We start from the raw sequence: 63,661 nt of genomic DNA, 5'->3' as shown, positions 1-63,661 counted from the left end.
GAGTGAAGACAGGGGACAAAAAAACAATTATTTGGTTTGTTCAAATTAGTCTGGATGTCAGGAGGGAACATAAATTCCCATTATGTCTTTTCACATAAGGTAGAGTTCTGTCTGTCTCTTTTTTTTATTTTAGGATACCTTTTTTTTTTTTTTTCTTGCTATAGGCCTTGTGCACTCAAGAGAGAGAGAGTTATCACCACCTAGAGGTGATGGCCATGCCATAATACCTTCTCATCCATTCTCTTCCTGGTATTTTGGGCATGCATGCACATGCACCCAACCTGTTTCTCAAGCCACCAGACCCAGGACTCAAACTGTGGAGTCAGCCATGTGGGATCCAGCACCTTAACCACCTGCTAACTCCCAAATACCCATTTCAAATGAAATGATTTTGTAGGAATGGCTTACATATTTTCAAACTATAGTAGTATCAAGAACTCTTTCATCTTTCCAATTCAAATAGATATACTTGTTTTGCTATGGTGCATATTCTTATCTTTGTGACCCAAAAAAATATGTGCCTATAAGCCCACAGGATTTCTTTTTTAATTATTATTTTAGGGTTTTGCCAAAGGACACATGCACTCACTAGAGAGAGACAGAGAGAAAAAAAGTGAAAAATAGCCCCAAGGAGGGATGGCCATGTCACAATCCCTTCTCTATTCTCCTCTCACAAACACACAGTGTGATTTTCAAGCTGCCAGGTCCAGGATTAGAACCATGGCCGAGCATGTGGAAATCCAGTGCCCTAATTTCCACATCACCTTTTGGCCTTCACAGGATATGGATTTTTAAAACTGTTCTAATGAAATTTAAATATCCAAATATTTAAATTGGAATAAGTAGTACTTTGGGGGAAAAACCTTTTGAAACATGAAATTCACTTATTATTTGTATATGTATCTCTCTCTCTGTGTATGTGTGTGTGTGTGTGTGTGTGTTTGTGTGTGTGTGTGTGTGTACACACATGTATTTTCCAGAGAGCATGTGCACTGGCAAAAGAGAGAGAGAGAGGACTCTCAACAGGTCCTGGTCACACAACAATTGTTTTTCTCCATTTCCTCAGCATGTTTGTAGGACACCACAAACGTACACCTGGCATGTTTTTCCAGCAGGTCGAGGACTAAAACAGCTGCTGGCCATGTGGGATCTATTCCCTATGCAGAGCACTTAACTATTATACTACAGGGACAGCCCTGCTGCAATCTTTAGTATACCTATTACTTCATCAGACACATAGAATTGCTTACAAATGCAGTTGCATTCTGTTGTTTAAATTTTTCCATTATTTTCTGAAAAGCATAACAAAATTTAACTAGTAGTAAAAACATAACAGCTTAAGGTGCTGAATCCCACACGGCTGACTCTGCAGTTTGAGTCCTGGGTCTGGTGGCTTGAGAAACAGGCTGAGTGAGTGTGCATACATGCCCAAAATACCAGGAGGAGAATGGAGGAGAAGGTATTGTGGCATAGCCATCACTTCTTGGTGGTGATATCTCACTAACTCTTCTCAAAAAATTCTACTAACTTTCCCTCCAATTTTCATTAGCTAATATTTGATTAATTTACCATTTCATATATTTTTCTAAAATTAGGATAATTTTAGTGAAAGTACTCTTTTTTTTTTTAATCAAGAAATCACACAATCCATTATATAGTTATGTGAATTCCTCAGTGGGGCGTATGTCTTCATGGGGCATACCCATGGGCTTAGTATTTTGCTGCTATTTTTTTTTTAAAGAAATTTGATACCTCACAATATTGTTGTAGACAGTACAGGTAAGATATATCTAAGGTTTACTCTCTAATGCACAGAGTCAAGCAAATGGATTTTTAATCAGTGAAAGAGACCTACTTGTAATCAAGTAAGAACTGAATCATAAATACATACATAATGCTTTTGGGCCACTGTCATTTACTGGTGAAGTTATCATTTTAGCTAAAATAAACTATTGGATTCAGATCATCTGAACTCATCTAAGTTTAGCAGCCTTTACATCACTGTGGGTGGCAAATAAATTCTGGCTTTAGAAGACACTGGTATGGATGAGTAGTAGCAATGCCATTGAAGCTTAGCAGGATAAGTGAGGGAATTCTGGCAAGGGCATAATTCAAAAGTGGTTGATGATAGCAGTTTTCATCAGTCCTTTACTAGTTCATAAAGCTTTCAGGCTAGAAACTTTATCCCATATTATCAAAATTTATGAAATATTAGCCCATGTTATTGATTCTGTGGTTAAGTTTCAATAAGCAATCCCACAAACATCTGCCTTATCCTAGAGAAATTGATCAGCCAGTCTTAAAGCTTCATCTGGTAGACCTCCATCCACCCATTCATTCAGAAACACATCAGGAAAGCAGGCACCATGTGTGCAGAAATGAGTAAGACATGAGAAATAATCTCAAGTAGTTCACTTTCTAACAGAATGCAGAGAGTTAAATCAACTGAAAAACAGTGCCTAGAGTACCATTGAAAAATCAAGTTGGCAACCTCAAAAGTAAAAGAGCATATGGAGGCCAACTGCCAAGGTGATGTGCTTCCCATGCACAGCGTCCAGTGCAGAGGGCTGATCCAGGAGCAGCTTCATTCCTCATCTTCACTGGTGGGATGACAAGGTTGATTTCCCTGAAGACAGTCTTTTTGGAAAATGAAAGACTTTACCCCCTGACAGAAAAAAATAGGAGTCTCTGACCTATTGGTTACTTAGAACTAGGTAAGGTCTTACAGGATTTCCTGGAGAGGATAATTCTAGTTTCAAATCAGCCAAAATGAAAACAAATAGAAAAAAGTAGTTGAGCAAAATAACTAGAACATTCTAGGACTTAAAAAATGAATGATGCTTTATTATTCACTCATTAAGTAAGTTATTATTGTGCACCCACCATATACCACACACAGGGAAGATGACACTGAGCAGAAGCAGGTATACTACCTGCCTATGATGGTTAATTTTATATGCCAAATTGGCTGGGTTAATAAGGGATGCCCTAAGAGCAGGTAAAACATTATTTCCTGGTGTGTCTGTGTGAGTGTTTCCAGAAGAGATTAGCATTTGAATTATTTAAGTAAAGAAGATCTATTTTCACCAATGTAAGTGTACATTTTCCAGGACTTTAGGGTCCTACAAAGGAAAAAAATGTATAAGAAGGGTGAATTCATTGTCTTCCTTTGTGCTGGGACTTAGATCTTCTGCCCTTGGTCATTAGAGCTCCTGGATCTCAGGCCTTTGGAGCTGGACTGAAATTACACATGCAGACGCATACATGCACACACATATATACATGTAAATATATATATATATATATATATATATATATAATTTTATATGAATGTGTGTGTGTATATATATATACATATATATATATATATATGTATATGTATCTCCTCTTGGTACTATTTTGGGAGAACTCAAATTCACTATTCCTCATAGGTCCTACAATCCGTTATATATTAATAAGTGCTGTTATAGAAGACAGCCAAAGGACTAGCTACATGGCATAGAGGTAATGTGCTTCTGAAGGGAAGTCAGATCTTACATGGCAACCAGAGTCCAAATCCCTAGCCCGGTCATTCTAGTGCACACCAGGCACACACGACAGTGCCCGGGAGCTGACAGACGAAGAAAGCCATGGCGGCATGAGTAAGCCCTCTTGGAGGGTGCTCCTCCCTCTCTCTTTCACTGTCACATGTGTATGCATACATTTCATCATGAATAAAGGAAATGCATAAATACATAAAGAAACCAATGTTGACCACTGTGTATTGGTTGCCTAGGTTGTTTATTTCTGTGCTGCAGGCTGAACTCTGTTAGCTCAAAAGCCTACTGGCACCAGACTCAATTTTTTTCCCCAATTTAAAAAATAACCCAAAGCAGCACACGCGCATGCGCACACACATACTTATCTATTTAGAGTTTGACTTCTTTACGTACCCTACAAAATCTCTACTAGCATTTGTTAGCCATTGAAAAGATGTAGCTAAAATATTTGTAGTTAAAATATTTTAAGCTGCTACTGCATTTCAGAGCTCTCTAACCTAGAGGTTCCTCTTGACCCATCCTAATACTGTTGAGTGACATCATCTATACATATACTGTTCCTCTAGCCTTCCCTTTCCCCTTGAGTTTTTTAGCCTTTCTCTTCTGTCTTTTGCTTCTCTTCCTGTGTCCTGTATTCCTCATAGATTCCTGTGAGGAATTTCTCCTGTGACTTTCCACATAAAAACCAACCTGTCAATGCATTACCAGTAAAGCTTGTGTGTGTGTGACTGGCACCTTGTGGCAATATTTTAATTTAATTTAATTTATTTTTAATCAGTCCCCAAATCTCTTGAACCCTCTACACACTCTAATGGGGAAAATCCACTAAAATACTCTTTACTGGACCACTCAGTGCTGTGGTGGTTAAGGCAGCTGGATCTCACATGGCCAATGCACTGTGTCAATCCTGGACCCTGCAACTTGAAAAACACATTGGGTGCATGTGCATGTGTGCCTAAATCCAGAGGAGAAAAATGGAGTAGAAGGAATTGTGGTGTGGCTATCCTCCCTGGGAGGAGGGGTAATTTCCCACTTTCTGTTTCTCAATCTCTCTCTCGTGCTCTCTTTCTGTCTCTGTTTCCAGGAAGCATAAGTGCCCTATAGCAAATTAAAAGTAAACAAAAACAAAAAGTCTTAACCAAATGCATTGATAGTATAAATTCATTCTGCATTTTAAAATTGTCACCTATCCAAACTGTAAAAAAAAAAAAAAAAATTGAGTGAAATCATTGGGTTGATGGCTGTTAGTATATGGATATTCTGCTTTGATATTAATGTTTTGGAGACTTTAAACTGCTCTGACATGGGCTCCTATTCCTCCTTCTGTCCTCCCTATTTCCCTTTACTGAATGATTACATCTAAATCTTTCAGGTGAGAAAGTGCAAGGGAAGTACCATCACAGCTTGAGTTTGGGGATGGCAAGAAGAGCCACAGTAAGGCAGGGTGTCACAGAATAAAGGGTAAGATGGTGTTATTGGGCATGGCCTATGGAACCAGAGCCAGGAAGGAGTCAAGACAGGTGCCATGGTGTGTAATATCAGAGCCTGAACAGAGTAAAGGATCCCAGCAGCAAGAACCCTGCATGAGCTATCCGAGTCCAAGCAGAGTGAGGAAGGCATCTGAACACAATAATATGTTGTTCAACTGAAGTGGTGAGGGCACAGAGGCAGTGGAAAGTATGGGGACAGAGAAAAGAGAGGAGTGGGTTCACAGAGGTAGTTAGCAAATACGCAAATACATTAACAATAACCTAAGCCTGATTCTTGGCTGTCAGTGAAAGGAGATACAATTAAATTTTTTTTTCCCCCAAGGTCACAGAAACAGAGAGACCGAGAGAGAAAGAGAAAGCATCCCCCAATGGAGCACAGTCATGTCACGATCTCATCTCTCCCCTTTCTCCATCCCATCAGGATTTTGAGCACACACAGGAACCCAGGGTGTTTTCCAAGCCCCTGGAGCTGGGATTCAAACCATGTGATCAGACATGTAGGATCCAGCTCCCTTAACCATTCAGCAACTGGACCAGCACAGAAGCTACAAACGTTAAAAGGTGGTGGAGGGGAAGGGAATGAACTTTTCAGTGTTGGATTGGAATTAATGGCATCATATTTGTATTAGTTTGCTAAAATACCACAGACTGGATGGTCTAAAAAACAGGAATTTACTTTCTCATAGTTTGTTCTTTCTGGCTTGCAGATGGCAGCCTAAATGTTGTGTTTTCACATGCTTTCCTTTGTGTGTGCACACCCCGGGTGTCTCTTGGTGTAGCCACATTTTCTCCTCTTATAGGGATTCCAGTCATATTGAATTAGACACAGCACAATGGCCTCATTTTAGTGTAATCACTTCTTTGAAAACTTTATCTCTGAATATGGTTCTGAGGTACTGAAGGTTAGGACTCAGCACATGAATTTGAGGTATATACTGCTCAGCCCATATAATTTTCTATTGAAGACATGTGTGTGTAAGTAAACAGATACGTAAATACACATAAATGTGGGTTGTAATACTGTTTCTGAAAGGTTATGACATGGAGAAAGTGCTCTGGGTGTTGGGGGCAGAGGCAGTTTGCATTTTGTTATACTGTTCAGTAAGTAGAGAAAATGTGCCATTGTGATAAAACCAGAGTACGTTTCCCTTAGAGTTTTTCTTGATGAATAGAACAACTGAACTTAAATGATCAAATGTAATCATTAAAATGGTAGTATTAAATTTTTCTATGAGTTATTCAAAGAAAGGGAAATTAAATGAATAAGTCATATTCATCTGTGAAAAATTCTATTTTCCTACCACAGATGTGGATTGTTACAGAGATGAGTAAATAAAATACTCGATTCTGTTATTTGACAGAGTATCATACCTGTAAGGTGTAACATGCTGTCTGAATACAGACTCAAATACATTTGAGAACCAGTGGGCAAAGAAAAGAAATGAAGCAAAAGGCTACTAGACAGTGAGAAAGAGTGGAGAACACAGCGGGTTAGAAAATATGTGTATCATCTAAGGCATATCACTTTAAAATCTTTAAGAGAAAATTATGCTAACCAGGTCAACCAGGGCATGATCTCTGATCAATTAATGTCTCAATTTTCTTGACTTATTTTTAGTGTAGTGGTTTAGTAAATATATGGTAAATATTAAAGTTACATTATACTGGACAACAAAGTAAGAACTTGCAGACATACATTAAAGATATATCCTTCTTAAAATCAGTTAAGTGCTGGTTCTAAAACTTTGTATTTATCTAGCCAATAAGACCATTTTCCCCTCTTCTACATAATGACAAATACACATATAAATGCATTTTATATTGTTTTTACTTCTGCAAATCATTTTGTATTCCAGTGAGCATGTGTGTTAGTTGTGTACATGCTTCAAAATTAAAAGTGCCTCAACATTTGTTTACAGTGTGAAAAGTGTTTCCCTTGATGGGGATGATAAACACTTTATATGTAAACAATAGGGATTATACAACTTTTTTTAATCACCAAAATCCCCTATCCTGTATGACATCTAATAAGTGATTCATGTTTACCAAAGATAAAATTGGATAAGATATTGAAATGACACCTTAATTCTATTAGGAAATAAAATTACTTTTATTTTCTATTTTTAAGTTGTACTCTTTTCAAGACTATCTGCACAAATCACCAAAAAACCCTATGAGTATTATGTCTTGTGAGACTGTATTACTATATATGTAAGCAATAAAGGACTAATGGGTTTTCTAAGGAAGATTTATATACAGAATCAACTACTTTCAGAGGCATGGTACTGTTATAACTACCTTTATGTAACAATATCTCTTTTGAATATGTGCCGTGTCTCTCGGGAGACATGACAAAATAAATATTCACAACTGGAAGATTGGAAAGTAAAATAGCAGGAAGGGCAATCATAGATACTAGATATAGTAAAAGAGAGGTAATGGGGGTGGGTAATGGGGGAAGGGTTGGAGGGGAACAGGGAAAAAAAGAGTATGTTTAATTGACATCAAATTCAAGTTATTTGCTGATGATAATGTATATGGTAATGCCTTTGTCGTGACTGATATACACTGTACTCGTGCTGGGAAAAACCATGTTGCACACTATACACATGTCTAGTGATTAAATCTAAGTAATAAATATAATAGATTAATTAATTAATTAAGTAGTCACATAAAGTAGGATTATGATTTAATCAGCAGCCAGTCTGCAACTTCGTAATTGCATTGAATGAAAACCATTGTGTTCAATATTTCAAGACTTTCATGTCCATCTAAAATTATCTGCCTATACTGTGAAATAATGCCCAATCTACAATCAATGGTGGGAACTGAAAATTTGGGTATGTTTGTAAACCTTTTAGAAAGCCCTGAATATTTCAATTGCCATATAGGAGGAAGAATTTCTATGATTATCAAAATAATTCTAGACAATAAAAATTTGACTGGGAAAAGGTAGACACTTTAGGCTGATTTAAAAGCATATGATTTTCTGCTTTAAATTGAGATTAGTTTCCCTTATTTTATGCAAATAAACAGGATCAGGACAAATACACAAATGCTGTAATCTGTTAGGCACTCCTCTAATTTCAGCATTCTGCTCTTTGCAAGCCCTCTTAGACCTTTGCAATGAATGAGACACTTTATCATTCTCATTCCAGTATCTTAAAAAATCAGTATTAATTATGTTTAAATAAAACCACTATCTCAAATATTTCTTCACACAAGAGAAATACCAATTTCATGGGAAACTACACCATTTCAAACTTCAGTGAATTTACTTCAAGTTTTCTACATATCTAGGCTCCAAATCAACTGCAAAATCAATAGAATAGACTCATGAACAGATAAGAGAACACAAGAAACAGCAACGATAATTTATTTACCAGCATGGTGCTTACGGATATCTTTTGGATGACATGTTTTTACTAAGCTGATAGGTACTCACTGAAAACAATAGGAACTAAAGATCTATGATATTCACTAATGAACACATAAGTAAACAAATAACAAAAAACCAAGCTTCATCTGTTGAAATATATTGCCTAAAACAAAAAAATTAATGAAATAAATATACTATTGTTTCTTATTTATCCAAGTTGAAGCTACATGTTTCTTCTATAATACTTTGGAAGAAGAAGGTAGAGTTGGTTATTTGATGTTTCTAATCAAATTATATTTACGTTCCATATTGGTTTGGCCAGTTTTTTTTACAAAGATCTAGACTTCCCAATTCCCTAAGAGTTGAAGTCAATTTTGAAAGTGGATAAAATGCTTGATCTTTATTTTATTTTATTATTTTATTTTATTTTTGATCCCTTTAAAGAAATATTCAAAATCTCAGAATATTCCAGGTTCTTGGGAGATCAGCAATTGGCATGATGGCTATGTAGCTGGACTCCACATAGTCGACCATGGTTCAAGTCCTGGACCAGGTGGCTTAAACTCATGCCAGGCGCTTGTGCATGTGTGCCCAAGATTCCAAGAGGAGAATGGAGGAGAAGGGGTTGTGGTGTGGCCATCCCCCCCGGGGGGTGATTTCTCGCTTTCTGTCTATCTGTCTCTCTCTGTCTTTCTGGTGAGCGCACATGCCCTATAGTAAAAACCTCTCCAAAAAAAAAAAAAAAGAGAATATTCCAGGTTCTCTGTATCAAACTCAAACCATGCTGAAATTCATGGAGAAAAAAATGAATACTCCTTAATTCTACTCCCAAGTTAACCAATATTGAATTACTTGCTAAGTTCCATTTAGGGCCTAAACTTAGTCTGAATCAAGTATGTCAAGCTATCGTACCTTAACTTTTACACTCCCAACTTTTGGGAGCAGAATAACTAATGAATTTTGATCAAAAAGATCTGAATTCTAATAGTAACATTTAAAAAAAATTTAAACACTTGGACCATCAGTTTAACCTTAAGGTAATTGTGGCCTCGAACTAGCTAATTTTTAAATTCTCCCTCACCTCAAAATATTGATTCCACAGTGCTATTTTTATAAGTAATGTTAACATATTTTCACTTCATAAATAAACTTTGATTAGAATTAAGGAAGTTATAACAACATGAGACAGTATTTCTCCCCATAAGGTTTTATAATACTTAAGTGAATCAAAACATACATAGCAAATAATTATAAAAATAATTATAAAAATGTTATATTCTGGGGACCAGCAGTTGATGTAATGGCTATGTTGCCGAGTTCCCATGTAGTTGACCGTGGTTTGAGTCCTGGGCCCAGTGGCTTAAACTCACACTGGGTTTATGTGCATGTGTGCCCAAGATTCTGAGAGGAGAATGGAGGAGAAGGGATTGTGGCGTGGCCATCCCCCCTGGGGGGTGTGATTTCTCACTTTCTGTCTCTGTCTCTCTCTGTCTTTCCTGTGGGTGCACGTGCTTTATAGCAAAAATCTCTCCAAAAAAACAAAGTTGTATTCTGATGAAATCATCACCTTCATAAGTAGCACAAATAATGAGTATTAGCTCAAACAATTCAGAAAAAGCATTTGAAAAAATTTCACGTTTGTTCATGATTAAAATCTTTGTAAACCAGGGACCAGCAGGTGGCATGGTGGTTAAGGCACTGGATACTCCCACATGGCTGACCATGGTTCGAGTCCCGGACCTGGTGGCTTGCCTTCTCGCTTTCCCTCTCTCTCTCTCACTCTCTCTCTGTGTGTCTCTTTCTGGTCAAATTAAAATAAATGAATGAATAAAGAAAGTTAAATAAATAATTCTTTTAAAAAATCTTTGTAAACTAGGTATACAAAGGAATTTCTTATAACTAAAATGAGTATCTGTAAGAAAGCCTAGAATTAACATTATACATAAAGTTATTAGAAACTGAATACTTTGGCCAGTTTAACCTGATGGTTAAGGGATCCAGATGGCATATATCTGCCTGCTATTCATTTCCCCACCCTAGGGGCTTTACAAACATACACATGTGTAGATGGGCCCCAAATCCAACAGGATAGAGAAATGAAGAAGGGATTGTGGTGAGGCCACACTCCATTGGGGAGTGCTTTCTCCCTCTACAGCTCTCTATGTATCTCCCTGGAGAGTATACACACCTTCTGGAGAGAGAGAAAACAAACAAATCAAAGCAACTCAATCTTTGCATTCTCACCACTTCTGTTCAACAGTACACTAGAGCTTCTAGCTAGTGCAATAACAAGACAAACAAACAAAATTTAAGGTATAAAATAAAGAAATAAAGCTATCTCTATTTTCATATAACATGATCCTGTATGTGGAAAATTCCAAGGGATCCTTCAAAATCAACTAGAACAGATAAGCAAATTTAACAAGGTTACTTAATACAATAATCAATATGCATCAATAAATTATATTTTTACATATTAGCAGCAGATATAATGATATCATAAAGAATAAACTACATAGAAATGAATTCAGCAAAAAATTAATTGCAAGATGTGTACACAGAAAATTATATAAAATTGTTGAGAAAAAAATAAATATCTAAATAAATAAAAGAAACTTTCCATATTTATGGATTAGAAGTCTCAATATTGTCATGATGGCAATGTCCCCTAATTGACCTTTAAATTAAATAAAACCACTATCAAAACCTGAGCAAACTATTTGGTAGAAATTGATATACAGATCCTCACATTTGTATTAAAATATGAAGGTCCTAGAATAGCTAAAACAATATTTAAAAACAACCAAGTTGTACCCAGCAATGGTGGTGTAGGCAGGAGGACACCACTTTGCAATGCTGGGGCCATTACAGAAGGGTCAGATCCAGGTCCTGGGTCTAACTGAATAGGCTGGACACCTAGAGGACACTCCTTGACTGGCTGTGTGGAAGGCTGAGGGATGACAACATCAAGTCATGGGGAGACCCAGTCGAGGGCATCTGTTTCTTTTTCTTTCTCTCCCTTTTTTCCTCCCCACTCCTCTTCATGAAATAAGTAAATAAAATATAAAAATAACGAAGTTGGAGGACTTATTTTATTCAGTTTCAAAACTTACTACAAACCAAGAGATTATAGACCACTACGTAGTGGCACAGGATAAACATTGATGTCAACAGAATAAAATAGAAGTCCAGAAATGAACCCTTGCCTTTTCACAAAAGTATCATGACACTTCAAAGGTGAAAGAAACAGCTTAACAAATGGTACTTGAAATATTAGATATATGCATAAATGCATGCAAAAATATTTCATTTAACAGCATCCATGAAAATTAACTATAAAGGAATAATAGCCCTAAATGTCAGAGTTAAAATATAAGGCATTATTTTAAAAAATGGAGAAAATCTTCATGACCATGGGCTAGAGAAGAAGGTCTTAGATATGACACAAAGAATTACAAACCATAGAAGAAAACCATCACAATTTGGATTCAGCTATAACTGCTATATTTTTACCCACAACTCTGCACTTCCACTTATAGTCAATTAGTCTAATTTGTCTTGCCAATAATCTAAGTTCATAGAGGTCGCTTCAGTGGCTCAGGGTGCTTAGCGATTGCTACGCACTTGTTGAAAATTGACTGAATGGTATAATGTATATCACTCATCTTTTAAAAAACTTGTCTATATAGAATTTTTATTTAGCACATATAGATGTAAAACAAATGCCTGAGTGGATGCGTAAATGGATGGATGCATCTTTATTTAAGTACAGTTGATCAAACAATCCAAGACACAACTGTAAAGAAACTCAATCATTAAAATGTAACTCTAGTAGGGGACCAGCAGGTGGCATGGTGGTTAAGGACACTGGACTCCCACATGGCCGACCATGGTTTGAATTCTAGACCTGGTGGCTTGTTTTTTCTCTCTCTCTCTCTGTCTCGCTCTGGTCAAATTTAAATAAATAAATAATTACAGTTAAATAAAATAATTATTTAAAAAATGAAACTGTAAAGATCTACTGCATAATAAATTTTCTGTAGGGCTGAATGTTGATATAAAGAAAACAAAATTTATTCATTTTTATTAGAGTTTATTCAATCTTGCTTAAATATAAGACAAAATAAAACACTCCTTAAAATCTTAATACAACTCAAGTAGTTTATATTGGGTACTTTATAGGAAAGCTAACCTTCTTGACTTAGTTACAGTTTTGAATACCCTTGGGTAACTAGTTTTGGTGTAAAGTTTTGATCACATTATAGGTATAGAGAAAAATATTTGAATAGATGAGTATTTATAATATTTGAATGAATATATGTTTATGGCATTATTCTTGAATGATGCTAGAAATAATGTAATAAAACCATGGCAAAAATACTTATAACATTTTTTTCATTTAGTTACTATCAGATTTTACAATATATTATGATAAAATGAAGCTATAATTTTATAATTTATATAGTAGATATATTGAAACAGAACACACGAGTAGAAGCCTTCTGTGTATGATGTGATAGAATAAATTAGCAAATCACAGAACAAGTAAAAATTTGTTTTTATTAAGTTAAACAGAATAAATAAAATGTCTATTGTCTTAGATTGTGTTATCTAGATGTCCACTTACAGCAATGCATTGTCTCTTGACTTTGTATAACCCCACTAAAGTACATCTTTTGAAGTCTGACTCACTTTGCTCAACATTAAGTCTTCCACATTCCATTTTGAGTCAAACAATAGGATCACATTGTTTCTTATAACTATAGTATTCCATTGTACAACATAATGTATGTGCAGCAGTTTTTTAACCCAATCATTATTTTTTTATACACTTAGGTTGGTTCCAGCAGTTGTGAATAATGCTGCAATAAAAATAAGCATGGATGTGCAAGTAACTTTCTGATTCAGTTTTTCCTATCCTTTGCATAAATACCAAGGAGTAGGACTACCAAGTCATATGGAAGTTCTATTTGTAGGTTTTTTGAGAAACTTTCCCATTGTTTTTCATAGAGGTTGAATTTACATTCCCACCAACAATGTAAGGGGGTTCCCTTTCTCCACAACCTCACCAGGATTTGTCATTATTCTTTTCTTATCCTAGACATTCTCACTGAGGCTAAATGAGATCTCATTGTGGTTTTAATTCGGATTTCCTTATGGCAATAGACTAAATTTTTTTCATATGCCTCTTGGCCATTCGTAAGTTTTCCCTGGAGAGTGTCTATTCAATTCATTTGCTAATTTCTTAATTGGATTTTTTTAAATGAACAAGCTGCTTGAGTTCCTTATGTATTCTAGATATTAATCCCTTGTCTGAGGAATAATTTGCAAATATTTTCTCCCACTCCAAGAGATGTGTTTCAACTCCAATTATTGTTTTCTTTATCTTGATGTAATCCCACTTGTCTATTTGGGGACTATTGCCTGTGAATTAGGGGTCTTGTTTAAGAAATCTTTGAGATCCAGCAGATGATGTGATAGTTAAGGCACTGGACTCCCACATGGTCAAATGTGGTTCAAGTCCCAAACCCAACAGCTTGAAAATCACACTGGGCACCAATACGTACATGACCAAAATTCTGAAAGGAGAAAGGAGGAAAAGGGATTACAGTGTTGCCATTCCCCTGAGTGTACATGCCTATGGCAAAAAAGAAAAACAAAAAAAAAAAAATAGAAAAGAAATCTTTGCCTATTCTAATATCTTCAAGAGTTTCTTCTAGGTTTTCTACTAGTAGTTTTTTTTTTTTTTTTTTTTTTTTTTTTTAGTTTGAGGTTTTATATTTAAATCTTTGATCTACTTCAAGTTGACTCATAACTGGTGAGAGATAGGGGTCCAATTTCATTTCTCTGTAGGTGGATATCCAGTTTTTCCAGCATCATTTGCTAAATAGACTTTCTTTTCTCCACTACATTAACTTGTACCTTTGTCAAGGATCAGTTGGCTGTATGATTTGAGGTTTATTCCTAGATTCCATTGCTCTATGTGTCTATTTTTGTTCCAGTATTATACTGTTTTGATTACCATTACTTTGTAATATATTTTAAAGTGAGATAGTGAGATGCCTCCTAATTTATTCTTTCGGCATAGTATTGCCTTGGCTATATGGGATTTTTAATTATTCCAAACCAATTTTGTATTTTTTTCCCTATTTCTATGAAGAAAGTCTCAGATGAATTACATGTCATTGAATGGGCAAATTAATTTGGGTAGAACTGACTGTGATTATATTGATTCTTCCAATCCAAGAGCATAGAATGTCTTTCAATTTTTTAAGTCTTTCTTTCTTTCTGTATCATGCTTGATTTCTTTTTTCAGTTTTTCGTAGTTTTCTTCAAAGAAGTCTTTCACTTCTTTGGTTAATTCTTAGTTATCTTATATTTTTCATGGCTATTGTAAATGGGATTGCTTTCTTCAGTTCAGTCTCAGTGTGTTCACTGCTGGTATGTAAAAAAGGCTTTAGATTGTTGTATTTTTTTTTTTTTAATTTTAAAATGTTTAATGTAGTTCCAACAGCGTCTGGTTCATTTCAGCTCCTTCACCGCCAAACCTGGGGGCAGGGACTGCTTCAGCTTCTCCGCCTTCTCTTTGTCTGCGATGACCAAGGTGTAAAGGTATCTGCTCTACCGAACTTTAAACTTCACATTATCCTTATTTTTCTTGATCTTGACAGATTTGGCGTCCTTTCGTCGAGCTGTTAGCAGAAAGTCTTTGATTTCCTCAATTTTCCGAGGCATAGCGGGGAGCACGGGGAGAGGGCGCCGACAGCACCCGCTTACAGCCCAGCCCGAGGGACACTCTAGATTGTTGTGTATTGACTTCGTACTTTGGCACTTTTCTGAATTACTGATTGGAGTATTTTAAGATTCTTCAGGGAATGTTCCAGTCTGATTAAGAAGCAGCGAATGTTTGCTCTTTCCTTTTCTTATCATCTTATGCTATATAAACTCATTTGCCAAGTTTCACTGGCTTAAAACATTGAGTTAACTTCTCTAATCAGGATGCTTATTGACAGCCCAAGTTTACTATCTCAGAATGACAGTGAAATTTTTCAGTGTCATTTTCAAAATATGCACTACGTTTCTGAGAATAAAAGACATTGATCTTTATCAAAATTTTTAAAGGATGAAAGCTTTCTCTCCTCTTATCTCACCAGAAATACTGGAAGGAGAAGTAAAGTACAGGGGTTCTGGACAAGGCATCCATGCAAATTGATGGAACGCTATGGTTATAATGGCCAAATACGTGCCAACTTAGTGGTTTTTAACTGGAATTATTATTATTTTTGTATTTTTTATTTTTTTTAATGTATACTCGGTGTTTTATTTTTTCCCCCAGAGGACAGACAGTTCTTCAGTCCTTAAAGACTCGCTCCTTACATGGGCTTTGGTGGAGGGTGAGGGGCAGCACCCGCAGGTCTAAATCGGGGTGGGGGTGTTCGGTCCTTGCGAGCTTCCGGAGATCGGTTCCTGACCACCTTGCTATGAATGGCGCAACTCACACAGTAATGTAGCTTCACATACAGCTTGGGGAGCACATAGGCATCGAAGACACTTGCTTCGGAGATGTCCCTGATGGCTGCGGCCTCTACTATGTTTCGGATGACGAACTTCTTAATAGCCTTGTCCTTGGGCACGCATGGGGCCCAGTTCGTGCAGCGAATTGGCTGCACATGGCCACGGCCCTTTTTGGCACGGCCGTTGTTCCTTCTTTTCTTTGTCATCTCGGAAGCAAGGCCACGAGAGAGGCAACTGGAATTATTTTTAATGACATTTTATCTTCATCAAAGTACTACATATGACATAAAAATCACAAAGCTTCTAGAAAAATGTAGGTGACTCGTCTCCCACTCCCACGGTCCTTCCTCACAATGGCAATTTCTTCTAACTTTACTTTTTCTCCAGGTACTTAACTTCAGATATCTTATAATGTTCTTATTCTGCTGTGTGTCAAGTTATTAGTTATTGGTACTCCTCCATTTATTCTGTGGAAGATGAAGATTTAGAATTCACACAAAGTCATGTATAAGCCCTGCTTTCTGTGGCATCATCTCAAGTTCTATCACAAAGTTAAATTAAATAAATATTCAATTTTAAATAACTATGGCTATGTGACTAGCATTAAATAGTACACTATGATTACTTTTCTTTTCTTATATGATCATTTTTCTTAGAGATAATCTTTTTTCATTAATTTAATTTTCTATATACGCAATACTAATTCCTCCCAAATTGGCAATAAGAATTTAAAATTCTATGAAAGACACTAGGGATAAAGTATCGCCAAACTCTGTAAAGTCCTCTTCCTTTATGCTTATATGTAGAGGCTAAAAAATTATCATCTTCTCAGACAACATTGCAATATCATGCAGTCCTTAAAAATCGTGCTTGAGTAGGACTTTCAAAAAATTATTTAAAGATATAAGACTTGATTTCTATACTTTTTTGATGTGCTCATTTTTTATCATCCTGACTAAAGCAATGAATCAGATGTTTGTATATCTCATAGCCATAGAGAACAATGAGTTAAAAATGTATACTCTTAAGATATCAGGTGTTATGGGTTGAGTTGTGTCCTCCCCCTCAAAATTCAAATGGTGAGTCCCATCTGCTAGTACATAGGAATGTGATCTTATTTAGAAACAAGATCATTTCGGATGAAATTAGTTAAAGGTGGACTCACAACCCAGTATGAGCTGGTGTTCTTATGAAAAGGGGAAAAATTTGGACACACACATTTGTGTGTGCACATGCGCATGCAGATCTTCCCAGGGAGAATTTGTGAAGATGAAGGCAGGATTAGAATGGATTGTCAGTAAACCACTAGAAACTACCAGAGAAGTCTGGAGCAGATTCTCCTTCACAGTCCTCAGGACCAATCTTGGTCTCAAATTTCTACTTTCTATAACTGAGATAATGAAGTTTTGTTCTTTAAGCTCCAAGTCTATACTACTTCATTACAGTACCCTGTAAACCAGTAAATCAGGACATATTTTGGAAGAAACCTGAGTAGCTGATGATATTGAGATCTCTACTGCCTGGTTTAAAGCATTCTGTTAAGTAAGACATATATAACGATTCATGACATTTTTTTTTTCTTTTTCACAATTTTTGTGAGAAGGTACATGCATAGCCAGAGAGAGAGATATAGGGGAAGTAAGAAAGTCCATCCCTGCTGGGAGTAGTCACGCTGCAGTCCTTTCTCCTCCATTTCTCCCTCCTTTGAGGATTTTGGGTGTGCATGCTCATTTGTCCTGCATACTTTTAAGGCTGCTAGGTCTAAGAACTGAACCCAACATTTGGTCATGTGGGATCTATCTGCTTTAACCACTAGACTACACACTGGATCTTTAATTTTTCTTTTTCTTTCTTCTTTCTTCCTTTTTTTCTTTTTCTTCTTTTCTTTTTTCTTTCACTTTCTTCTTTTTTCTTTTTCTTTCTTCTTTCTTTTTTTCCTTCTTTCTTTTCCTCTTCTTTCTTTCTTTCCCTCTTTCTTTCCTTTTCTTTTTCTTTTTTATTTTTTTTAATTTGCCAGAAGGTGTATACTCTTACTGGAGAGACATAGATAAAAAAATGAAAAACAGCTCTCATGGAATATGTTCATGCCACAGTCACTTCTTCATCTCTTCATCCTTTCAGGCAGGACTTTGGGCACGCATGCACATGCACCCAGTATAATTCTATGTTGTGAGGTCTGAAATAGATTGAGTAACTGAATTAAATAATCAAAGAAAGAAAGAAGAAAGAAAAAAGGCTAGTTTGTTTGATGCACATAGATTCATTGTTATATTTTCTATGTATGACTGATTTGATTAATATAGAAGGTGGGTTCTAATGTGGTATCAAGTTGTTCGCTTCCTGATATTTACATCCTAGGGTAGTTCTCTCTATTTTACTGTGAGTAGCATAGTCTGGCAGTGTACGAGTTCCTGAATGCTATAAATAAACATCTGAGTAATGTGACAAATTGTTTCTCAATTATTGGCCTTTCTGAAACCTGGAAGGTGCGTCATGGCACAGTGAGCACAGTGCAGATGATCCAGCTAAGCAGCACCAGGACCACTAAACCACAGAAACTATGATCTAATAAATAATACTGTGTTGAGCCATGATGTTTATGGCAATATTATTACACAGAAAGTGATTACTTGTACAGCTAAGTTGATGTAACTATAACTATACAATACCCATGAAACTTAACAGTTTTACTTTAATTAGACAACAAAATACATGCAGAGTATGAACAAATTAGATAAGTAATAAATACAATTGGTTTGAATTCTATAATTGATATAATTCTATAATATACATTGTTGTAAACAACCTCTTCCAACCAGTCCAAAGTTGTATTAAAAATAATAGAAGAGGTTACTATATGGTAGTAGAGGTTTCTGAGATGTATCTTCCTGTACATCATTTTCTGAAGAGAAGTTCCATTTGATCAGTAATGCTAAATAAGTATATATTAGATAGGCATTTACCTTTAAATTACTTTTCTCATTTGTTTGTTTTTTAAAGGATGTATGAAAGTAGAGTCTCAATTCCTATATAAGTTTTTCAAATTTTAAACATGATATTACTCAAACAGAGTCTTTAATTAATTTACATTAAAATTATTTTTAAAAGTTTGATGTATGCCACGGATAAAAATAGCATAACAAATCATATGAGAAACTGACAACTTCAACAACTGTCAAGTCATGCTAATCTCACTTCTTACAGATTCTCACACTTTCTTACAGATTCTCACATATTTTATCAGTCTTCACATATTCCACATGTAAATATCTCAGTATGTAATCCTAAATTCTAAAAAATAACAAAATTTCAATATCTTTTGCACAGCTAGCAAAATTAATAATGACATTGAATATTCTGATAGCATTAACATTTCCAACTGTTTCACAAATGTCATTTTCATTGCATTTTGTTTATTTGGATCATGATCTGTGTAAGGAATTCAGAGCAAGTATTTTATTAATCTATAATTTACCTCATCTCTGCTTTCTTCCCTGGAAAATTATTGATTAAGAAATCAGAGGATTTTGTCAGCAAATTTTTCCACCTGGATTGTGTTGATTGTATTCTCCCAGGCTGGTATGTAATATATTTCCCTGTCTCTGAATGTCCTACAAATTATTAGTTTGACAAAATTACTTCAAAGGTAGTGCTGTGCTCTTTCATCAGGTAATATAGAATGTCTGGCTGAATATCGTTTGTAGTTTTTAAATGAATATGGTTTAAAATTAATTTTTTAACTTATTTTAAAAATTTCTAACTTTCAGGGGTGGGAAGATTTGTTTGTTTTATGTTTGCTATAGGGCACATGGAGAGAGACAGCGAGGGAGAGTGAGAAAGTACCCTCCCAGTGGGGTTTGCTATACCACAATCCTTTTTCTTCTACTCTTCTCTCAGGATTTGGGGCACTCATGTCCACACTCCTGATATGTTTTTTAAGCTGGTGGTACTGGGATTTGAATCACCCATTTAACCATATGGAATCCAGCCACCTTAACCATCATGCCACCTTATTATTATTTTTAATGTGTTTGAATTTCTCAGAAAGCTTGTAACCTCCAACTTTTCAGAGGAATTTTCATTCATTTCAACATAACAGTATGAGCAAAAAACAATATATTTCAATAACGTAAACTAATCTCAATTCATAGGTTCAAACAAAATTACAATCTGTAAACATTTTTCAAGTTTATGAAAATTATATAGTATTTTGTTTTGGAGTGGTCAATGTATTATAAATGAATCCAGATAAATTTAGGAAGATGCATAGTGAGGTTAGAGTTTTAGTCAAAATTATTTTAATGGCAGTTTTCAATAACAGTATTCTGAAGGAGTCAAAATTTACGCAAAAATATCAAGAGCTTTTTAGTTTTATTTATTATTACTATAAATAACAAAAACAAAAACTCAGAAGAATATAAATATTCTATTGTCATAGAATTTTTTAAATACTGAACAAGTGATAGAATGTTTTTAATAGTGTGTATTTCCTTTCAAATTACTATTTAAGTAAAGTAGACTACTATATGCAATGAAGCATGATAAATTTGCTAGTAGTATTCATTTTTGTTCAGTTTGAAAGGGGAATTCTTAACAAGTAACTTCTTCAGCATGCTCCTGTGAACATATTTTAAATGAAAAACAAACTTCTACTAAGAATTCTATAACAGAATTTTGCAGATATGAAACATTTTATTGAACCAGAGAAAGCAATACTTGTTCTGTAAATGTTTTAGTTAAAAGCATATTTAAATGTTCTGGAGTTTTCATTCATTTAGATTCTTTTTATACCATATTATCCAAAAATATACCTTTCTTTCATTGTATCATGTGTGAATTTTGAAGAACTTAAAGAGTATTACACTACTCTCCAGAGGTAGAGTTAAAAAAGAAAGATAAGTTTGATAAATGTCACTGAGAGTACAAGACACCTATCTTCCACATAACCACCACAAAGAAGACAAACACATGGACAGTCAGATTAATAAACCAATCCATTTTATGATAAACATCTTTCTCTCTCTCTCTCTCTCTCTCTCTCTTTCTGTAAGACATATGCACTCATTGGCTGGAAAGAGACAGAGAAAGAAAGAAAAAGAGAGTGGAAAATTGAGAAAGCACTCCTTGGGGAGGATGACCATGCCACAACCCCTTTTTCTCCACTCTCTTCTCACTATTTTAGGCACACACACACACAAGCCAAGTCCAGAATGTGAATCACACATTTGGTCATGTGGAATCTAACCATCTTCACCATGCCACCAACTGGTCTGATAAACATATCTTATAATGCATCTCCTTTAAGTTCTGCTAGAAAATTACTCTTAGTGAGTCCTACTTTTAAATTCCTTATTTAAATTTGCAACCCTACCACCGCGGTGTCTCCCATCAGATTCCTTACTTCCCTAGATCTGACCTTTAAAATGCTTTTTCTGTTGCATTTATTACCTTATAAGCTACTATATTATTTATTCATTTGATGCTTTTAGCCCCCATTTAGTGTAATTTCCTTGTAGACACGGATTTTTTTTAACATATTAAAAATTTTGGTTGACATATGCCAAATAATGAGAATAGTGATGATGGATAGTGGCTTTCAGTAAACATAAACAAGTCCTATAGACAAAAACCTGAAACAAGTCAGGGTTTATCAAGTTGTTCTAGTTTCTTATTCTCAGACTTTGAGTGACAAGTTTGGATGTAACTGATGCCAATAGAGGATAGAGTTACCTGTTATTAAAATGATTCACATGTTAGTAACCAGTACATAAGTAATACTAGAATGGAGTCAGGTTTTTATGCCATGTTAAAACTATTGTTAAAATATTCAGAAGAAATGAAAAGAATCACTACTGAATTATTGTCTTGATAGGACCTTTTACTCTCTTCTATTTATGTGTTTTTACTACGTAATAAGATAATTCTTTATTTTATGTATCATACCAATAAATATTTCAACACATTTTACCAAGTTGCTATATAAAAAGTTCAAACTACAGTAAAATTTCAAGGATATTACAATGAGTACTCATACTCCCTTTAGATTCAAACATTGTTAAATTTTGGCATGCCTGCTTTATCAGTCATTTCTCTAAGTTTTGTCATTTTACTAGAGAACAATAAATAGAAACTGGAATCATAGAGTTACATATGCTTACTACAATAGACCAATTTCACATATCAATATTGATGCAAAATTCCTTAATAAAATATTAGAACACTGATTCCAACAATGCCTAAAACAAAAAGCACACATAATCACCAAGTGGAATTTATTCAATGAATGAAAAGTGGTTAACAGATAGGCAAATAAAACAAAAAATAAGTAGAATAAAAGAAATAATAAAGATAAAAATAGAAATCGATGATGGAAAAGACAGACAAAACAAGCAATCACAAATGTTGAATCCTTGAAAATATTAATAAATGTGACAAATTCCTGCACTGATTAAAATCTATAAACATAGAGACCAGCAGATGATGTAATGGTTAGATTGCTGGACTCCCACATGGTTGACTGTAGTTCGAGTCCTTGATCCAGTTGCTTAAATTCATGCCAAGTGCAAATGCATGAGTGCCTAAAATCCTGAGGAGAATGGAGGAAAAGGTATTGCTGCATGGCCATATTCCCTGGGAGGTGATTTCTTACTTTCTGTTTCTCTGTCTCTCTTTGGCTCTCTGGCAAGTACACGTGCCCTATAGCAAAAGTTTCTCTAAAAATAAAATAAAATAAATAAACATATTATTACTATTAGAAATGGAAGAGGATTCCTCACTAAAATTCAAAAAGATGTTAAAGATAATTTAAAATAATTTAAGATCTGTTCATATCATATATAAATTTTTCATCAATAAAATACTTCTAAACTTTGATAGAATTTTGTGAACCAAGCGATAGCAATGATATCCCTGTGATTCTATTTAAAACTGAGTCCTACAGAGGAATATTTTACAAAAGAAGATAGAAACTATCTAATAAAAAATACAAAATTTAAGAAATGTTCATCAATAAAATTTCAAATATTTGATCTACGAAGATTAAAGGAATTTATAAGAATTGCAGCCTTATCCTGTACTTGAAAAAAAACTCCCCATAATATTATATTGCATATAAATGTACATTAAGTTCATAAGAATGGTCACTAATTCTGGACACAAATTAAATTTGTCTAAATGGTGACAGAATTTGATAAATAAATAATCCCTTGTAATATAGAAAGTAACAATAACTTCGGGGTGGCAGGGAAAAAGAGATCATTGCTTATGAGATATGATACTTGAAGCTAAGGTTTTGACATTTTATTCTTTTTACATAAAATAACTTTAATTGGTATAACATACAAACATATAGTTAAAGCAGTTAATTCCTTCAACTTTAGTTTTATGTGAAATTATACACATATTAGAGTATTTTTCTTGTGCTGTAAATGAGATTCTATTTTCCTAAGTAATTTGGTGCTTATTTCCTCTTATGCATATATGTTTTATTATTTATACAGAAATAAAGGCTTAAAATTTGAGAGTTAATTAATTTATAATTAAATTTATGCTTCTTCCTTATTATAGAATGGCTGGATTGTATTCTTCAAGGGCATTGAAGAACTGGCTAGCCAACTTCGGAGAAGATTGAAATGTTATTTCAAGGGCAATTGATATTTAATAGCAAGCACAAATTTGACCTCATTAACATTACTTATTTCTAAGGTTATTAATTACTGAATGATTCTTTGGATAATAATATGAAATGACAATATCATCTTTACAACTGCAAAGAGTAAATTAAATGATGTTCGGCTTTCTATATTAATTAGACTAAAAGAATGTTAGTTTATCTGAAGTGGGGCTTTATTAGTATAAGTTTGTTTTTTTAATGAGTTTGTTCATGGATAATAGAGGCATATGATCACAGGAGACTTGAACTATACTTTTGAGATGATTAGACAAATAATTTTTAAATAATTAGTTTTACAGCAAAACTTCAATTAAATTGATACTTTTAAATTTCATTACTGACAAACAGAAATATGGTATTTCTCAGTACCAAGCTGTGCTTAGTGAAGAGATGGAGTAATTCCTTCTTCCCTCAGAATTCCCAGTATAGAGAAGGGTAGCTCTCACTGTTGAATGTGGCTGACACCGTGTTATACAGCAAAGGTAGGCTTAATTGACAGGCCCAACCACTATATCTCTTGCTATCTCTTACGATTAAGACTAGATAACTAAATATTAACCTTTTGGCAATTAGGCAGGACTTTCTGGACAACAGGTAAAAGTTCAGGAGCGGTGGTTCTGGAGAGGCTCTTCTTACTTGATATATAAGTGTTTTTTTCAGTGATCTATTGTGGTCTAAGAAACCACACAATATATTTTGGCTTAAAATAAGGATTTGAATACTATAGCCCTTAGACTGACTACATATTATAAATAAGTTATTATTGAAACACAGCTCATGCGTAATATTAAACTTTTAAAATCAAGCTCTTATATGTATTTTCAAAAGCAGTCAATATGATATTAATACAATAGCTATTTTACATTATGTCTATTGTCACCTATTTTACAAAATTATTTGAAAAACATTTTTTAAGAATTATTTTATTTAACTTTATTTATTTATTTTAATTTGACCAGAGAGGGACAGAGTAGGGGTGGGGGAGTGGTGAGAAAGCAAGCCTCTAGATCTGGGAATGGAACTGTGGTTGGCCATGTGGGAGTCCAGAGCCCTTAACCACCATGCCACCTGATGGCCTCATGAAAAGCATTTTTAATCATTTCTATTTATAGGTTAGCTTGCATTTCCATTTCATTTCACTATAGCCTTTTATTTAAATATATTTTTATGCTTGAATATATTTAGCTGATTGTTGCATTATATTTCTATATCATACATTTTGGGAAAAAATGAATGTATTTCTTGTGATCATAGAGCTCTAAGAGCTGTAAATTTGCTTTTGGAAGATTTTAGCATTGCAGCTATAACTACACAATGATGAAAACAACATATTTGACAAACAATTACTGAACACAATAAGGTTTTATTTAAAATGTATCTTTTAATTAAATTAATAGAATTTTCTTTTTTCTAAACAGTTCATTATCTCTTCATGTATTATTACTTATTGCTAGTAGCTGTCATGAAAATCTTCACTACACTTAGAAATGAACAAAAATGTATGTCCTTTCAGTGTAGAGTTGTATGTTTTCTGGCCAATTATCCAGTGAGCATCTGATTCCATGGTGGTGTACAGCTTGTGTGTCATATTCTTTTAACTTGGCTAGTTTACAATATTGTAGGGTCAGAAAATAAAATTATACAAAACCAATTGCAGTGCAATTTCTGTGCAAAGTAGTAAAAAAGTTTGTGGGTGGGTGTGTACCTATTTCATTTTGGTATGAATAGAAATCATTTATTTATTTATTTGTTTGTTTATTTTTGGAGAGATTTTTGCTATAAGGCACATGCGCTCGCCAGAAAGACAGAGAGAGACAGAGAGACAGAAAGCGAGAAATCCCCCCCTGGGGGGGATGGCCATGCCACAATCCCTTCTCCTCCATTCTCCTCTCAGGACCTTGGGCACACACGCACCCCTGCCTGGCGTGAGTTTAAGCCACTGGGCCTGGGACTCGAACCATGGTCGACTACATGGGAGTTCAGTGACATAGCCATTACACTAACTGCTAGTCCCAAGAATGTAAATCTTAAATTCAAATCTTTACTGAAGTATTCCTGACTCTCCTATTAATTAATGAGTTGAAAAAACTTTAACAGGTGCTTGTTTTATATTTGAAAATCATAATTTTATGTTTAAAAACTTGTAACTACACAAATGGGACAAAGTTCACCACTATTCCTATTAATTTTTATAAATGTAAAAACTTAAAAACCTCATTCACATAAAAGAAGATTTGTGGCCAAGCCAGTATCTCTCTTCATTTTAACGTCTTCAAAATTTTACAAATATTGCATAATAACCTATTAATATATTAACCAGTCATTATGTGAGTAAAATTAATACATTTATGTATTATTATTAATGATAGATTATTGTTAATGATTGATTAGCCACGATATTGATTTTTTCAAACATTGTTAAAAGCAGAGTAGAGTTGATTCCATCTCTTACCAATTGTGAATAATACTGCAATAAACGTGTATGTGCAACTGCTTTTCCAAATGAGTACATTGCTATCCTTTGGGCAGATACCGAGGAGTCCAGTTGCTGAATCATATGGTAATGCTATTTGTAGGTCTTTGAAGAATCTCCATATTGTTCTCTAACAGTGGTGGTACAAATTTACATTCCTACCAACAGTGTAGAAGATTTCTTTTTCAGTGCAGCCTCACCAGCACTTATCATTCTTTATTTTTTTAACCTTAGACTTTCTGACTGGGGTTAGGTGGTATCTCATTGTTTTGATTTTTATCTTCCTTATGATAGGGAATGTTGAGCATTGTTTTCATATGCTTTTTGACTATTTGTATGTTTTCCTTAGAGAGTTATCTGTTCAGTTCATTTACCCATCTTTTAATTGAGCAGATTATATTTTTCAGGTTAGCTGCTTTAGTTCCCTGTATATTTTGAGAGAGTTTGCAAATATCCCAAATACCCAAGTACCAAATGTTCAAGAACAGATGATTAGATTGAAAAAGTGTCACACATATACCTATGAATACTACTCAGTCATAAAAAGTAATGAGAACCTAGCATTTGGCAGAAAGTGAATGAATATGGAAAATTTAAGTCTAAACAAACAAGCCAGAATATGAAAGAGAGACATTGTATGTCCCCACTTAATATATAATGACTGTCTTCACTCTGTGGTAGAAACTGAAAGACTGGAAGCATAAAAGTAGAAAAAACAACTATGGATACCAGAGGCAGTATGGGAGGAGGGCCAGAAATGGGAGGAGGGGAATGAAGGTGGGAGGAAAAAAACAATGGACAAAAAAATAGAAATGTCATCTGTTGATGACAATATGAATGATGATTTCTTTGACTAGACTAACATATAGGGTATTCATGCTGGGAAATTTTATTTTTAATGCTGTAAAGATATACAGTGATTAAATATAAAAGGGAAGGAAATAAACAAATAAAAACCAAAGATTAGAGACCACCTAATTTGTGATCAGCTCCATGGTGTTGTTCAAGAGAAGTCAGGTCTCACACAGTGACCATGGTTCAAGTTCCCTGACTGGTCAGCCTGAAACGCACCAGACATGTGTGCAAGTATCCAGGACCCAACAGGCTGGAGAACTAGTGTAAAACAGGGTCATAACATGATCAGATCCTGTGAAGGGCACCTCTCTCTCTCTTGCATGTGTGCACACACACTCTATCATGAATAAAGAAAATATATTTAAAAAAAATAAAAACTAAAAGACTCAAAAAAAGACTTGTCACCCGGTCATTTGACCATCTCAGATATTTTTGCACATGGAGACAATTTGCCATATTCAGAGTGAAGGACATATGAGGTATTCTTTTTTTCACCTTTCCCTTACTTCAGAGGCATGTAAATCCGGGAAATGGCATTTATGGAATATTAGAACTGGACAACTAAGTCCTTTCCTCTCACTAAGAAAATCTGTTCAAACAATGTGTTATCAGTATGTATCCAAGTTTTTAAGTTTTACATTCAAAAGATAAGGACACTTCTAAAAAAAAAGAAATAGTAGTCCACAGGTGGTGGGAGGTGGAGTGAAGAAGACTAGTTATATAATCATTTTAGATGAAATAAACAAAGAAATAATGGCTAAATATCTTCAGAATGCAGCTGATAACTGAGTCCGCAAGTCTGCTTTGCTTCAATACTCCAATATGATATAGCTTCAATGACTTTATTTCTTACATTGACTATTCCTTTTTCTTTCTTTCTTTCTTTTTAGTTTTATTTACAACCAGGCACATGCACTCACCATAGAAAGACAGAAAAAGAGGGAGAGAAAGTGTTAAAGCACCTTCCAGGGGAGATGACCTTGCCATAGTCATCAGTTTTCCTCTATTCTCTCAGGATTTGGGGCGTGCATACCCCACACACAACTGGCATGTTTCTCACGCTGTCAGATCTGGAACTTCACCACCCAGTTGACCATGTGATATCCTCTTGTCTCAACCTCCATGCTATTGGCAGGCCCCTGGAATTATAGGAATTTAAATTTAAATTCCGTTTTAAATTTATGATTGATTTTTTAATTACATTTGAAAATACTAAATGTGTTTTTTTTTCTCCTAAATATTCATGTATTTCCTGTGGGAGTTCTACCTAAGGCCTAGATTTTTTCAGTAATTATTTCTTTGGTTTTAAAATCATTATAGATATTTTTATCAAGGTCCATAAATTGATTTATTTTTCAGTTGCCTAAGGTTTGTTTGCAATGATCTTGCTAATCATCGATAATTAGGTGTAGTAATATATCATGGCACTAAATTCAGTGCTGAATAATCTATATGCATTATTTTATTACAATGTCAAAGCAACTCTGTAAAAATTGAACTCATTTTAACTATCCTTCAGTTGATAAAATTGAGGGTTAGATATTATAAGTAAATTTCCCAGGCTGTTTTTTAGTTAGCAAATAGAAGTCCTTTATTTTTTAAGAATTATTTATTTAATTTTACTTATTCATTCATTTATTTTAATTTGACCAGAGAGACACAGAGAGAGAGAAAGGGAAAATGAGAAGGCAAGCCACCTGGTCTGGGACTCGAGCCGTGGTTGGCCATGTGGGAGTATCCAGCACCTGAACCACCATGCCACCTGCTGGCCCCAGAAGTCCTTAATTTTAAATACAGATCCTTTAGCTTCAAACTCTGTATTCTTTAACCATTCATTCATGAAATTCACATTATTGTTCAATTAATAACTGTCAGAGAGTCTATTTTGTTCAATTACTGCTGGGACTTTCAGTTCTCTTAGAGAAAAAGTTATTCCTCCTATGAAACAGACCAGATAAAGGTTAATAACAAATCTTAAGCCTCGAAGGCCAAGTTCCCACATCTATAATCTGAGAAACAGTGTGAAAAGACAAGCAATTAAATCTCCTTTTGGGATTTCAAAATATGCATCACACCTATTTAGAGCCTTGACTTTTTAGTCCTGTCCTGTCTTCCTTTTGTATCTAAACAAGTTTCCAGGTTTGAAAGGTGCAATTTGTGAAGCTGTAAGTACCTCCTTGTCCTTACTTCCTTTATCACCATACGACTACTTCATGGGTGCACCCAGAGAATTTAGTAAGGGGCACGCATTGTCAGCTTGTCTCTGCTGGGAGGACAGGGTCTTTCTCCCAGTCCTGAGCCTCCCACATAGGACAAGTGACATGGTCTCTTCTCAATACCACATCAAGGGTACATTTGTAGAATTATATCATAAGGAGTGTTTTTCTTTGTAAAAAGGATTTCCACACTTGTTTTGATTTGTTTGCCATTTAACTTTTCTGACACTTTCATGGTTATTTTAATGAGAAATAGAGAGGCAATCACAACCAGAGGAGCTCAGCAAACAGTTTCAGAAACCCTAACTTGTGTTCATTGATGCAGATATAATATTTGGACATCAAAGAAACCTTTGAAGTCAGCAGTTTCTCCCTCAGATATAACTCAAGGAATCTTTGCGTTTTCTTCCTGTTTCTTGGACTCTTTACTTACAGATAATATATTCAATTACTTCACAAAAAAAGAAACATTTTTAAAATATTAAAAGATACACTATATTATTCTGATTTTTAAATGGGAAAGAAAGGTTCATACATTTTCAAAAAAGAAATAATACAGGAAATTGCACCGATATTAATAATATAATTCAGTAAAAAGTGGCATGTTATCTTTAAAATATCTTGAAATTTTTAAGAAATAATGTAATTAGAAAATTTATTCACAGTGTCAGCATCTGTCTTAATAATAAATATTTGATATTAAAAGTCCTATGTCCATTGACTAGTATTATTATTCTTGAAAGTCTATTTTGTTCTTCAAATAATATGGAGAAAAATAACTTCTAGTTCTAAGATTGTTTGTACAGTTGTTTCCTAACAAGCTGTTTACCATTTTCTTCTACTATGCATCAGCTCATTTTGTTTCTCTACTTTTACCTGTCTCCAGAGATTTTTCACAAAACATTTTTCTCTGCTCCTAATAGAAAGTCTCCCAGGCTTTCTGCTGTCTTTCCAGCCATCAGCCCAGGCTGCTTTTCCCGATATTTTCTTTTCTTCTTTGCCTGATAGTCATACACTTAGCTAATTTCCATTGCTTCACAATTATCCATTTTCTACTTCATGGTGTCTTCATCATCCCAAAAAGTATGATAAGAATATTCAGGCTTTAGTTCTAACCTCTTGTCTTCCAAGTGTTGGGAATCAGAAAAACAATACCCTAAAGACTGGGGCTTTGACAGGCTGAATCAAAGTAGGAGCCCCAAAAACAAGCTCTCCCTCTGATCTTTCTCCCATCTCTGTTTCTAGATTATCTTCCATCTTTCTCTCCCAAAGTGTAAGGCAATACTTTATCTGTTACTCCTTTATTGACATGTATGCTGGGCTTGCCAAAAATGAAAGCAGTTAAGTCAATCCTCTCCCTGGTATTTTATGAATTAAATTCATATCACAAGAAAAAAGACTGAGAAATATCAACACATCTGGACAGATCTGGTCACAAGATATTTTCCACCTTTCAAATATATCCAGATCAAAAGGAATAATTTGTTAACAATTGTCTGCACATTGAGCCTATTCTTTCCTTCCTTCCTAAAAATCTCCGAATATTCTAAAATTTCTTAGACTCCCATGAAAGGGTATTTAAGCTCCAATCACCTGGCCTGCCTCGTTTTGAGTTAGCAATTTGTACAGCTCCTGTCTACAAAATTATACATTAAAATAAATCTGTATAACTGTTTTCTTATTAATCTGTCTGTTGTCATTGATTTTCAGTGACCCTCAGAGGGGAGAAAATTCCTGTACCCGCTAAAAAAGCCAACTTCATCCTCTGATTTTGTGTCCCAATTTATCTCCTTCCATAAAGGGCGTTCCCTCTTCTTTTGTCTCTCTATTTTATAGACTCAGTTAAATTGAATCTTTTGCATGAAACCTTGCCAAAGAATACAAAAGTTTACTTTCCTCTGGATCCCCAAATTCCTAATAATCAGTGTAAAAGGACTAAGTACTTGCCTGATTATTTATTCTTCTCTATTATGTGTACTGAAATTTCAAACTTCAATGGTTCATACTACAGTCTGCTGCCACAGTCATTTTCCATGATGACATTTACATTATGAGAACTCTCATTGGAAAGAGCTATTTCTTTTATAAATAGCTTTTTTTTCAATCTATAATTACTGTATGATACTTTTAAAATATTCTTTCATCTCTCCACTGAGATTCATATCTCCTAATTTGTTATACCTATCTTTTTTATTAAACCACCAACCTCAAGTTGTCTTCAAGCTTTTTATGGGCTAATTTCAACATATATGTAATCTTTTGGTCTCTTTCTCTTGCTTTTCCTTTTCTTTTTGTGGGAAGTGGTGCCTTTAGGTTACGAGATACACTTTTCTGGCTCTTCATATTTCTAGTAATAAAAAAAAAATTATGTACCAGGCATTGTCAGTGCTATGTTTCTGAGGGCTTCGAATCTATACTTGCTTATTTATTTATTTAAGAGTATTAAGTTTTATTATAAAAGGCCGTTTATCAATTAATGATTAAGTTTTACCATCTCCAATTTTGTTTCAGGCTTTTCAGAGCAGTTCTAAAATATTCACTTTTCTAGTACTGTACTAGCCTTGTTTATAAAGCATAGTTTCAGTTGAGCCTTTTTTTTTCTTTTCAATTTTGCTATAGGGTGTATGCACTCTCCAGAGAGACAGACAGACAGACAGATAGAGACAGAGAAAGAGAAATCACTCTTCAGCAGAAATGACCATATCTTATCTCTTCTCCTCCAATGTCCTCTTGGGATTTTATACATACAGGCACACTGACCTGGCATGATTTTCAAGCTGCATGGTCCAGTCCAGACTGTTGGCTAGATGGGATCCAGCACCCTAACCACCATACCACCTGATGGCCCAGGGTGATTCTTCATTCAAAGAAACTTCCTCTTTTCTCATAACCTCAGACTTAACTGCTGGTAGAAAAGATACTTTGTTGACTGGTCAAGACATGGTGCAAAATAATCAAAGGGTTGGTTTGTGTTAGTTCCGTTTATCCTATTTCTCATCAGTAAGAGATGAGGTGAAATGACAGTGCTATAGAGAACAGCAATCCAGGGCTTACTTTTTTTTTTTTTTCTTGGAGAGATTTTCACTGTAGGGCGCGTGCGCTCGCCAGACAGACAGAGAGAGACATAGAGACAGAAAGCGAGAAATCACCCCCCAGGGGGGATGGTCACGCTGCAATCCCTTCTCCTCCATTCTCCTCTTGGGATCTTGGGCACGCACGCACACGTGCCCGGCGTGAGTTTTAAGCCACCGGGTCAGGGACACGAACCGCGGTCGACTACGTGGGAGTCCAGCGACACAGCCATTACGCTAACTGCTGGTTCCCTCCAGGGCTTACTTTTATGAAATACTCTTTTGCATGAGCAATGCGAAAGAATCAATTCCCAAATCATTACTACTTTTATTTGCTGCCCCCCCCAAAATAGCCATCACCTCTTTTTACCCTCTGAGAAATTACTGTTTCTGTATCATTGTCCTTATTTTAGCATTAAAAAATATTTGTTTTACTTTCATAGTAACAAAACTTACGGCATTAGTTTATTAAAAGATGTGAAGTCAGCTGAATAAACCAGTGCTAATGGCTGTAATTCATTTCCAGAACAGTCAATATGCTCCAACATAAATTCATTTGTACAAACATCTCAGTAAATAATTCATAGGGATCAATTAGTACCACATAGTGGGGAGGCATTTGAAGCTACATTTCATTGCACAAAAGGAAAAAAGGCCAAATTTGTTATTTGAAATTAAGAAAAGAAAAACTTGATCATAGTATATATATAAACATTTTTCCCTTTGTTTCTTTTTTTTAGGTGAGAGTGGGCCTGATATTATAAATTAGATATATGAAAAATGCACTTACAAAATTTAATTTCCCCAGTAGAATGTATGTTATTAAATTACTTCTTAATTGTTTTCATTGAAAATTAAAGTTTGTTCAGCATATCTTCAATAATTGCAAATCTAATTACATGTACATACACACACACACGCAAACACTTCTATGTGAAAATAATGACAGAAGTTAATCATTTAATAAACAAACTCTTTATTGCCAGAAAGCACATGTGCTTGCCAGGGAAAGACAGAAAGAAACAAAGAAAAACCATCCCCAACAGGGTTCTGATACTGAAATCCATGCCTCGCTTCAGGTGACCCTGGATCATGGGTACACATGTGTCTAGTCTACCAGGGAGGTCTCTGGACACAAACCCAGAACCTTCCCACGTGTGTCACAGCATTTCAGAGTGTTGTTTACCACTGCACCACCATTTAGACCCTTTCCTAGAGAATGTATTCTTGAACTTATGTCTCTTTTCTAATGAGACAGGCACTCTCAACAAGGTATTAGTATCACACTATGGTCTACTGCCACCCTCAGCTGCCAGGATCATAGGCACATGTGCACAAGCCCAATTTGACAGGAGACCTCCAGATGCAAAGTTGGGACCCTCTCATGTGGCTTCAGTATTGCTGAGCATCTCATGACCACTGTGCCTCTATGCCAATGTGACTGGTTGAAAATTCACTTTTTTTCTAAATGGTGCTGACTCAATTCTTAAAATATCTGTGAGCTACTATATGCAGAGCAAGTAAACTTCAAAGTTGATTCTAAAGTACTATATGTGACTTTTACTTACTTAATTTACCTTTTTTTTTTTTTTTTTGCTAGTTTGAGACTTCGGGCAGAATATATACTTTAGTGGGTTCTTTTTTCCCTCAATTCTTCAAACTTACTAAATAATGAAATAAATCACCATTATTAATAAAATAATTTACATTTGCATATTGTTTTATACTTTTTTTAAATGACTGGTATTTGGTATTGGCTGTTACATATCTAGCTGAGATTTTTTTTTTTAAATTGTGTATACTGGATTTATATTCTTATGTGTCCTGTTTTCTCCTTGGATATAAGAAATGTGAAATGCACAGGATAATTTGAGACTGAATTATTCTAGCCTTCAAGATGTGGAAGGGATGTCAGTTTTCTTAACAGTTGCCTCACTCTTAGCTGCTGGAGAAAAGAAAACAAAACAACTTTAGGTTCTAATCAGGCATCTAAGAAATTCCTTTGTTTTATCTATTGTTTCAGGAGATTGAGAAGAAAATCAAAGAAAGAAAAGAATTTTGCAATTATCTTTTGATGTTGATTTTCTTTGCAAGCAAGCTGTTGAAATATTAATAGCTGTTAAAACAAGGGCATATACTTGGGACTAGTTTACAGTGCATTTTTTTTCATGTTAGCACCTTGTGTAGTCCTATCTAAATAACATGGTTTTTATAAGATTATCAAATATAATCTGAGATGGGCTGGAGTGCAGAATATAACCTCTATTAGGATAAAGTACAGTTGTTACACATAATCAAAGTAATGCCCTGATCATGTTCAGGGTCTGGGGTAAATCAAAGATATTCACAATGACCTAAATTCTTAATTTGTCTGATATAAGCCAGGGGCGATGCCTCTGGTTGATCATAAGTGTTGTGTTTACCCCTCAGAGGAGAGATGGACCCTCATCTAATACTGATTAGGACATCAAAACTGCTGATACCACGCACACTCCAAAAGGGAATGAAAACATCATCGATGCTAAGAGACTTAGGACTTGCAGATGGCACAATGATTAGGCTGCTGGATTCCCGTGTAGTCAAAGACAGTTTGAGTCTTGGACCTGAAGGCTTGAAATTCACACCGGGTATGTGTGCATGCGTGCCCAAGATCCCAAGAGGAGAATGGAGGAGAAGGGAATGCAGCATGGCAGAAGGGTCATTTTTGATTTTCTGTCTCTGTCTCTCTCTGTCACTCTGGCAAGCGCATGTGCCCTATAGCAAAAAATCTCTAAAGGAAAAAAAAAAAAAGACAGAGAGAGACTCTTTGTGAAAATCACGAGAGGCTCCTATGCATGTCCCCAGATGGCTTGAGATAGCATGAAGGAATGATTTTGGCTTTTGTTGGGATTAAGGCGAGATAGAAGTGAAGATTCTCTCAAGAAGTCCAGGGATTATGTGTTTTGAATTTCCTGCCTGTGCCAAAGGAGACATCAGGTTTTCTCATTGATTTGCTCAAATGTGAGGCAAAAAGAAAAGGATAGATGAGGACAGAAATTTGTCCACTTCTAAAATGAAGTCAGCAGGCCAGCGGGTGACTTGGTAGTAACCCAACTGTACCCACATAATAAAGGTCACCAGTTCATTCCTGGGACCTCCCTGAGCATGTCAGGCACATATACACATGGTTACAACCCCAGTCAGCTGACACCAGGGACGTATCACAGAATAGGGGCCCTGATGTGGGAATATATCTGTCTCTTCCTGTCTGTCTCTCTCTTGTAGAAGGAATAAATGAATAAAGACTTTAAAAACATGGACTCAGTCTTTCCTTTATAACAAGTATATCTGACAAGTCATTTACAAACTGATCGTGCATAGATGTTAGGTAAGCAGTACACACAATCCCCAAGGGAAGTATTCTCTACTACTGTTCCCCATCCATGGACTACCACCATTGTCACTACTGCTCCGTTCTGGAAGAGCAGCTTTGCTTCTAATGAAAATGGGGGAGACTTAACTGGGTCTTAATGTTCAGATGTACAGTTTTTCCAGAAACATAAATAACTTTAGTGTCCTTGCTTCTTCATGGGGTAGACACTAGCCTAGTGAGAAATTTCTTGTATCTCTGTTTTAGTATTTTCCCCTCCCTTGGGACTTTTCATCATATTAATTTTATTAGCATTTAATTCATGTCTTTCTTTTAGAAAATCTGTTTCACCTTTTTGTTTTTTGGATTATTTCCGTCTCTAGTCTCACATACCTGTTTCAGCAAGAAGTGACTTTCAGATATGTTCTGGAACCTTGCTACTACTTGATACTCTGTTTATAAAGTCAAGCAAAAACTTGGATGAAGACCAGGAGAAGGAAGGTTAGTTTAGTAAACGCACTGATCGCCTTGGCTAAATCACTATGCTTCCTACTCAGGTATTGTCCTGCTCTGCTCCTGTGTGTAAAATTCTAATTGTTACTAGTGCATGGTAAACAAGATGAAAGACTTTTGCATCCCATCTATATTATAATATTGTACATAAGTAATTGCACATAAAATGCTTAGCACAATATCAGACACATAGGAAACCTCAGTAAAGGATATCTCTTAAATATTATTATTATTATTATAATATATAACTAATATATTGCAGTCTTGATTTCATGGTTTTGTGAACAGACCTGGGAAAATTTTAGCTTGTTAACAAGGAAAAGTACATAAATAAGGGACATTCAAAAAGTTTATAAAAATGCATATTATAAGAAACTATGCATTATTTCACAATTTTTGCACTAAAATCAATTCATATTTTGTATGAATTTTTGAAATACATTATCTTCACCTTGTCACATGACATATGATAGATTGAGTTCTGTGACATGCCCTAGGCACAAACTTTTGGGAGAAGCTATGCCAACCACACTGACTCTCAGAATGTGGACTTGAGAAAAATGGCAAGAATGTGTCAGTCAGTGTCAATGGTAATGCTAAAAAATTACAGGAGAGTAATCTGACATAATTTGATGCAACAGAATCAGTGAGCGTTCAACCGTCCAATAGTGCCTGGTGAATCTGTAATATTTATTCTTTAGTCATTCATCCAAATTTCTTATGAAGTTAGAATCATACCATGTTTTATCAAAAGATGGAAACTGAGGCTCCAGAAATCAATAGCACTCAACTTGTCTCATTAATTTTATTTCTTTTATGCATTTGATTTACTTGCTATGACTTCAAAGCACCATGTGAGGCAAGAATGATACAGATACATTTGTATACCCATATATCTGCATATTTGTATCTACATATAAATGAATTAATTATAAAGAGTCACTAGGCATGTATTGATCCTGATTAAGCTCAGAAAAGAACTATCATCTCGTTGAGAAATTTCACATTTAGATCTGACCCAGAATTTTCCACAAACTTTCGACTCCTCTTTGCCCTCTTTAAAAGACATGTCTAAAGGACAAAAAAAAAAAAAAAATAGGACTCTTGAGTTTAAACCACCCCTACCACCAAAACTGTCCCACTTGCCTTCTTTCACATCCTTTTGGGTAGCACCTCCACTCTTCTAATTATACCGTGCACACTGGGAGCTTCCCTTGACTATTAGCTTACTCATAAACCACACATTGAACCCACCAGAAAATATTGCATCTTTCTTCAAAAATGCATTTAAATCTAACTATTGAACATGACTTCTAGTGATTCTGATTACCATAATCTTTTACCTGGATTTCTGCAGTAGTCTTCTGATTTGATTTTCCACTTCCACCTTTGCTCTCAATTTTTAGCATGATCCAAATAAACATGGCAAATTGTATCCTCTTTGAAACTCTCTGAAATCTCTGTTCCACTAAAAGTGAAACACAGAAGACCCTCCATCATCTGCCTTCTTTCATAATCTCTCTATCATCATCCCAAACTAATGTCCCTGATCAATATGTACTAGCCACAGAGAGTCCCTTACAGTTCTTGGAACATACCAAGGATACTCTAACCTGTGACATCTGCTTTGACTGTTCTCTCTTTCTGGAACATTCTCCCCCAGACATGCATGAAGCTACTTTTTTTTTTTGTTTTATTTTTAGCCTCTTTCAACTCTACTCTCAAATTTATTCTTATCGATAAAAACTTATTAAAATTACAATCTCTTTTATATTTTTAAATTTAGGCCAGCTCCATGGCACAGTGGTAATGTGCCACTCAAGAGAAGCCATAATCCACTTGATGATTATGGTTTAAATACCTGGCCTGGTACACCAGCAACATTCCAGGCATGCACACAAGTCCCCAAGATCTGACATAGGCCAGGAAGATGGGGCTCTTGGTGTGGCTGGACAGTGGGCAGGGTACTCATCTCCCTCTCTCTCTCTCCTCTTTCTCTCACGAGCAACCATAAGTACTCTACCATGAATAAAGACAAAAAAGGAAGCTCATCTTATGCTATTAAAAATTGAAGGTTTAAAAATTTTAAATTTCACTCCAAATTTACAATTCCTTTCTCTTAAATTCTTCATCCCTCCCCACAATGAATATCACCATCTAACAGACAACATAACTTACTCTTGCTTTAGAGAGATTTTATTATATTGTGAATGTGCTTGCCAGAAAGACAGAGAGATAGAAAATGAGAAATCACCCCCCAGGATGGTCACACCACAATCCCTTCTCCTCCATTCTCCTCTTGGAATTTTGGACATGCATGCACATGTGCCCAGCATGAGTTTCAAACCACTGGATCTGGGACTTGAACCACAGTAGAATATGTGGGAGTCCAGCAACATAACCATTATGCCATTTGCTGGTCCCAACAACATAATTTACTTTTAAACTATATTTATTTTTTGTTGTCAGTCTCTACAACTAAGATAAATATTCAGAAAATCTGGATTTCTACCTATTTTGTTCACTGATGTTTTCTAAGTGCAAAAAACATGTCCTAGCATATAGTGAGAAATAAGTAAACATTTACTTGCCTGAGTAGGGAGCTAACTAGTAACACAAAGAGACACAGATTCAAATAGAAATAGACACATAGAGACTAATAGAGGCACTACAAATGCCCTCATTTTAAGCTTTTGCCATGGGCACAGGCTCTCATTAGAGAGAAACAGAGAGAGATAGAGAGAGGGAAAGTGAGAAATCACCCCCTCAGGGGAGATGGTCACACGCATCCACTACATCATTTTGCTCCCGAGATTTTAGGCACTCACACATGTGGCTGGTTTGATTTTCAAGCCACTGGGTCTGGGACTCCAATGCAATCGACCCTGTGGGAATTCAGCACTTCAACCTTCATGCCACCAACTGACCCTATAAATGCCCATTTTAAAGTTTTGTGACACAGGCATTTATCAAAACCTTGAAGGCAGAAAGACTTCTAGTCTCCAGACACCTGAAAGTTTCTCTTCACTACATATGTAAAACTCAGGATCTCTTAAACCCAAATCTTATGTTTTTGTTTTGTTTTGTTTTGTTTTGTTTCTTTTTTTGAGAGAGTGTTTTATTATAGGCTGCATGCACTCCCAGAGAGACAGAATGGAGGAGAAGGGAGCTGGTAATCCCTTCTCCTCCATTCTTCTCTTGGAATCGGGCATGCATGCATATGTGCCAATGTGAGCTTTGAATTACCAGATCCAAATTTGAAGCATGGTTGATTATGTGGGAGTCCAGCAACATAACCATTATGCCATTGCTGGTCAGAAACCCAAGTTTTTAGTCCTATCCTGCACAACTTGAAATAACCTATTATTGTAACCAGTGGTACCCAGCAAATACACAAACAAGAACATTTCCTAGAATACGAAATACAGCAGGCCCAAATGTGTTCCAGAACAATTTTTTGGACTCATTCCATAATAAACTTATATATCTATAACTGAAGAATATTTATTCAAGAGACTTGATTTTTAAATCTATTCATTAATATTCATCAATTATAATCATATTCAAAAACAGACTAGCATAAAGATAGCTAGTTATGGGATTCAGAATCAGTAATTCTTAAAGTAAACTTATTTTCAGTTAAAAAAACAAACTCGGGGAATTGCTTGTGGTGTTTTCTTTGAAGCCTGAGTTGAAATAAGAAATTAAACCAACTAAACAAAACTTATTTTAATATTCAGTATGTAGAACCTATTTCTATCCTAGTATCCTGCATGTCCTTACATAAATTAACACTAGGTCTATAAGGTCAACACAGCTTTGCTTGTTAATTGAATAACCTTGACTGTTTATCTCTCTACTCATGAGTGATTGTTTTTCTTTTGGATGACTTCGCATTACAGTGTTTAACATTTGCAGTAAGGTTTTAAGATAGTTGTTATTTGGAGACTAACATATTGAAAAAAGCCTAACCTTGTCAACTATAATTTGTCACATCAAACTTAATAAATGTAATATTCTCTTTTTCTTAGCATTTTCCACCATTTACTCTTGTTATATAAAATAGTACAACTCTTCTTGCAAAATAAAAACAAAATAGTACATATTGGACACATACATCACACTTTTCTTCCTATGGCTTTAGCCCACCCCCATCCCACCAAGAGAGACCCAGAAAAAAAAAAAAAAAAAAAAAAAAAAAAAAAAAAAAAAAAAAAAAAAAAAAAAAAACAGAAAGCCCAACAACAACAGGAACAATTCTATTTGCTGCATTCGCAGAAAATGACACCAGAATGACAAAACAGAAGGAAGTGTCATTTGCTCTGTGTCCAAAAGTTTCTTCTCCATGTCTTGTACTTATTTTAATTAGATCAGAGAAGGACAGAGTGAGAGAGAAAGTGAGAAAGGGAAAGTGAGAAAGTAAGCCATCAGGTCCAGGACTCAAACAGCTGTCATGCAGGTGGGAGTCCAGCACCCCTAACTACCACACCACTTGCCGGCCCCAATAAATGTAATATTCTCAAAAAAAAAAAAATCTCTGCCTTCTCAAGAAACTGTAACTTCTAAATTGCTTATGTTATTGTTTTTTTTTTTAAATTTTTTAACTTTATTTATTTGATTTTGACCAGAGAGGGACAGAGTGAGAGAGAGAGAGGGAAGTGAAAAAGTAAGCTGCTGGGTCCAGGATTTGAACCGCGGTCAGCCATGTAGAAGTCCAGCACCCTTCACCATACCACCTGTCAGCCCCCTCTTCTTTGTTCCTTAATGATGATTTTACCGTCTCACAATCCTGTTCATCTTGACTATACAGATCATCCAGATGGTAGTAAAGTGACTGAGTACTTACCTTCACGAGGACATTAGATTTTTCAGGCCCCTTGAGTCCATTTTGTAAATGGCTACTCTAGGGCATTAAATAGAATTTTGGTAGCCTAAAACTATTAATGCACTTAATAATTTGGCACTTGTAATTGTCAGTGATGGTCGTACATTGCTTTATGATTCTAATAGCAATGATTATGGAGAAAGAATTTGTACCCTAAGCATTACATGGTTAACCATTTGAATGTTAGTGGCTTTCTTAACTTTATAAAAACAAACAAACAAACAAACAAACAAAAAACTTTTGTTATAGAATATAAGAACATTTCAGAAGATGCTGCAAAGGTTGTTTTTTTTTTTGTTTTGTTTTTTGTTTTTCCTCAAAATGCAAAGTTTGTTCTTACCTTCAGTAAGAAAAACCATAAATCTATACTGTAGAATTCAGTGCTTTTTTTTTTTTACATTTTCTCCTTTTATTTATCAAATTACCACTTCAAAATCTTTATGTAAAGGCAAAAAAATGATATGTTATGAAGAAAAGCAAAGGCATCAGGCTACAAGTTTTCAGTTTCACAGAGTGAGTGAGTTCTGAGGCTCTAAAGAATAGCCTAGCAACTATACTTAATTCGATATTGTATACTTGAAATTTACTAAGAGAGTAGATCTTAAATCTTCTAACCACACACATGAAAAGGTAACATATGAGGTGGTAATTCCATTAGCTTGGTAGATATAATCACTTCACAATGTAAATGTATATTTTTAAATTATGTTGTACATCTTAAAGATATGCAGGGTTTTTTTTGTCAATTATATCTCAAGAAAACTGTGGGGGAAATAATTGATTGAGCTGGAAATAATTTTAACCAATCTTCTGAAGTATTATTTCTTAGCAATAACATCTGAATCCCTGAACCACCTCGCCACCTGAATCCCAGGGAGTCTCTTATGGGTAATGATTTTTTTGATAGAGATAATGGTTAATTTTTATCCAAATTGGAAGCATAATTCCCCAATTCTAATTTTTATGTTGCATTAAATGAATACTCAGTTACTGAAGGCAACCAGTGATGCCAAGTGATCATTTAGCCAATAAACTTGCTGTATAACACATTTAAAGGTACCCGTTATCTCTCACTTCGGTGTGACTCACCTTTGTGAATGGAACAAGCAGAGGAGAGGCATCTTTAAGATACTGCATTTCTCTGAAGAATATGCAAGTATTAGTATGTCACTGGACTCCCATGTAGTCAACCACGGTTTCAGTCCCGGACCTGGTTGCTTAAACTCACACCGGGCATGTGCGTGTGCGTGCATGCCCAAGATTCCGAGAGGAGAATGGAGAAGAAGGGATTGCGGCGTGGCCATCCCCCCGGGAGTGATTTCTCGCTTTCTGTCTCTCTGTCTCTGTCTGTCTTTCTAGCAAGCACACAAAAAACTCTCAACAAACAAACAAATAAAAAACCCAAAAATATTAACATCTGATTCATTCTCCACATTCCAATTGTAAAAGCTCATGAGAATTCAGTGTGTGTTTTCAGGCATCCTAATCACCTGGTATTCACTTCTTAATTAGTCAGTGAGAGGTAGACCATGCTCCATAATCCTGAGGGGAATTAATACATGGGCTGTGTTTAATTGGAGGTTTAGAATCACTTGGAAATTGTTGTTATCCTTAGAGATGGTGTCCATCCATCTTGCTGGTGTCATTAAGTGTAGTGTATGTAGATCATGAGTCAGCTTTTAAGCCTGCTAATGAAACCACCTTGCTTATGCTTCGCTTCTGTATCTTTTCTGCTTTGCTCTATGAAGACTATAATCTCATTCAAGTGTAAACATAAGAAGATTTTAATTCCTTATCATTGTTACCAATCTGTTCTATTACCACTATTCTTTCATTCTTTCTAGACACCAAGTACAATTCAGTTATTGAGGTTTTATCCTACACATGTAAAAACATAGATTCCCGTGTGACATAATGCTGTTCCCCCATATCCCAGTGTAGACTCAGTGAAGCCCCAGTAGCTTGCATTGTGGGGTAGGTGAATTCGGTCAGCTTCTCTCAAACTTCTTTTTTCTCTATTCTTGATCTCAAGGAATGGAACAAGAAGAAAGAGTAAAAGTTACTTTTATTGAACTTGTGGCAATTTAGCTGATACCTTGAGTCACATACAACACAGGCAGTCACAGACTGGAGATGGTGAAGAGGTCTTTTGGTGGTGATCATTATCTGTCATGTATTTTTTAGATTCAACAGGAAGAAAAATAAAACTTCCCTGAAAAGATGCTCAAGTTCCATAGGCAATGGAGATTTCTTTTTGCTTGGGCTTCATCTTTCAGCTGACTCCCCCAAGAGGGCTTTATATTTCATTCCTCTGTTTAGATCCTCTTTCCCACCTTGTCATGGGACAAACCTGCTCTAGAAATCTCATCTACTTCCAATGCCCCTTATCCAGGTCTCTGAAAACACCAGAGATCTATCTTTCTTCCAACATGAACCTAAACCAGGGGGCAGTTCTCAGTCACAGGACTGAGTGTCTCACACTGGTTCTAAGTCATGCTGGCTGAAATGGCACCTCACAGTCCTGTGGGTGCTTCTCTGTGTGTCTCTACAGTTTTAGACTTTACTCTTCACTAGGAGCTATGGACAATATTTTCAGGTATTGGCTTTTATCCTATGATATGCATATTTCACTTGGGGATTTTGTGAAATGCAAATGATGTTTTATTGTAAAAATATGTGCTGGAATTAGGACATTAAAATAACATGAGAATGGGATCAGCAAGTGGTGTGGTGGTTAAGGCGCTGGACACTCCCACATGGCCAACCAGGTGTCAAGTCCTGGACCTGGTGGCTTGCTTTCTCAATTCCTCTCTCTCTCACTCTCACCCTCTGTCTCTCTCTGGTCAAATTTAAAAAAAAAATCAATGAATGAATAAATAAAAACTAAAATAAATAATTATTTAAAAAAATATAACATGAGAACACAGGCCTCCTGAGGATTAGTTGTGATTTCGGAAAACTCGATAGGAGTCTATGGGGTTCTGTCATCTCTGTGACATCTATCATCTCTCCACACGTCATTTTCTCTCTGAGACATTATTATCAACTTTTCTTTTACTCTTAATATTGTTTCCCCAATTGTATAGCTTCTTTCTCATATGTTTTAAGAGACCTGTTAAGAAGTATTCAAAGAATTTCAACTTGAAATTTTTGAGCTTAGCATCAAGTTAACATTCTTGCCAATTGGATCTTCATGTTTTAGTTTAATGGACTTTAATCCAATAACCAGTTAATTGGTAAACACTATGTAACAGACACCATTTAAATTATGGAGGCTAATTTGCATTAGGCATTCACAATTTGTGAGAGGAGATCACTGTATTCAGAAATACAACACAATTTAGGTGAATGTAAAGAACATTCTGGGAACACTGAGGAAGTTGAAACCAACTCAGTTAAGAGATGTATCATGAAAAAGGGTCTTAGACAGTGATTAAATTTTGGGTTATTAGATTGGATTTTATCCCTACAAGAATAGATGCCTTCCCTGGTGACCACTCCTCTCAGAGGGATGAGTAAAATTCTAGGATTTCAGTTTTCTATTTTATGAAGCCACAGCATGTCCAGCATTTGCCAATATTTAAATAATTAAAACATAGTATCGAATTACAATAACAGGGAACCAGCAGTTAGCGTAATGGCATGTTGCTGGATTCCCACTTAGTCGACTACGGTTTGCGTCCCGGATCCGGTGGCTTAAAACTCACGCCAGGCGCGTGTGAGTGCGTGCCCAAGATCCCGAGAGGAGAATAGAGGAGAAGGGACTGCAGCGTGACCATTCCCCCCTGGGGGGTGATTTCTCGCTTTCTGTCTCTCTGTCTGTCTGGCGAGCGCACGAGCCCTATAGCAAAAATCTCTCCAAAAAAAAAAAAATTACAATAACAGAAAACAATGTAAACTATGCTAGTGAGTGATGAGTGAACATGTCCAAGGGAACATGCAATAAAAAATGGATTTTATTGGCAACAGTTAGCTAAGGAAAACTTCTTGAAAAACTAATATCTGAGACCATCATTAAGTAAAAGTATGTATGAGATCACCCAGTACAGAAATAAATGAAGAAATCTTGGATGGGAAAAATGTCATAAGTAAAGTAATATAGCCAAGGTATAACAAGTAATAAAACAAAGGTATAACATCAGTAATGTAATAGGAACAGGAAGAAGAACAAATTGGTGGAATTTGCTGAATGATTAGATTCTAAAGAAGTAATAAAGCAAAGGAACACAGGAGTTGAACTATTTAAACTTCTGAATGTTTTATTTGGAGATAGTACAGATTGGAGAAAAGTGTGTGTGTGTATGTGTATATATATATATATATATATATATACACACACATATCACATATATAATCAACTAGAGCTAAAATTATAAACCTTCTTTCTCACATTCATGTGTCTTTTAGAGAAGTAGGCAAGATGAGAAAACACTGGTCAGACTAAGCACATAATCTACATAATCTGAACACTCAGTTTTTAATCAGTGTGTAAATTGAGCTATAATAATTTGCAAGTAACCAAAATAGAATGATTGAGATACAGGGTGGGGAAAGAGAGATGAGAAATCATCCTCCAGGTGAATTGGCCAAACCACAATCCTTCTCTTCCATTCTCCTCTCAGGATTTTGGACACATACACCTTGTGTTATCCAGCACCTTAACCTCCACACTTCCTGCTGGTCCAAAAGCAAAAGATCTTACAGCATTCTCCAATTCCAACAATGTCCTTCTTCCCCTGCTATATTATTTTTTTTTAAATAATTATTTTATTTAACTTTATTTATTTATTTTAATTTGATCAGAGAGGGACAGAATGAGAGAGAGAGAAAGAATGTGTCAGAAAGCAAACTGGCATGTCCAGGACTCCAACCGTGGTCGGCCATGTGGGAATCCAGAACCCTTAACCACCATGCCACCTGCCAGCCACTTTAATTTATATATATATGTATATATATATATTTTTTTTTTTTTGAGCGGTTTTTTCTATGGGCACGTGTGCTCGCCAGACAGACAGAGAGAGACAGAGAGACAGAAAGCGAGAAATCACCCCCCCAGGGTGAACGGCCACACCGCAATCCCTTCTCCTCCATTCTCCTCTCGGGATCTTGGGCACACACACACACACATGCCCAGTGTGAGTTTAAGCCACCGGGTCCGGGACATGAACCACAGTCGACTACATGGGAGTCCAGCGACATAGCCATTACGCTATCTGCTGGTCCCTATATTTTGTCTCCATAGTACTTGTCACCTTTTAACATATAGGTAATTATTTTGTCATAGTCTGTGCTGGTAGTGACATTTCTGCTTTAGAATATAAACTACAAAAGGGTATTTTTGTCTGTTTATGACCTTGTATTCTTAGTACATAGAATAATGTTTGGATCCTAGCAGTCACTCATTTGTTGCTGTTCTTATTGTTAAATAAATGGATGAACAGATGCATGCATGAACTCACCACATTATTTATGAATAAAAAACATTATTACAACTTCGTAACTAAACAAAAATGAACAACGTCAACCATAATGTCACTAAGGAAGCTGTCATTTCAGAAAAATCACTGAATCTACAGTGATTTCTATAGGTTGGGGACAGAATATAGTTGAAACAAAATATAAGTAATCTTCCAGATTCAATGATTTTATTTCTAGGTTATTTTTTTCTATTCTTACAACTCAATTCTGGAACATTTGCTTGCAGTAGCTAATCAGATAAGTATTACTTTACTTAAGGATAAGGAAAGTCAGGCTTGTAATAGTTTCTTTAGAAATGGGCATATTTAACCAAAGACTCTTTAAATATATCTTCTTTCTCAATTGACTGCACTGCATCACAGATTTCATTAAGCTCTTGATAAATATATTTTTTTAATTAAGTTTAAGTTTCAGGCCAGAGCTAATCTTACAAAAAAGATAGCTTGCTTAGGCCATACTTTTAGAATTTTAATACACTTATGTAACAACTTTTGCTAATAATTCCTCAAAAGATCAAGTCTGAGAGAAGGAAGGGCGTTTTGAGCAGCTGAACCTCACAAAGCTTCACAGCATCATTTCTCCAGAGCTATTGCCTCATTTTCATTCGTGATCCCCTATTAGGGGATGCTGGGTGAATGAGCTAAGAATGGCCTGTGAAAATACAGTGTTACTTTATTTTTAGTGTGCTTTTTTTCTTAAGTTCTACAATGAAACATTAAGAGTAGAATCCATATTCAGAAACACTGTGTGGGTAAGATATATTTAAGGTATATTTATTGGAAATTGAATAGCACTATAGCAGGTATTCACATAGATCTTTTACTCAAGATGTATTACTGTTTCCAATCCGCAAGTTTGAGCCTATATTGCCCTAAATAAGAAAAAGTGAAAGCTCACTTAAATGAATGGCATTATCTTTATAATGGGCCGTGTCCTGCATCTTGCTTACACTGCATTCCTAGTAGTTAGCCCCACACCTGGTGCATGCTCTGTCTTTTGAATGAATGTATACTTGAAGGAAAGAATCCAGAAGTGGAAAGAAAGCAGAATAGTTTTACACCCAGCACAACTTAAGTTGTAAGTCCTATGCCGTACTTAACGCAGGAAACCCATCTGTCTTTCCCTCAAAAGACCCAACCAACTCACAATTAAACAGAAGGAATCAGGAATCAGCAGATGGTCTAATGGTTACGTCGCTGGACTCCCATGTAGTCGATTGCAGTTTGGGTCCTGGTTCAGGTTGCTTAAAACTCACACCTACACATGTGCAGGTGTGCCCAAAATCCCAAGAGAAGAATGAAGGAAAGGGGATTGCGGCATTGCCATAGCCCCTAAGGGGTGATTTCTTAGTTTCTGTCTCTCTGTCTTTATTTCTTTGGTGACCACACACCAAAAATCTCTCTAAAAAGAAAAGAAAAGAAGGAATCAAGTTCAAAAAGAAAAAGTTGAGAAATTAAACAAAATAAATTATATCATTAAATCTATTTTTAAAAGATAAACTCTAGCCAGGGGCATAGTGGTTGAGAGCTGGATTCCACATCACTAAACATGCAGTCTGAGTTCCAGAACTAGTGGCTTGAACATCGCATTAGATGTGAATGCCCAAAATCTCAAAAGGAGGGACAAATGGAGGGAAGGGGTTGTAGTGTGACCATCCTCCATGGGGTGAGGGGTACTTTCTCACTTTTATCTCTCTTTTGCTCTCTGTCTCTCTATAGGGAGTCCATACACATCCCTGGCCAAAAAAAAAAAAAGAAAATAGAATGTTCCTCTGTTTAAAAAACATTTCTTAGATCACAATTTTCCTTTATAACAGAAGAAATTATATTTCTTGTAGATCACTGCTCTTATTCTGTTGAATAGCAAAATTGACACTTTCCCCATCTTATTCTTAGAGATAGAAAAGAAATTAATTCAAAGGAATAGCAATAACAGTATTAGAAAATCTTTTTAAGAAGGAACATGGCTCTCTTCTTCTTTGTTCATTGTACATATAACCGTTGATTCCTCTATTCTTTCAACATATTTAAATTCCGCCTTTTTAAAATTTATCTCTATTCAATTTCAACATAGAATTAATATTCTATAAATCTCCCTTTATTTATAGCCATGTAAAAACAACTATAGTATTCAACAAACTTTGTGTGTGTTAGGGGGAGCAAATTACAAAAATACAAAAATGGATTTCTTTACACTAAGCCATCAATTCTTCAGCAACATCAGCACACTTGCACTTAAACCTCTTAGTCACACCAGCTTCTCCGTGTGAGTGTGTCAGATAAAAACTCCTTTATATATTTTTGGTATCAGCACATTTCATGTTACCACCATGGCAATTCCAATTCTTTTGAGCTTGCATTCAGTGTTAAGGATGAATGGAGAAGTCTATTGTAGTTAAACACCATGTCTTCCTTGTGCAATTGCCAATGTAACTCTAGATTCAAACTACAAAGTTACACAAAGATCTGAATTTGGCTTATTCTCATGTAAAGTGCTGTGTACAATTAACACTAAAATCATGGAAGTAGCAGCGGTTATAGGAAACATATTTTGTTAGGATATTACAGATAATTTCAAGCTAAGATGAACATGAGTATACTCTGATAAGAATATAAATCTTTAATTTTGTCTCCTTCAAGCTACTACATGATATATAGATTTACCATTTATTAAAACACTAGTATGGCCTCATTCTTTTTGCATTTGAGTTTTATCAATCTTCTCACCATCTTTTAAACTATCTAGAATGTTTTACATATATTAAATCTTTAGAAAAAAACACTTCATCAAACACCATTAAAACTTGAGTAACACTTATCTGAAATGCTTAGGACCAGAAGTATTTCATATTTCAGATTCTTTCAGAAATGAGGATATTTACATATATATATTGAGATATCTTCGGGACGGGACCAAAATCTAACTATGACATGTATTTGTGTTTCATATACACATTATACACGTATTTTCTAGAAATAGTATACTTTTCAGTAACATTATAATGCATAGCAATCTGGCAAGGTATACTACACTGATATAAGAAAAATTATGGAGACACATTTTTATCTAAGTCAGGTATACAAAAGACAGACATTAAGGATCCCTGAACAGGGTACCAATATGTTTGAGACTCTTCATTCTTTTAAAGGAGTGCTACTCTGATTAGAAAAACTAATTTGACAGGATGTATTGACGGGTTTGAGAATAGGAAACCTAAATAAAAATAAATACACAAGGCAGGATGCTATTGCATTGTTTAGACAGGTGAAAACTTCAAGTCTGAATTGTTATGAAAGCAAAATGGAATTTAAAAGCCTTAAAGATGACTTAAATGAGGTGTCAATACAGGTTAAATTTAAGACATAAAGAAAATGAAGGCAAAGATGATTCTGTTTTCAATATAGGTTAACACAGTATACTAGAAAAATAGTGAAGAAAAAATAATGGTGGCCAAATTAACCAAAACAGAGAATTCAGAATTCAGGGGAAATTTTTGGTGTTAGGAATGAAGAGGAAGCATATTTATGATTGGATTGTAGAGTGGAGAAGTCACCATAAATCTTGAATCTGTCTTTCAGCTGTAGGCCTAAGAAATTAGGTCAATCTGTACATCATACATTGAGATGTAGTCCTTATAGTGGATGAGATGGGACTTAAAATGAACATGGGACTTAAAATGAACATATACCTGTAGGAAATATTTATAGCAAAACTTGAAGGAAGAATAGGTGGCATGTAATGTAATAGGTAGTTCCCAAATCTTTCAAGAAAAGCCAGCAAATAAAGTAACGTATACCAATGTCTTAAATTTCAAAATAAAATGTGTAATAACAGTATTAAAAAAGAATAAAATGAGTGGTGGGGATGAATCTTTGGGGAATTCATTGGACTTGGCTTCTAAGGGATTAGTGGTAGGGAAATAGAGTCATTTATTATTGTTTAATAAATATTTGCAGTCCTCCTATGAATAAAAAATATGTTAAGTAAAATAAATATGTTTACTCTGGCTTCCCTAGAGCTTAGAGTATAGTAAGGGATACTGCTAAGAATTAAACACACAAATATTCAATTAAAGATTGGGAAATGTTCTAAGTGAAATCAGTGAATAAACAGAAGAAACAGATTTTGTCTGATGAAGAGAGGATTCCCAGGGGAATGCATGGACAAGCTAAACTCAGGAATGAACTGGGTGCAGGAAGGATAGCATAGAGCACTCAAGACACAGCATAAGCAGACACCAGCCCTGAGTATGGAGGCGGTGTTGGAGATAGTGAAGAAATGTTCTATTTCTTTTTTTCTTTCTTTCTTTTTTTTTTTTTTTTGAGAGGTGTTTGCTATAGGGCGTGTGCGCTTGCCAGAAAGATAGAGACAGAGAGAGACAGAAAGCGAGAAATCACCCCCCAGGGAGATGGCCACACTGTAATCCCTTCTCCTCCATTCTCTCGGGATCTTGGGCACACATGCACATGCGCCCAGCATGAGTTTAAGTCGCTGGGTCTGGGGCTCAAACCGCGGTCGAATATGTGGGAGTCTAGCGACATAGCCATTATGCTAACTGCTGGTCCCAGAAATGTTCTATTTCTGAAGCAACGTGGCCAGAAGGAGAGGATAATTATTCATTGCTTCATCTAAATTTGATGCAATATGATATCTAGAAGAGAGTATCAGTACCTAGAAAGATAAGGCTGTATGGGTGTGAAGCCAGAACACATGATTTTATTTTTCTTTCTGTTTTTGCCATAGGGCCCATGTGCTCACTAGAGAGAGACAGAGAGAGACAGTGAGAGGGAAAGTGGGAAATCACACCTCAGTTTGTATGAGCATGCTGTAACCTCTTCCCCTCCATTCTCTTCCTGCAATTTTGGACACACAAGCACAGGTGTAATTTTCAAGTCACTAGTTCTGGGGTTTAAACCATGGTGGACAAGGGAGTCTAGCATCTTAACCTACATGTCACCTGCTGGCCTCCAATTATGCTAGTAATATTTTCAGGAATTCACTCTTTGTTTAGTGAAAAAATGAAAACAATCCAAAAGCTCTATGAAAGACAGTGAATTTGTAATTTAAGACAATCAGACAAACTACATACAACTGTGGAAAATGACTGGAGGTGGCAGGACTGAACGTGAGGGTCTATGATGAGAAGTTATTGCAGTATCCTAGCAAAAGTTTTTTATTTTTTTTTTTTTTGGAGAGGTTTTTGCTATAGGGCACGTGCGCTCGCCAGACAGACAGAGAGAGACATAGAGACAGAAAGCAGGAAATCACCCCCCAAGGGGGATGGCCACGCCGCAATCCCTTCTCCTCCATTCTCCTCTCGGGATCTTGGGCACGCACGCACACGCGCCCGGCGTGAGTTTAAGCCACCGGGTCCGGGACTCGAACTGCGGTCGACTACGTGGGAGTCCAGCGACATAGCCATTACGCTAACTGCTGGTCCCGCCTAGCAAAAGTTTATGGTGACTTAGTCTAGCTTAGTAGCAGAGATAGATAGCATCAAGTGGATGGATTCAAAATACATTCAAGAGGTAAAATGCAACAGAAGTGGTAATGGATTGGATACAGGGATGGAGAATGAGCATCCAGGTTGATTCCCAGGATATTGGCTTATATTACAGTGACTGTTGGTGTCATTGTAGACATAAGACGCACTGGAAAAACAACAGATATTAATATACCAGTGTAAAAGAAGGTTTTGAGATTTTTATTCACTGTTGATAATTAAAACCATTAATTTAGCAACACAATCTGTCTTAGTCCTATTGCTGACCAATACCAAGCATTGGTCAGATGTTTGGCTGAGACTAGCAGTGTGTGTCCATGGAGTTCACCTCTCTATGCACAGCTAATTAGGAGAGGATTTGAATCCACAGTGCTGGCCTCATTAGCATGCCCCAATCAACAGAGCTATCTAGGCCAGAAAGATGAAAAGAAATGCACTCATTGAGATGGAGATTGCTTTCATGTGCAGTGTACTATTTTCCAGAACAAATAAATACAGTTGAGAGACTGTAATTGAGATCAACAAATAATTAGTGTACAGAGGGAAGAAAAAAAATGGAAAAGTAGTCTTAAAGAACATGTTCATAATATTCTAACACAGAAATTATGTGTATTGTTTTGGGCATGTAAATTTCTCATTATAACCCATCATTAATGCAAATTTTATCATTTTCATAAACCAATAAACAAGATTATCCCTTTTTTCTATTATTTTAAATCTAAACTTGGAATTAAGTATATCTCACTAAGAAGTGCACATTTTAACTCTTAGAGCTATTTGATTTCCTCAGCCCAAATGCATCAAGCGATATTTTACCCTTGATAGTCATCCTATTTGTAGTATCCCAGCACATCGTCCAAACTTTATCAGGCAGACAGACGTGATTCTCCTCACTGCATTATCCCTCCATGTAGAATACCTAAAGTTACTATTTTATAGGTCATCCAAATTTAGAAAAGACCTATTTTAAAAAGCAAATAAGTAACAAAAACTCCTTTACACAGTGCCATTTCTTCCATTCTCTCTCTTTAGACTTTTTCATTTGTTTTCTCTAACTGCAAAATTAACATATGTTCAACGTAAAAAGAGAAAAGCTATAATTACCAGCCAGGAATAATGCTAACAGTCTAGGATATACACATCTTTATAACTATATCAGCAATACGTAATGTGTGTCTTTTTTTTTTTTTTGGAGAGGTTTTTGCTATAGGGCGCATGCACTCGCCAGACATAGAGACAGAAAGCGAGAAATCACCCCCCAGGGGGGATGGTCACGCCTCAATCCCTTCTCCTCCATTCTCCTCTCGGGATCCTGGGCACGTACGCACACGTGCCCGGCGTGAATTTTAAGCCACCGGGTCTGGGACGTGAACCGCAGTCGACTACGTGGGAGTCCAGCGACATAGCCATTACTCTAACTGCTGGTTCCCAATGTGTGTTTTTTTAAACAAGCAATATATAATGGACACATCTATATATCCATACATAAAGATTGAGTCTGTTTATGAAACAGATTTTTTGGTTCTGTCTTCTATAAACTATTGTTATAGTTTAGTTCTTTCAAAAGCAGTCTTTGAAACAAGGATTTCAATGTAGTATTTTCTATGGACAATGATTCCATAAAATTTTAGTAGAGATGTGTAGAAGTGAGAAAGGGAGTTAAGGAAACCAGTTAAAGATTGCTCTTAATCCAGGAACCAGTTGAGGTAGTATTAAATTCACAACATTTTTGAACTACAATGATGTGTACTCTCTGACTTGCAAAAAAATCTCACAAAATGACATTCCTTGGGTTACACCACCCATTAAAGCAGGCATAGATATAAGAATACAGTTATGCTTTATTTAACATTCCCTTTCTGACGGGCATTGTTTCACCATTGTGAGCTACCACAATATCCTTATTTGTGTTATTTGCATGGTTTTATGATTATTCCATGACAAAATTTCTGTAAAGTGAATTTAAGGGTAATTCAAAAAAATGTCTTTGAATGTGTTTTGAGATGAAGAGACCCAATTTTCTTCTGCTTTTATGAATGTTTTTGTGGAATGGTCAAACAACACAACATAATTAGCTCTAAATATAGCATTCCAAATTTAGATTTGATTTTTAAAATGTCTAAATTGTTGTCATATTTATCTTATTTTACGTCTTCCATCATTGATATGAGAAAATATCAGTATTTTCAAGTAATCATTCCTAACATTATAGGTCAACTAAAAAAATTGTCCAATTTTCCATCTTAAGATAAAGGCAACATTGGTTTTGAAATAACAATAGGGAGAGAATCTTCAATATCTAAGCCTAGGCAAAACATTTGAAGACTTTACACCAAAAGCATAATCCATACAAGGAAAAAATAATAAATTAGAGCTCATTGAACCTAAAACTTCTTTTTGCAGAACAGGATGACAAGGTATAGAGACATTATTTGAAAGTCACAGATCCAGCGAATGACCACAGTATAGAACATAAAATGGACGCTAACACTCAGTTGTGAAGGGTTGCTCCATAAGCTGGTGATTAAGGGAGTCGATTGCACAGGATAGACCGTGGTTCCAGTCTTGGCCCCAGGGGCATGAAAAACATGCAGGGCATGTGTGTCTGTGAGTCCTAAATCCTGACAGGATGGAGAAGTGGAAGAGAAAGGATTGTAGTGAGACCAAACACTACTGAGGGATGCTTTCTCACTCTCTGTCTCCCCTGACTCTCTCTGGTAAGTACATGCACCCTCTGGCAACAAATGTAAATAAAGAAGAAGAAAAGTAAATAAAGAGGATATGCTGAACCATTTTACAGAAGAGGTTCCTCCTATGGCAAATAAAAAGATGTTCAAATCCATTAGCCTTTAGAAAAATATAAATTAAAACCACAGTAAGATATAATTACACACCTATAAGAATAGTAAATAGTGAAAAATAAAAAAAATAGATGTTAAAACCACAGTAAGATATAATTACACACCTATAAGAATAGTAAGTAGTGAAAAATTAAAAAAAATAGATGATAATTAATGTCAACCAAAAATGTTGGTGAGAATGTACAGAGATTGGATCACTCATATATTGCACCCACTCTGGAAAACAGAGTTTCTTATAAAACTAAACACGCAACTGGCCAGCTGCATTTTCCCCCCAGGAACACAATTTCCCACAATGCTGAGCCACATGTGAAGGTCCTGATTTTGTATCTGGAGGTCTCTTCCCGTGCACACCAGATGCAGCGGTGTGCACGTGTGCCTGTGATCTCGCTGACTGATGGAGACTAGGGGTGTGACCATGGTGTGAGAACCCTGTTGGGAGTGCCTGTCTCTCTCTTTCTCTTCCTCTCACTCTCTCACAAAAGAAACAACACAAAATGGGATTAAAAAACTGAACAGGTAACCATATGAGCCAGAATTTGCACTACTGGACATTGATCCTAAAGAAATAGAAACCTATATTTCACACAAAAATGTGTCCATGTATGTTGACAGCAGATTTATTTGTAATAGCCCCACACTGGAAACAACCCAGATGTCCTTGAATGGGTGAGTGGTTACACAAACCTCAGTACCTCCATACTACCTAATAAAATGCAGCTATAAAAAGGTACAAAATACTGGCACATACCACAACTTGGATGTCTCCAGAAAATTATTTATGTAAAAAAAAATGCAAATTTATGTATCTTTTGATACTCTTTCTTTAAAATCTTGATCTGACAAAATTGCAGAAATGGAGAACAGGTTATTGCCAGAAGTTTAGAATGAAGTGGGGGAAGTGAGACGTATTATAAAAAGATGAGACTCGTGGTGACTGAACTGTTACATATTGACTGTGATGGTAGATTCATAAACCTACAGGTGTAATAAAAACACAGGATTAAATACACACATACACACACCCACGCATACCCACACACACATACACACACATACAGAACAAATAAAAGTAAGCAAGGAATAAGACCAGCAGATTGTATCAATGTCAAGAATATGTGAATTTAGGGACCAGCAAACTGCATAGTGGTTATGTTGCAGGACTCCTACATGGCCAGCTTCAGGGCTGGGTTGGGTCCCAGTCCTTGGCCCAGAGACGTGATTGTCAAGCTGAGCGGCCCTACGTGCCCAAAATCCCGAGAGGAGAATAGAGAAGGGGTTGCGGTGTGGCCACCCCCCTGGGGGGGGGGGGGAGGTTTGTTATTTCTCACTTTTTGTCTCTCTCAGTCCTTCTGGTGAGAACATGCACCTTACAGCAAAAATAAATAAGTCTCTCTCTCTCTCTAAAAAAGAATGTGTGATATTGAAGTATAGCTTTAAAGGTATCATTGGGGAAATATATTAAAGAAAGATATCCAGTTTTATCTGTTACAATTGCATGACTCTAATTATATCAATATTAAAGATTAATTTCTTTTTTTCTTTTTTATAGGTTTTTGCCTTAGGGTGCATGTGCTCACCAGAGATAGACACAGACAATACGAGGGAAGAAGAGAAATCACCCACAGGGGGGATGGCCGTTCCACAATTTCTTCTTCTCCATTTTCCTCTCAGGATCTTGGGCATGCATATACGTGAACCTAGTGTGATTTTCAAGCCCCCATGTCCAGGACTCAAACTATGGTTGGCCATGTAGGAGTCCAACAGCATAACGGTATGACTTCTGTTGGCCCCAAAGATTAATTTATAAAGATGAACAACATATTTATCTAAAATCAAAATCTGTCACATAAACATATATGCAAATAAATATGAAAGGTTAGCATTTGAAGAATGCCAAACGTGCTTATATACCAACTCCCTAACTTGTCTAACTTTTTATATTTAAATATTGTTTATATTATAAAGTAATGCTACAGAACTTCTTTCATTTGGAGGCTAATACAATTTATATCATGTAAATAAGAATATTTGAATCATTAATGTATTATGGAAAGTTTTTCTTTATCCATTTTTAAGATAAAGTAAGGAAAAGAAAATAAAGATTACTCATGAAAACAATTTTTAAGGTACTTATTTTCAAAAGATATGCAACTTTCTTAATCTCATATTTTTTTAAGAGAGGTCTTTGCTAGAGGGTGCATGCGCTCACCAGAGACAGAGAGGCAGAAAGAGGGAAATCACACCCTTGGGGGATGACCACACCATAATCCCTTCTCCTTTTTTTCCTCTCAGGATTTTGGTACTCATGCACATGTGCCCAGTGTAGAGTTTTAAGACCCTAGGGGGACTTGAACTGCAGTCTACTACGTGGGAGTACAGTGATGTAACCATTGTGATATCTGCTGGTCCCAATCTAAATTTTTTTAAAAACATTCTTTCTTTGCTAAATTTTTGATATACATTGCCTCGTTTAGTCATCATGGCATTATAAGGTGGGCAGATGTAGTAGTACTTGTTATGTGCCAGTAAGGTCCAATGTGTTTGATGTGCTGTTGGCTCATTCATTAGATAACATACTATCTCCTTTTACAGATAAAAGACATGAGGGAGGTTATGTAAGCAAAAATCCATGCAGCTTGGCGCCAGGTCTTTCTATAGTGTCTCCAGTGAGTAGTAAGCACAGATTTTAAACCATCTACACAAGGTCACACAGCTGCTAGTAGTAAAATTAAGATTTCGACTTAAATTAATCATGGCAATGTTTATCAAATTGTGGTTTTTGATCACATATGTAAGAATTATTTAAGCAGCTTGTTTAAAACTTCATTCCTTTCCAACCTTAAGCTCTAAACACCAAAACCTCTTGTGTCAAGATTTTGGAATCTGAAATTTTTAAAGATGATTTTGCCTTAGGGAATGTGCACTCACTGGAGAGAGAGAGACGGAGACAGAGACAGTGAGAGGGAAAGTGAAAAATCACCCTCCAGAGGGGATGGCCACTCTGCAATCCCTTCACCTTCATTCTCCTCCTGGGGTCTCGGCACCTGGCATGATTTTCAAGCCACTAGGTCCAGGATTGGCAATGAGGGAGTCCAGTGATGTAACTGCTAAGGCATTTGATGGACCTTGTTATCCAAATTTTAAGCAGCCATCCTAGGAGATTTTGAGTTTGAGTCTGGCTGCATTCTAATATAAAAAGAAGGTACGCTTCTATTACCCTCAGATACTGCTGCATTCGAAAGGTCTTTGGACACATTCAAATTCTCAATCTTGTACATGATGCTGGCGAAGGCTAAATCAATGTCAAAGGAAAGATGCACGTATATTTCATTAAAAAATAATAGACATTGTACCAGCAATTTTTGGTGGGGAAGGGGAGAGGTTTTTGCTATAGGGCACGTGTGTTTGCCAGAAAGACAGAGAGACAGAAAGCAAGAAATCATCCCCCAGGGGGGATGGCCACGTCACAATCTGTTCTCCATTCTCCTCTCTGGATCTTGGGCAAACACACACATGTGCCCAGTGTGAGTTTAAGCCACTGGGTCCGGGACACGAACCATAGTCGACTACATGGGAGTCCAGCGACATAGCCATTATGTTAAATGCTGGTCCCCTAGCTATATTTTTATAATTTTAACAAGAATTATTGTGTGGCACCCACATACTAACATTGTGTCATTCTTTCGCTCTGGGTTCACTGGCTTGTTGGATTGTGTTTCTTCTGGAAATTGTAACACATAATGCAAAGAAGAAACAAAATAATAAAAATTAATAGTCCTCTCTGTTCAGTGCTGTCTCCAATTTTGAAAAATAACATTTTTGTTATATTTATTACTTTTATAAGAAGGAATAAAATTTTTGCTATATAAAATTTTGCTACCGAGAACTAAATATCTCCTTTTCATAATTTTGTTTTACAAGTCAAATTATTACACAAGTCTTAAAAATATTTGCATGTCCAAATATACTACATTTCAAGTGTAGGGGATAATTGGGTTCAAGAAATATGTGTGTGTGTGTGTGTGTGTGTGTGTGTGTGTAACAAACTATAGAAAGAAGCTAAATATATATATATATATATATGTGTATGTATATATACATATATATACACCCACATATATGTATACATATATAAAACAAACTCTAGAAAGAAGCTAAGAGTGAATTCAGCTGGAGCCCGTGATCTCACTGACATAAAATAAAACACATTTGAGATGAAATATATTTTGGTTGAAAGAAGAGATTTTATGAGGTAGTATTCTCATGCACAATGTTGGCATATAATAAAAAAATACTAAATTAGTCTAATTTTCCTCAGTTTAACCATGTAATAATTGCATTTGCAAAAGCATTTGCAACACTTCCCCTTTTATTAAAAAACATAAACATTTTTCTGTTAAACCAAGAAGTGCTGGGAAATCATGCTGCAAATGCTTAAATTGTTGCTTCAGCTGGGTCAGTATCTCATTTTTCTCAGTACGCAGGAGATCTCTTCTGCTAATACAATTCATTGATTTTGTAAGCAAAAACCAAAATTGCTGCTTATATCCTAGGTTCATTGAATAAGTTATATTATAGGCATAACTCTAAGTCATGTAGTAATTCAATAATTATTAATTAAATAGTCTTCATAGTACCTAGGCTTACAGCCTACCTGGGCTCCATGGAGATGAATTAAGATATAAAAGATATGTCTTTGTCATGGAGGAGGTTATGATTTTGTTTTGGAATCAGATTTACAGGCAATTAAAGAGTACTTTAAAAGAATATAAGTACTATAAAAATATGGGTGGGGTCCTTAATTTGACTATTACGAATGACTTATACACAATAAACAGGAATTTTATACTAGCCAGGGAGAAATTGGGGGGGCTGGTTTTCAAACATTTAAAAGGTGTATTAATAATAGTATTTGCATTTTCAAAATGTTATGGATTTATTTAGAGATACAGTACCAACGATTAGGACAAAATTAGGCTATGTAGGTGTCAGGAAAACATTGATAAGCAGGTTAAGTTATAGGATTCTATTTATATTCTGATTCACTTAAATAATTGTCAAGAGGTATTATTTTATGCTCCCAGAAGATTCACACTTAGCCTGCAGTATCCCTCCCTACGAAATACGTGGTTAAAACTGTCTTCCTGGAGAGTATCAATGGCACTAAACCACAATTATTTCATATATTATACAGAAGCCCACAGTTACTACATTGAGCCATAATTCTTAAATCATATACATTCAGGAAAATTTTACTGCCTACTTGTTTAATACAATCTTACAAATATCTCTCACAAGTATATAAAAGTCAACACATAACTTAACGGGTTAATTGTATTCTTCATTGTGTTGAGTCTATAAAAGCTTTTCAATAGTGAGAGAAGTGATGTCATTTTATCTTAAATTGCAAATACAATTGCCATTTAAATATGTTCTTGTTTTTCACTTAAGTGCGTATTGACAGCAGAAATTTTCCCAAAACACTAATAGAGTATTTAACATAATTTCATTTATTGAAAATAAAAGACCAAGGGAAAATAACATACAGCTATCTGAAACTATATAGCAGAAGGAAAATATCAAAAGGAAAATTAAGTTAAATCTAAACTTTAGATCTAAAATGTAACTAATATTCAATATAAATTTAACACAATGCATGTCTGATTAAACTTATACATTTAAATATACTGGTGAGACTCAAGAAATAAAATAACCTCCTGGAAATCCAGGATGACAATTAAGAACTATACAAAAACAAACTAATAAGCTAATCCCTAGTTCATATAATTTTTCATTATTTTATTGAAAAATAAGAATACAATTCAGCCCAACTCAAGAAAAATTAGCACAATTGAAATTAAATTCAATCACTTGTAAATATTCCCTTGAGAGAACGATTTCAGTTTCCTACCCAGAGTTTAACCTCTGCCCTACTCAAAATTTTGAATCCCAACTTCTTAATTTCAATATACTCAATGTGGGTTCAAGGTAGTGAAATCACCATTCATAATTTATTAAACTTTAAATTAATATATGTTAATAAAGTAATCCATATATAAATATATGGAATATTTGTCTCTCACTCCTGTTTTAAGCAGACATGAAATATGATGGATTATTTCTGAACTGACATATTTGACATTAAAATTTCAAGACTTTTAAGTCATTCTTTTTCTATGTAATAACAACATACAGGTTTACTTATAAATATTATGGATAGTCAGCAAAGAACTTTTTAATATTAGATTTGAAAAAAGTTCTGATCGTTTTGTGGTAGCTTTTCTTCTAAATATAAGTAGAAAATGCCAGACATTGCTTTTCAAAAATAAGCACTAAGAAAACTAATTAAACTGGTTAGCCACAAAGGGAACATCGTAGGAAAGGAAACAGCTTGGGATTGAACCCTATGATTTTATTGTTTTCACAGAAAATGTAATAACTCCTCATTGACGTCAACTACCCAGTTGCAAGAAGAGGATACCTTCTGCTTTGTTGAGACACAGATGAAGCATTTAATAAGTAGTAGTCATCAACCAAGAAGCAAATAAATTAGGGGCAAAATTTTCCAGTTTAAATGTCTGTTGAATGGTCCTGATCTTTGAAAGGCACATTAAATTAAAAAAAAAAGAAAGAAAGAAATAGGTTTTGTGGTAAAGAACATAAATTCGAAAGAACTTTTTAAAATCACTGTATCAAAGTCAGATTAGCCTGTCACCATCTTTCAAATCAGTAATCAAAAGAAACAACCAAAAACAGATCATGGAGAATACCACAGCCAGTTTCATACAGTCTTAAGTACAGAACTAAATGAATTAATTTTTCTTCAAATTACAGATTTTATTGACACATAAGTTTATTATAAAGTCTTTAAAATAAAAATGCATGTTTGGTGAAAAGTTAATACAGTTGTAATTTGTAGTTCATCATATTTTAAAATATAAAAAGTAAAGAATGGGATTAATTTTACTATTCATTACATGATATAACTGACTAGGTGGGTTCTAATTCTGATTACTATAATTATCATAATTCATTGCCATGCCAAAGTCAATTCTGTGATGTATGTGAAATGAAATACCATTAGTGTAGCCTATTGCATGACATTGTGGTGTACCATGCGTCTCTCAAATCTCGTAAAGAAAACTCAATGGCAGGCCAAACTTTTGACCTACTTAGTACTGTTAATCAAATGGAACCAGGAAACATTTTAAACCACGGAGGGATACATAGCATGTGGGGATTCGTGATGAAACTAAAAATTAGGTGGTAGGAAGAAAGAAAGAGAAGAAAAGAAGAAAGAAAGGAAGCAAGAAAGAAAGAAAGAAGAAAGGAAGAAAGAGAAAAAAGGAAGGAAAAGAAAGAAGAAAGGAAGAGAAAAGAGAAAGAAAGAAAAGCTAGGTATGTGTGTAATGGATATAAGAGACAACTCAGATTTTTAAAAGAAAAAAATAAGAGCAATATTTTTAAATACTGCATAGACAATGAGCATAATAAATTCTACAAATATAATTAGATATTCTTTTCTTACTTTTGGGTTTGTTGAAAAGTAATAAGCTTAGACATTATTTGGCACTTCTGGCAACTTTAGTGAATTTAGTGAATTTCATCATGTCTAAGATGCCATCCATTCTAAGGTATATATTTTATATAACACAATAGCAGAAATGCGGCCCACTGCTATTCAAATAAGCCCAAATGCAGAGATGCTAAAATATAGAGAAACAAGCATCTTTGAACTGATAAAATAAAGTAATGCTCCTCATCAGTTACTGGTAGTAGGAGATTATATGTATATTCTTTCTCCCGAAAAATTAAAAGCTCCATTGTCTGATGACTTCCTATAAAAAAAACCAAAAACAAAAACAAAACAGAAAATATTGGCATCGATAACACATTAAATGTGCCAAGTGGAAAAGAGTAGTAGGTCGTTGAGTCTACAAAAAGTATTAGGAAAAGGAAGGCAGTTGCTAAACAGGTAAGTGTTTTAAATTGTCATTATTACTACTAATATTAAAGAAGAGGCTACTTAACAAAATTTACATTTCATTTATCCCAATCTTTCAAGATTTTCTGCATTTTTATCCATTTACTTTCAATTAAAGCAGCTAAACATTTGATCCAAAGCGAAAAACAGATTCTAAGTTTGTTGGTTTACAGAGATGACCCAGAACTCATTGAGATGTGCATTCTAATTTATTACTCTCTCAATAAATCTGATTGCTTTGCACTTCTAATTGACCCTTTATTCTTCACATTCATCTTCAATTTCTTCATAAGTAACTGAAAGTTAATTTTGAAGTACCAGCCAGTTCTCATGAACTTCTGAAGCACTATGTGGTCTTAACTGTGTGAGAGGTTGGGAAAGATTGTGGTGTTTTATGAATGTTAGTAGTTGGATTCAAACTTTAACTTTCAACATCTTTGTGCATGATTACTTATGAGAAAAAGAAAAATGGATTTTTTTTTTTTTGCGAAGGATACATGTATGCTCCAATATTCTGAATGTAGTTTGTTTCTTTTGCAAAAATCTCATTCAAAGCAACTTAAAGATCCAAGAAAAAGGAAGGTGATGAATTAAGCTTCTCCTCAGATCTAAAATATATCGATTGATACTATTAGCAACAAGAACACAGGAAATCAATTAAAAAGGATGATCTACTAATATGGAATGGTGGAGAGAAATGGTTAGTTGCCACAAAATAGAAGTGTGGGGTTAAGGGACATTTTGCTAAATGCCCCAGATATATTTTACTTGACTATGTTTGGTTTGATAAAATAGACAGGTGACGCTGGAATTTTGAAATATTTTCAATATGCCTCATTTGTTCAAATAAGTATAAGTTCTAAAACTCATTTGTT

The 63,661-nt window shown here is 35.3% G+C and overlaps 1 protein-coding gene and 1 pseudogene across 1 annotated transcript; both read right to left on the bottom strand.

Moving 5' to 3' along the window:
• Window positions 1-14,891: 14,891 nt before the first annotated feature.
• On the bottom strand, window positions 14,892-15,184 carry LOC102498988 (60S ribosomal protein L38 pseudogene; annotated as a pseudogene).
• A 596-nt stretch (window positions 15,185-15,780) lies between these two features.
• LOC102498570 (40S ribosomal protein S26) lies at window positions 15,781-16,149 on the bottom strand. Its single transcript, XM_006161087.3, has one exon. The coding sequence runs from the start codon at window positions 16,127-16,129 to the stop codon at window positions 15,782-15,784; it is 348 nt and encodes a 115-aa protein (XP_006161149.1). The 5' UTR covers window positions 16,130-16,149; the 3' UTR covers window position 15,781.
• Window positions 16,150-63,661: the final 47,512 nt, after the last annotated feature.

The sequence above is a fragment of the Tupaia chinensis genome, unplaced genomic scaffold (assembly GCF_000334495.1).
Source record: "Tupaia chinensis unplaced genomic scaffold, TupChi_1.0 Scaffold138126_1, whole genome shotgun sequence".
Taxonomy (NCBI): domain Eukaryota; kingdom Metazoa; phylum Chordata; class Mammalia; order Scandentia; family Tupaiidae; genus Tupaia; species Tupaia belangeri.
The sequence above is the reverse complement of the archived record's forward strand: the minus strand, read 5'-3'. Positions and strand labels throughout refer to the sequence as shown.

Coding starts and splice junctions, on each gene's coding strand:
- LOC102498570 (XM_006161087.3), bottom strand. CDS start 16,129: ATGACAAAGAAAAGAAGGAACAACGGCCGTGCCAAAAAGGGCCGTGGC.